Raw genomic sequence first — 72,089 nt, 5'->3', positions numbered from 1 at the left:
TCATATTGCAAATGAAAGCTACAGATGCGAGTCACAGCTTATATTATGTTTACAACTGCTGGTATGTAAATACATAACATGATACAGTAATGGGATACTTCTTTACTGTGCAGTTGATGCAGTATTTTCCAGTGCTTTTCAACTCAGTCACTTCAAATATTTATCTAAACAAATACTTTTATGATATGTTGTGGTCTTTATGTTTATATGGGGCATCCCTGTATGTGTTGTGATGTGTTATAGCACACACACACACATAAATATATACAGGTATATATATTATATATATATATATATATATATATATATATATATATATATATATATATATATATATACACATACAATAATGTGCATATATACTTAACCTGTTTGTAATAATATTTTATTATTGTGCCTAAAAAGTAGCAGTGAACTCCAATGTTCAAATCCAATAATTAATTAAAATTTTCGGTTTTATGTCTAAACATGGGACTGAGCGGCAGATTATATAGATAAGAATGAGTAAGGGCAGTAGGACTGAGAGGCAGATGAGATAGGTGAGAATGAGTGAGGACAATGGAACTAAGAGGCAGGTGATATAGGTGAGAATGAGCAAGGGCAGTGGGACTGAGAGCCAGATTAGAGAGGTAAGAATGAGTGAGGGCAGCGGGACTGAGAGGCAGATGAGAGAGGTAAGAATGAGAGAGGGCAGTGGGACTGAGAGGCAAGTGATATAGGTAAGAATGAGAGAGGGCAGTGGGGCTCAGAGGCAGATGAGAGAGAGGTAAGAATGAGTGAGGGCAGCAGGACTGAGAGGCAGATGAGAGAGGTAAGAATGAGTGAGGGCAGCGGGACTGAGAGGCAGATGAGAGAGGTAAGAATGAGTGAGGGCAGTAGGACTGAGAGGCAGATGAGAGAGGTAATAATGAGAGAGGGCAGTGGGACTGAGAAGCAGATGAGAGAGGTAAGAATGAGAGAGGGCAGTGTGACTGAGAGGCAGATGAGAGAGAGGTAAGAATGAGTGAGGGCAGCGGGACTGAGAGGCAGATGAGAGAGGTAAGAATGAGTGAGGGCAGCGGGACTGAGAGGCAGATGAGAGAGGTAAGAATGAGAGAGGGCAGTGGGACTGAGAGGCAGATGAGAGAGGTAAGAATGAGAGAGGGCAGTGGGACTGAGAGGCAAGTGATATAGGTAAGAATGAGAGACGGCAGTGGGACTGAGAGTCAGATGAGAGAGAGGTAAGAATGAGTGAGGGCAGCGGGACTGAGAGGCAGATGAGACAGGTAAGAATGAGAGAAGGCAGTGGGACTGAGAGGCAGATGAGAGAGGTAAGAATGAGAAAGGGCAGTGGGACTGAGAGGCAAGTGATATAGGTAAGAATGAGAGAGGGCAGTGGGACTGAGAGGCAGATGAGAGAGAGGTAAGAATGAGTGAGGGCAGCGGGACTGAGAGGCAGATGAGAGAGGTAAGAATGAGAGAAGGCAGTGGGACTGAGAGGCAGATGATAGAGGTAAGAATGAGAGAGGGCAGTGGGACTGAGAGGCAGATTAGAGGTAAGAATTAGTGATGTCGCGAAACTAAAAATTTTGGTTTGTGAACGGCAGACTCGAACTTCCGCAACTGTACGTGAACCGGCGAACCGGGCGAACCACCATTGACTTCAATAGGCAGACGAACTTTAAAACCAACAGGGACTCTTTCTGGCCACAATAGTGATGGAAAAGTTGTTTCAAGGGGACTAACACCTGGACTGTGGCATGCCGGTGGGGGATCCATGGCAAGACTCCCATGAAAAATTACATAATTGATGCAGAGTCTGGTTTTAAGCCATAAAGGGCATAAATCACCTAACATTCCTAAATAGTTTGGAATAACGTGCTTTAAAACATCAGGTATGATGTTGTATCGATCATGTAGTGTAAGGGTTACGCCCGCTTCACAGTGACAGACCAAACTCCCCGTTTAAAGGTACAGTCTACACCAGAATTTTATTGTTTTAAAAGATAGATAATCCCTTTATTACCCATTTCCCAGTTTTGCATAACTAACACATTTATAACATACTTTTAACCTCTGTGATTATCTGGTATCTAAGCCTCTGCAAACTGCCCCTTTTTTCAGTTCTTTTGACAGACTTGCAGTCTAGCCAATCATTGCCTGCTCCGAGTCCCAGATAACTTCTCGTGCACAAACACAGTGTTATCTATATGAAATATGTGAACTAACACCCTCTAGTGGTGAAAAACTGTTAAAATGCAATCTGAAAGAGGTGGGCTTCAAGGTGTAAGAAATTAGCATAAGAACCTAGGTTAAGCTTTCAACTAAGAATACCAAGAGAACAAAGCAAAATTGGTGATAAAAGTAAATTGGAAAATTGTTTAAAATTACATGCTCTATCTGAATCCTGAAAGTTTATTTTGGCCTAGACTGTCCCTTTAACGCCGCAAACAACCGCAAACAGTCCATTTGCACAACGGCAAACTCCCCATTTGCACAAGGTTGGATACCAAGCTAGCCATGTCCCGTTCCTTGTCCTCACTGATGTCATTGAAGGTCTCTTCCTCCACCCAGCCACGTACAACACCAAGGGTCCCCGAAAGGTGACAACAAGCCCCCTGGGACGCCTGCTGTGTTTGGTCTTCCACCTCCTCAAAGCCACCTTCCTCTTCTGACTCTTCTTCTTTAGACTCCTCTCTCTGCATTGCCTCTCTCTGCGTTATTATAAGGTGTGTTAAGTAGTACCATTCCTATCAGTTTAATCCCTGTGGTGTCTCCTATCAGGGGATGTGTATATGGCATGGATTTTAGGAACAAGGAGATGGAAAAAGATGCTTGGTCGGTCCTCCTACTTCAAATTTGGGGCACTGCGCGTGCAATCTACTGTTACGTGCCTTTTTTTTGTTTTGTTTTTTGAAGCCACAGTGCAACACCAGAGGCCAGAAAAATTTGGCATGTACACATGCCTGAAAAATTAGGTATTGTTGCAGCCGCTGCTGTAGCAGCGGCCAGAAAAATTGATGTTTGTTTCCCTGGCAGAAAGTGCCCTAAAACATTGTGGCTTGAACACTAGTTGGTGGCGGATAAGTCATGCAAGTCATCCGGCATTCGAAGATAACATACAGCAGCTTGTGGACCATTTATAGCCCAAGGCAGATCATCTCATTAGGCCTTTTTTACTCGAATGTATCGCCCAATGTCAGTCCCTTCGGGATCCATCCCTCATTCATCTTAATAAAGGTGAGGTAATCTAGACTTTTTTGACCTAGCCGACTTCTTTTCTCAGTGACAATACCTCCTGCAGCACTGAAGGTCCTTTCTGACAGGACACTTGAAGCGGGGCAGGCCAGAAGTTCTATAGCAAATTGGGATAGCTCCTCAGAGTGTCGAGATCTGCAGTTAAGGTGAGATAGTCTGCTACCTCTCGGTCAAGTCGTTCTCTGAGGGTGGATCCCGAAGGGCTGTGGCGATGCATAGGAGTTAAAAAGCTCTGCATGTCCTCCATCAACAACAAGTCTGTTAAGCGTCCTGTCCTTGCCGGCGTGGTCGTGGGAGTCGGAGGATTACTTTCACCTCTTCCCCTGTTAGATTCCTGTTGTGCTGTGACATCACCCTTATACACTGTGTAAAGCATACTTTTTAATTTTTTTGGAACTGCTGCATCCTTTCCGACTTGCGGGAATTTGGTAACATTTCAGGCACTTTATGCTTATACCGGGGGTCTAGTAGCGTGGACACCCAGTACAGGTCCTTCTCCTTCAGCTTTTTTATACGAGGGTCACTCAACAGGCACAACAGCATGAAAGACCCCATTTGCACAAGGTTGGATGCCGAGCTACTCATGTCCCGTTCCTCGTCCTCAGTGATCTCACTGAAGGTATATTCTTCCCCCAGCCACGTACAACACCACGGGTACCAGATAGGTGACAACGAGCACCCTGGGATGCCTGTTGTGGTTGGTCTTCCTCCTCCTCAAAGCCACATTCCTCCTCTGACTCCTCTTCCTCACAATCCTCTTCCAGCGTTGCCGCTGGTCCAGCAAGCGATGCTGATAAGGCTGTTTCTGGTGGTGATGGTGACCACAACTCTTCCTCTTCACGTTCATCTACGGCCTGATCCAGCATTCTTTGCAGGGCACGCTCCAGGAAGAAAACAAATGGTATGATGTCGCTGATGGTGCCTTCGGTGCGACTGACTAGGTTTGTCACCACCTCAAAAGGACGCATGAGCCTACTGGCATTGCGCATGAGCGTCCAGTAACTTGGCAAAAAAATCCCCAGCTCTGCAGAGGCTGTCCTAGCACCGCGGTCATACAAATACTCGTTAACGGCTTTTTCTTGTTGGAGCAGGCAGTCGAACATTAGGAGTGTTGAATTCCAATGTGTCGGGCTGTCGCAAATCAAGCGCCTCACTGGCATGTTGTTTCGCCACTGGATATCTGCAAAATTCGCCATGGCCGTGTAGGAATGCCTGAAATGGCCACACACCTTCCTGGCCTGCTTCAGGACGTCCTGTAAGCCTGGGTACTTATGCACAAAGCGTTGTATGATCAGATTACACACATGTGCCATGCACGGCACATGTGTCAACTTGCCCAATTTCAATGCCGCCAACAAATTAGGGAGTGACACTTAATAGCTTTGCTGTGGTTCTCTTTGCCTCCTCCTGCTGGCCAGGAGAGATATTCCCACTAGTGATTGGTATGACGTTGTGGACTTTCCATATGTTAGGAAACATTCCTGCTCTGTATTGTGCGCATTATACAGTAAGGTGACAAGATTTTTAAAATAAAATCCAATGACTTTTTTTTTATTGGCAAATGGTAAAAAACTATTTTTTTTAGCATATTTTCCTCAAATTATGTATGCAGTTTATTTGGAGTGATTGTATGATATATACGTTATTTCTCACATTTCGTCCATGAGATAAAAAAAAATAATCTTAGAAATTTTTGGGATATGACCACCAAATATTAAGAAGATAAGATAGAGAAAATAAATGTTTCAGTGTATATTTTGTATTTTATTCTGGTTCAACAATAACAATATAAATTAACAATTCAGAACAGTAAACTAATATTGGTAAAAACACATTGGATACCTTCAAACATAAATAAATACACTGGCTGTGCAGAGAGAAAAGTGCAACTGTAATTTTTCTTCTCAATAAATACAAAAAAATAAAAAAAATTACTGAAAAACACAGTCGCCTGTGTTTGCTGGACTTGCCCCCCAGGCCTAAGTCTGCCAGCCCTCCCCTGTTACAATGTAATATATTTGCACTTGAACAAATGTCTATGTCCACAAAATCACACACAAACATTTCTGGTCTATTTTTTTATTTCCAGAGTTAACATAATATTTCAGTCTGTGGAATTTTATTAGAAAACCTCTGTGATGAGAGTGGGAGTGTGATGTCACCGGATGGGGGTGTGGCCTATAGCCATTATAGTCTATGTAACAGTTAATAAGTCTGATGTGTTGTGCAGTCTGTAAACTTCTATGCTCTGCAATAAAATAGCATTGTACTTTTTATGCTGTGTCCTGCATCTCATGACATGGTGTCAGAAGTACTTGCCTGCGCTTCTGTTTCCTGATTAATGACGATGTTGAAGTTTACTCCACCTGAGCCTTTTGATTTCTCTCAGCCTGCAGCTTGGCCCACATGGCATCAGCAGTTTCAGCGCTTCAGGATTGCTTCCAAGCTGGACAAGGAGAGTGGTGAAGTACAAGTTAATTCTCTTTTATACTCTATGGGGAAGGATGTGGAGCCAGTGTTTAATGCCTTTACATTCCAAGAAGGGGAAGAGTTTGACTTTGAAATAGTTATGAACAAACTCAGTGCTCACTTTGTACCCAAACATAATGTGATTTATAAGAGGACCTGTTTCCTTAAATGAGCCAAGTGTGTGGGAGAATCTGTGAAGATGTGCGCAGTCTGTATGAACTAGCTGCATTCTGTGTGTTTGGTGTTGCTAAAGAAGAGCAAATCAGAGACAGAATAGTTATAGGAATTGCAGTTGCTGAGGTCTCACTGAAGCTACAGTTGGAGGCTGAATTGACGTTAGATGGAGCTATTAGGATGGTCCGCCAGAGTGAAGTGGTGAGAAAGCAAAGTGCTGACATGAAGTTTAAGAGTATTATGGATGCAACAGTTCAGGAGAGCTGCAGGTGAAAGGCACAGTGTGAGCGGTAGACTAAAGGCAGCAGATAGGCCCAGATGGGTGCAGCAAGGCTCGCTGCACACGGTGTAACCGTACCCATGATCAGAATGTCATATGCCCAGCTAAAGATAAGATAAAATATGTAGAAAGTGTAACCAAATGGGCCATTTTGAAGTGGTGTGTAAAACTGAGTCCATTAAGGAGATGCAGGTGGATAGTGACCAGGAGGCTCAAGAAGTGTCCTTTGTAGGATCTGTTGTTGAATGGTCCGGTTCAGACGAAGATTGGCGGATTACCCTTACTATGATGGGAGCCAAGGTTGCCTTCAAGATTGATACAGGAGCAGACATCACTGATACGTCCCTTGCAGCATTCATAAAACTGCCTTGACAGCTGCAGCTGGAGAAAGTTACAACGAAAGTTCATAGTCCTAGTTTCTTGCTAGCTGTGAGTACAAACAGAGGAAATTCACCATGTGGGTACATGTAATTAGAGGACAGTGCTTTAACAACCTATTGAGCAGGAAATCAGCCTGTGCTTTGGGCCTTGTCGCCAGAGTAAATAAGATTACAAAAGACATATAGGGTGAATTGGGCCTGCTAAATTGCAATCCAGTCCGAATATCACTTAAAGTTGATGCAGTGCCATACAGCATTACTACTGCTTGTAGAAATTCCATTCCTGCTCATGCCTCAAATGGAGAGAATATGGGAGTTATTGAAGAGGTTGTCGAAGCAAGTGACTGGTGTGCCTCCATTGTGCCTGTTGCGAAGAAGAACGGGAAGGTACGCATCTGCATAGACTTGAAACGGCTGAGTGAGGCTGTGAAAAGAGAGAGATACATGCTGCCGATGCTTGAAGACATAGTTTCGAAACTGGCTGGGACGAAGTTCTTCTCTACATTGGATGCTTCCAGTGGCTTCTGGCAGATACCTCTAGACCCAAAGTGCCACAAACTGACTACCTTCATTACACCGGTAGGTTGGTTTTGCTTCTGCAGACTCCCATTCGGGATATCCTTCCCCAGTGTTGGGGTTCTACGACCCTTCTAAAAAGACTGTGGTCAGTGTAGATACAAGCAGTTATGGGTTAGGGCTGCTCTCCTGCAGCTGAATGAGAACAAACTGCAGCCCATCACCTACTATTCCCGTACACTGACGGCTGCAGAATCGAAAAATATGCCCAAATTAAGGAAGAGTGCCTGGCTGTATTTTGGTCCTGTGAGCGCTTCAAGTGTTACCTAGTAGGATTGGAGAAATTTAGTCTTGAAACTGACCATAAACCACTAGTCCCTCTAATAAATTCCTATGATATTGAAAGGACACCCCTAAGATGCCAGAGACTTCTGATGAGGCTACTCAGGTTCAACTTTCAGGCAGTGCATGTGCCGGGGAAACCACTGGTAGTGGCAGATACACTTTCCAGGCTCCCGCTGGCTGCTGCTGAAGGATCTTCAACTTAATCAGATGTGAAAGTATATGTGGATTCAGTTCTGGCATCTAAATCCATCTCGTCAAGAAAGCTAGAGCAAATAAGAAAGGAGACACATTGGGATAAAGATCTTCAAGAAGTTATCAAGTATATAAAGCGAGGTTGGCCCAAGAGCTGGGCAGCCTGGATGTCTTTGAGCTCTGCTGGACGCTTTAGTGCTGTTCCAAGACCGCATTGTTATTCCTGTTAGCATGCGGCAGGAGATGCTAAGCAGGATTCAAGATGGCCACTTGGGCATTACAAAGTGCAGAGAAAGGGCAGCTATGGTGGTATGGTGGCCTGGGATCAGTACCGACATTGCTAGCCACGTGTCAAAATATGCCTTTTGCTGGGAATGCCGGCCTACTCAGAGTAGAGAGCCCTTAATTTCTACCCCACTGCCTGCAGGCCTGTGGCAAAAGATAGCTGCAGATTTGTGCGAACTCCATAGGAAGAAGTACCGGGTTGTGATCGACTATTATTCCAGGTATTTAGAGATTGCACCCCTGAATGAAACCACTCATCTCAAAAGCTTGTCCGCCCGGTGAGGCATACCGATGGAGTTAGTGAGTGATAACAGAATGCATTTTGCTTCCATGGAGTTCAGTTCTTTCAGCAGTGAATATGATTTCATCTACTCTACCTCAAGTCCTCATTACCAGCAAGCGAATGGAATTGCCAAAAGGGCAGTCCAAACAACCAGGTTCATTTTGAAGCAATCTGAGCAGTATCTAGCTCTCTTGTCCTATAGGGCGAGTCCCATCCAAGCCACGGTTTTAGCCCGGCACAGTTAATGTTAAGATGCCAGATCCACACCACTTTAACCTCTGTGGGTATCTTCCAGCCAGCCGCCTTGTTCCTCGGGAGGAGGTCCTTAGGAGGGATGAAGAGGCGAAAAGGGGCTACCGATTCTTCTACGACAGAATACACTCTGTGAGGCCCTTGCAGGAGCTGAATGTGGGCCAGAATGTTAGAGTTAAACTGGATGATGAGATGAAATGTAAGACGCCAGCCACTGTAATAGGATGCTCTCCAGAACCCAGGTCTTATGTAGTCCTTACTGATGGAGGGACAGTCACACGTCAAAACAGAAGACATCTTCAGCCAGGACCTGAGAGCTTGGGACTGGATGCTTCAGAGCCACAGTCGGTGGGATCCCCTGTTTTAAGAGGGGTGACTTCCCCACAGCAAGACCACAGCGGGGATACTTCTTTGCTTCCAGCAGACTCTCAATCACCTTCTTCTGTATCAGAGGATAGTTCATGTAAAATGACGTAAAGTGGAAGAGTGGTGAAACTTTCAACCCGCTACCCAGATTAGCACTGTAGTTAGAGCAGTAACCAGAAGAATGGCCAGAATAATCCCATGATCACCCCGATGTCCAAGACAGGATTGTATTTCTTGTTATTCATATATATTCTCTTATACCTTGTTATTTGTTGTACACTAAAAAGAAATTGTATGCTTCTTGTGTATCTTGTTATTTGTTGTACTCTAAAAATAATGTATGCTTTATTCTTTGAAAAAGGGGAAGATGTGGTGAGAGTGGGATTGTGACGTCACTGGATGGTGGCGTGGTCTATAGCCATTATAGTCTATGTCGCAGTTACTAAGTCTGATGTGTTGTGCAGTCTGTAAACTTCTATGCTCTGCAATAAAATAGCGTTGTACCTTCTATGCTGTGTCCTGCATCTCATGACAACTTCTTTCATATTATCAAAGGTACATCATTTGATAGATTAAAAGCAACTTTCTTGATTATTTATTTATAAATTACTGCACCACAGTGTGATGATATTTTATTACAGAAAGTTAACTTTTCTGATTGGTGCATTTTGTTTGATCATTGCCCTGTATTCTTACATTGCTTATTGACTATAATATATAGTCCAGCTTAAACTGCAGACCTCCCAACCTTACCTATCTGTGACATGGGGGATCCACCTATTTAGCTGAACTAAATTCCCAAATTAACCCAGATATTGGCCCTGCTTGACTAAATGGGATAGTAAACCTGTAATAATAATATTTTTCTACTGTCTTGCAATAAGCTAACATACTAGATTACAAAATATTTGTAATGCATTATCAACTTGTTTGCTGCAATTATTTTTCAATAGTCAAACTGTACCCACCATGGAAGCTAATCAGCAGTAGACAAGGCTAGTTTTTATCTTATCACCTTTGCTGAGGCCGACTTGGGAAAGATAAAGTGCAGGGTTAGGTTTGTAAAGCTTGATATGTGCACTACTAGTTCTCAGAATTGGAAAACTCTAACTTTTCAGACTTAAATTACAGGAAAAGGGGGGGGCAAAATAAATAAGTATATTGGAATCTCAAAGTGTATAAGGTCATAAATGAGGTACTTTTTTGGTATACTGAAACCAATGTTGCAGGAGATGATATACAAGAGATTATCAGAAAGCAGTCCAACGTCAGAACCAAAAGAGCAGTACCAAAAACTCAGCCAGGAGACATGCCAGAGTCAGGAACCAGGTCATTCAGTAGTAACCAGGTGTCAAAGTACAGGAAGTAGAAAGTAGAATAATCCAAGTCATAACAGACAAAAGTTGGTAACAGGTAACACAGTTCAGAGTTCACAGTACAGGTAGGGGCTAAGGCAGAGACATAATCTGTTAAAGTAATAAAGGTCACAACCGGAAAGTCATTCACAGGACCCTTTTCTTTTGATACTGTGCTACACGTAGCCCCCCGCTCAATATCTGATAACAGACAGACAGAATATAGCCTACCCAAGAGCTCTGGCCATGCTAAACTTCTTCATTTTAGCGTGACCCAAGTAGGTAAGTGCCCTGTAGTCTTACAAAGTGCTTAGTGTCCCTTTAGTACCTTACCCTCTTTACTAATTTTCATTAAGCTCATCTAGCATATGTCTGAGACAACAGCTAGAAAAAGCCTATAACCTATCACTTCCGCTCTCTAAAACCAGTACCTGGACTCACTTAATTTATATAGTGCCAGATTAAGTGGAGCGCCAACGTTTGCGTACAAGTGATAAGGGGTTTATCGCGGGTGTTTGCGCTTGTTGGGTTTACCGCTGGTATAACGAGTTTAAAAGAAAACGTGATTCCTTGAATGCAATCGCGATTTACACTAGAATGAATATTGTGACTTCAGAGCTCTGGTTAACTGTTTCACTAAACAAAAAAGTGTCACAAAACACTTCTATATCAAGATTTTAACACATCTTATACCGTAAATTGTAAAACTGCTAAGTGACAAGGTTTAATAAATCTAGGTCATATATGCATCTAAAATGGTGTCAGTGGCCATTTAAAATTGTATTGCCATGAGCGAGATAATATAGTTATTCCAAATAGTCAGAAACATGGTAAAAAGGTTTATTTTACAGTTTATTTAGTGCCTTTAAAGTGAATGTAAATTTTGATGATAAAGTGCACGGTTTTAAAAAATTTGATTAAAATCAGGGGCACTTTAATTCATCAAAATTTACATTTCATTTGTGTTGTAAAAATACTTACCTTTTAATCTTGACAGCCGCTCCGGCTTCCCCTGGTCGACGCAAGCCTCTTCCTATGTCAGAAATGACGGATCGGTCATCCTCCAATCACGGCTTCCCCCTGGGGGAATCAGTGTCTGATTCAACGCCGTGATTGGAGAAAGCCAGATTCCTCATTTTAGACCCAGGAAGAGACTTTGAGACGGGTGGAGGAAGCGATGCAGTGGCTGTCAAGATTAAAAAGTAAGTATTTTCACAACGCAAGTGAAATGTAAATTTTTATGAATTAAAGTGCCCCTGTTTTTAATTGAATTTTTAAAAACCGGGCACTTTATCATCAAAATTTACATTCACTTTACTGATGATGTGTTTATTTTGTTGTTGTTATTTAATCAATAAGTTGTGGTTGGGTGGATTCGACAAGTTGGTGCTGTCAGAGCATCATATGGGTGATTTTTCTGATACGCTATCTAATCTTCTAAAATTGGTGTTATAATTTACATTGTGATTGTTCTGATGTTGAAAAAGCTAAGTTGTAATAGTTAGCTGCACACTAGCAAGGTCAACAATTGGGTGGGGACCAATAAATACATTTTACCTTTGCTGAGGACTGCATTACATGTGTACATTTGTTCTGTCATACAAAAAGAATAAACACAAGCCAGGCAAAACACACACTGGTCCAAAAACTCAAGGTCCTTGTCAATCAAGGCTTCCACAGATAAATAAAAGAGAAGTTTTGCATACTGCATATTTAAAATGCCAATATTCCAATGATTTTTTCATGCATTCTTCATGTGCTTTGTCTCAGCTGTGCACCAGATTCATAAACAAGATGGATAAAACATATGTAGTCATACCAAAAGTATTCAGAGAGCTGTCAGTTAGATGACCATTGACAAGCACATTACTAATAAAGGACATTCTAGTCTAAAGATAAAACATTCAATGTTACACAACATTCTTCTTTTATTTATAAATGTATTATAATATTTCAAGGTGCTACCATTACAGAAAACAACAAACATGACCAAAAATAAAAAAACAGTTATGCCTATCTAAAACTCCACTTAAAAAAAGCAACCCCAAAATAAAAATCTATACAAACACTAAACTACAACAATAGCCCTTAACCCCTTAATGACCACAGCACTTTTCCATTTTCTGTCCGTTTGGGACCAAGGCTATTTTTACATTTTTGTGGTGTTTGTGTTTAGCTGTAATTTTCCTCTTACTCATTTACTGTACCCACACATATTATATACCGTTTTTCTCGCCATTAAATGGACTTTCAAAATATACCATTATTTTCATCATATCTTATAATTTACTATAAAAAATATTATAAAATATGAGGAAAAAATGGAAAAAAACACACTTTTTCTAACTTTGACCCCCAAAATCTGTTACACATCTACAACCACCAAAAAACACCCATGCTAAATAGTTTCTAAATTTTGTCCTGAGTTTAGAAATACCCAATGTTTACATGTTCTTTGCTTTTTTTGCAAGTTATAGGGCCATAAATACAAGTAGCACTTTGCCATTTCCAAACCACTTTTTTTCAAAATTAGCGCTAGTTACATTGGGACACTAATATCTTTCAGGAATCTCTGAATATCCATTGACATGTATATATTTTTTTTTAGAAGACATCCCAAAGTATTGATCTAGGCCCATTTTGGTATATTTCATGCCACCATTTCACCGCCGAATGCGATCAAATAAAAAAATTATTTTACTTTTTCACAAATTTTTTCACAAACTTTAGGTTTCTCACTGAAATTATTTACAAACAACTCATGAAATTATGGAATAAATGGTTGTAAATGCTTCTCTGGGATCCCCTTTGTTCATAAATAGCAGACATATATGGATTTGGCTTTGCTTTTTGGTAATTAGAAGGCTGCTAAATGCCACTGCGCACCAACCGTGTATTATGCCCAGCAGTGAATGGGTTAATTAGGGAGCATGTAGGGAGCTTCTAGGGTTAATTTTAGCTCTAGTGTAGTGTAGTAGACAACCCCAAGTATTGATCTAGGCCCATTTTTGTATATTTCATGCCACCATTTCACCGCCAAAAGCAATCAAATAAAAAAAAATTGTTCACTTTTTCAAACTTTAGGTTTTTCACTAAAATTATTTACAAACAGCTTGTGCAATTATGGCACAAATGGTTTTAAATGCTTCTCTGGGATCCCCTTTGTTCATAAATAGCAGACATATATGGCTTTGGCGTTGCTTTTTGGTAATTATAAGGCCGCTAAATGCTGCTGCGCATCACATGTGTATTATGGCCAGCAGTGAAGGGGTTAATTAGGTAGTTTGTAGGGAGCTTGCAGGGTTAATTTTAGCTTTAGTGTAGAGATCAGACTCCCACCTGACACATCCCACCCCCTGATCCCTCCCAAACAGCACTCTTCCCTCCCCCACCCCACAATTGTCCCCGCCATCTTAAGTACTGGCAGAAAGTCTGCCAGTACTAAAATAAAAGGTTTTTTTAATTTGTTCTTTTTTTTTTTTTTAGCATATTTACATATGCTGCTTTGTAGAATCCCCCCTTAGCCCCCAACCTCCCTGATCCACCCCCAAAACAGCTCTCTTACCCTCCCCCTCTGCATTATTGGGGGCCATCTTGGGTACTGGCAGCTGTCTGCCAGTACCCAGTTTCAAGAAAAAAACGTGTTTTTTTCTTTAAAAAATAGAAATTCTGTAGTGTAGCTTCACCCCCCCTCACAGACAAACCCCAACACCTTAAGTGATTGTTAAAAAAAAACTTTTATTCCCTTTTTTTTGCATTTTTTTTTAAACTTTTTTCTGTAGTGTAGCGGTTCCCACCCGCTCCCTCCCCGTGCACGCGCCCGCCCCCGCCCTTCCGTGCACGCGCGCGCGTCAGTGCGCGCGCCCGATCACCCACGCCCACGATCCCGCCCCTCCTGCACGTCGCCAAGGCCATCGATGGCCACCTCCCCACCTCCCACCAGCCTCCCACCCACCAACGTGGTAAGCCAACAATCTCCGGTGCAGAGAGGGCCACAGAGTGGCTCTCTCTGCACCGGATGGCTTAAAAATGTTATTGCAGGATGCCTCGATATCGAGGCATCACTGCAATAACCGGAAAGCAGCTGGAAGTGAGCAGGATCGCTTCCAGCTGCTTTCCAAACCGAGGACGTGCAGGGTACGTTCTCAGGCATTAACTGCCTTTTTTTTGAGGACGTACCCTGCACGTCCTCGGTCATTAAGGGGTTAAAAGAGCCTTTTTGTAGGGCATTGCCCTAAAGTGATTTAGCTCTTTTAAAAAAAACCTACACCACTCTGAAAATGTAACCCCCCCCCCCCAAAAAAAAGGCTATCTAAAAAAAAAAAAAACTCTTAAAATTGCCCTGAAAAGGGCATTTGGCTGGGTATTGCTCTTAAAATGACATTTAGCTATTTTGCTGCCCATAAAAAAAAAAAAAAATACCCATGTTTCTCTCTCCTTTGAAGTCTATGAGAGAGTACATTAACGCAATTGCGATATTGTAACTTCTGCTCTTTGCGGCCGTCAGGTTACTATGCGAGCAAAAAATATTTACTTTTAACTTGTAGATGCGCACTACCTGATGCGTGCAAAGAGCAGAAGCCAAGTAGAATTACTGCTTCACTCGTAATCTTACCCCCATGTGTTGTTCCTTGCACAAAAAAGAACTCACACAGTGTTATCGATTGCGCTCCACTTGTAATTTTATGTATTTTCTTTTGCAAATCCATAGATCTACCTTTTGGGGTATGATATTTTATTACGATTTGTTACAAAAGCAAACAAATAAAACAATAATTGTAAAATAAAGTGAGACCACTAATAATGTGAAAAAAAACTACAAATTGGGGCCGATTTATCAAGCTCCGTATGGAGCTTGATGCCCCCTGCTCTATAACTTGTCTGCCTGCTCTGAGGCTGCGGACAGAAATCAACCCGATCAAATACGATCGGGTTGATTGACACCCCCTGCTAGCGGCCGATTGCCCGCGAATCTGCAGGGGGCGGCATTCACAAGAACTGCTGGTGCAATGAGAAATGCTGACAGTGTATGCTGTCTGCATTTATCGATGTGCAGCGGACATGATACGCTACTTTGTATCATGTCTGCTCGCACATTGATAAATATGCCCCATTGTGGTCAATGTAACAAATGTCAGGTGGACATGATTGGCTATAGCGAACCATGTCCACCCGACATCGCTAAATGCCTGCATTTAACCTCTTAAGGACATATGACGGAATTTTTCCGTCATAAAACAATTGAGCAAACTGAAAGCTGTGTCCTTAAAGGCTTAACATTGCACAAGCATTTCTTGTGAAATGCTTGTGCAATGCCGCCCCCTGCACATTCGCAGCCAATCGGCCGCTAGCAGGGGGTGTCAAACATCCTGATGGTATCTGATCGGGATGATTGCAGTCCTAAAAGGTGGCAGACGATTTAAGGTCAGCAGTCTTATGACCACTGCTTCTTAAAGGGACATGAAACCCTATTTTTTTCTTTCATGATTTAGAAAGAACATGTCATTTTAAACAAATTTCTAATTTACTTCTTTTATCTAATTTGCTTCATTCTCTTGATATCACTTGCTGAAAAGCATATCTAGATATGCTCAGTAGCTGCTGATTGGTTGTTGCACATAGAGGCATTGTGTGACTGGCTCACACATGTGCATTGCTATTTCTTCAACAAAGATATCTAAAAAATTGAGCAAATTAGATAATAGAAGTAAATTGGAAAGTTGTTTACAATTACATGCCCTATCTGAACCATGAAAGTTTAATTTTGACTAGACTGTCCCTTTAACTGTCATTTCTGGCGATCCGGAAACTACGGGCGGATAAAGCAGCATCCACTGCTTTTTAAATCCACCCCATTGTTTTGACTAGCAAAGCTAGTTCCCATGCAGTTTAGTGGCTTAAGGCTGAAATCCTTACTCGTGCACACACTACAGACATTAAACCTTTGCTACTGATGTATAATACATCCAGGTATATACAAAGAATATCCGCATTTTCCTCCCTCCATAGTTGCTATTTTATTCACAGGCACCTAAACCCCCTGTGCCGGTCACTCTTTCTTCACGCTGTTCTTTCCTGACAGTAGTGTTCTCCCTTCTCCGGTCACTTTCCACCACAAGTATTTCCCCTGTTCTTTTGTTACTTTCATCTTTCTGCAAGACTGTAATCTGTTTTGTCTTTATACAGCTCACTCTTCCTCTCTCATATCCCTTTCTCTGTCCTTCCCCCAGTAACTATTTTTTTTTACTCCTTTTTACTCCTTCCTTTTAATCCACGTTTACACTATTTTACTCTCTTTTTTATGCAGAATATCTTACATACTGTCTCAGTATGCATTGCCTCTGCTCTGGCCATCTAAGTGCAAACCATCTACTGAGACTTTATTTAGAAATGTCTATGGATACTTTAATTATTAATGCCACCCCTCCAAAATTACTCATTATTAATAAAACATTTTAATATACCCTAAAAGCTACTATTGCAACCCCTTCACTGGTAGACAGCTTACTGCATAATGCCTTCTATAAACCATACATATATTTTATATAAACAGAGTCTAGCCACAGCTAGACCCATCAGCAAATAGCCATTTGTAATATTGATCTCTGCCAGTGAATGCTACTAGAGGGCCCCAGGAAAAATACATCTAAGGGTCCAGCCTCCTCTATAGCACATAACAAGTATTACCGTGTAGATCTGAGGGCTGTTACCCCACTCACCCTGCCTAAAGGGTTGGTTTTATGCCTGTGTAGTTAAAGGGACACTGAACCCAAAAAATTTCTTTCATGATTCAGATAGAGCAGAGCTTTCCAAACTTTTCATGTTGGTGACACACTTTTTAGACCTACATAATTTTGCGACACAGTAATTAATTCAGTTGTACTAGCAAAAAGGAGGTTAAACTAACTTGTTTTAAGAGATACGGACACATACATAAATGATATAATAATGAAATTTGCAAGTAACAGTAAGTATGTGCAAGAATTAAAAAAAAGTTTAATAACACCAATAGCTACTTACTATTTTAATGGGATGTATGAGGTTGATGGGATGAACACAATTTCTGAATATTAGGTGGAATATTAGATAAAGACACTCACATTTCATCATCAAGCATTTTTAAGTTTCCACTTCCTATCCTTATATCAAGAGCAGGAGCAGCAATGCACTACTGGGAGGTAGTTGCAAAAACCCCCCACTGACTTCTGACTTCAGCTCAGCGTTTAAGCTGTCGCCCTCAGAGCTCGGTTAGTCCGATTGACTACTGCCCACGCTGCAAACACACTGCTGTCCCACTCAATGACTACACTTGCAATCACGAGCCAATTAAGCAGACTACACGTGCAGTCAGGAGCCAATGTGCCGCCAAAGCCGCCGATGGGAATAGTTTCCGTTCCCACTGACCTGCTCCAATTGGTTAAGATGATCTGTGACCCACAAGGTATCAATCATGTGTCAACCATGTGATATGCGTAGCAGGCAGGTGAAAGTCAGAAACCAAAAAAATAAATACATTTAAAAAAATTTGTGCTGAAGCAGGGACACACCTACACACTGCTGCCGACACACTAGTGTGTCCCGACACACAGTTTGGAAAGCACTGAGATAGAGCATGCAATTTTAAGCAACTTTCTAATTTACTCCTATTATCAATGTTTCTTCGTTCTCTTGCTATCTTTATATAAAAAAGAAGGCATCTAAGCTTTTTTCTTGGTTCAGCACTCTGGACAGCAGTTTTTGATTGGTGGATGAATTTATCCACCAATCAGCAAGGACAACCTAGGTTGTTCACCAAAAATGGGCCGGCATCTAAACTTACATTCTTGCATTTCAAATAAAGATACGAAGAGAATAAGGAACATTTGATAATAGGAGTAAATTACAAAGTTGCTTAAAATTTCATGCTCTATCTGAATCACAAAAGAAAAAATTTGGGTTCAGTGTCCCTTTAATTGTGACACACCTAACATATCAGGTAGAAAAACAAAATCATCATAAGGGGAAAATTCCGCTCCTGACCATTAGGATGAGGCAAAATATACCCCAACACACCAGATTTCTTAATCCCTCTGATTACCCATGATCCTCAGTCATACATATAATCAAGTGGATGGAGGAAAATAGAAAAGCAGCAAAGATAACATGGGGCAAAATAAGTGCAAAACAAGTACTGCTGCCACCTGAACCAAAAGAAAGGACAGGGCTCATGGACTCTCACCATCTTGAAAGAAATTATTTTATCAGGTAAGAATAAATTTTGTTTTCTTTTTTCAGATGGTGAAAGTCCACAAGTCATCAGGTGTGAAAATGAATACCCAAGCAGTGAAGTCCACATTTATCGCCATGATATGAGGGGGCGACAAATACTGATCAGGTACTACTTTCTGCAGAACATTCTTGCCAAAATCAGTTTAAGAAAAAGTGATACAACTTCAAAAAAAGTGTGCAAAGAAGACCTAGCAGCTGCCTCGCAAATCTGAGCAATAGAAGCTTCATTATGAAGCTCATCAGGAGTTCTCCCTGCAACCAAATATGCCTTATAAACCAAATATGCCTATAAACCAGACAGCTAAAGTAACAGCCATAGCTTTCTGTCTGTAGTATTTGTAGTTACTACCTTAGGAATTAAAGAATAATTAGGGCAAAGAGCCTTATCCTAATGAAAAGTCAGAAAAGGAGGTTTGCATGCCAGAACTAAAATCTCAGAAACCCTTGGAGGAAGAAATAGCCAGAAGAAAAATAACTTTCCAGGATAAAAACTGAAGGTCTAAACCATGCATATGCTCAAAAGGAACAGTTTAAAGAACCCTCAAAACCCCTAAAATTGAGATTCCATGGACGAGAAACTGAACGAATAATTGGTTTAATTCTGATCAGAGTCTGAGCAAATGTCTGAAAAGCTAGAAATTTAGCAATTTTCTTACAGAACAAAACAGAAAAAGCCAAAATCTGACTCCACCAAGTAAAAAAGATTTTCCAGATCGTATTATAGATGTACCTGGTAACAGGTGTATCTTGCATAAATCAAGGTGTCAATAACCTTGTCAGAAATACTCCTCTAAAACAGCTCTAAGCATTTCATCTACATGCCATCAAATTCAAAATTTTGAAAGCTTGATATAAGAAAAGAGTTTAAGAAACAAGATTACTTCTTAGATGAAGCATCCAAGGCTGAAACAATGGTATAGGAAAACCCTCAATTTTTGTATTCAAAGGATTCTTAAAAGTGGAGCGATTCTCAGTACAGTGGTATGTTTGGTAATAGTGGAAATAGCTGCATCCACTTTAGGAATAGTTTCCCAAATATTTGTGTTTACAGAAAGAAGAGATTTGACAGAAAAAAAGTAAATACCTGGTTTCTACCATTCCATAAGGGGCAAACCTCCTATTCCGTCTTAAATTAATCTAGACTTACTCAAAATAAATACACAACACATATGTATGTGGGAAAAGACCGGTCACGGTCGCATTTATTAACCTAACCTTTATCACGGCTAAATGCCGCATCAGGCAACTTTCAATTTTATAACTTGTAACAAGTTCAGCAAAAATTGGTGGCGGCATCTACTCCTTATCCTAACCCCTACTGACAGCCGGCCCGGACCCCCCAATCGGGGGACTGCAGCGCAGCACGGGTTGCTTGCGCCCAAAATGGCAGAGAGAGATAGTTGCAGAACTGTAGAGATCTTCAACCAAAGATTAGTAAGGAGGAGGACCCCCCAGGCCGGCACCCGGCAGGCGTCCCTCCCCCATCTAAGGGTGTCACTCAAATCTCTCTCTACCCGCTTCGGGGGGACCGAGCCGACCGCCAGCTGGGGCACACAATTCCAGCCCGAGAAGGCACCCACGCCTGACGAGTCGTAAAAACACGCCAATCCGTGGTGGAAACTAAAATTTACAAGACTTGGACTTACCGGGCTGGCTCACATAAACCTACCCGGGCCGCGTCTGACTAAGCCCTAAATTACACTAATATGCCGCATCTCCTCTCTCTGGGCTGGGCGGGTGGGAAGTTCTTCTTGAAGTCTGTGCACTGGAACAAAGAGGCCGGATCTACTGCAACAAGAACCTTTAAAGGTGAGTAGACAACCCCCGCCCCCCTCATTGCAACATTGTTTCACCTAGAACCATCCAGACTTCAAGTCCCTTGCCCCTTAATTTTGCTACAGGCCCACTAGAGGGCCCTCCACTTCCATAAGGGGCAAACCTCCTATTCCGTCTTAAATTAATCTAGACTTACTCAAAATAAATACACAACACATATGTATGTGGGAAAAGACCGGTCACGGTCGCATTTATTAACCTAACCTTTATCACGGCTAAATGCCGCATCAGGCAACTTTCAATTTTATAACTTGTAACAAGTTCAGCAAAAATTGGTGGCGGCATCTACTCCTTATCCTAACCCCTACTGACAGCCGGCCCGGACCCCCCAATCGGGGGACTGCAGCGCAGCACGGGTTGCTTGCGCCCAAAATGGCAGAGAGAGATAGTTGCAGAACTGTAGAGATCTTCAACCAAAGATTAGTAAGGAGGAGGACCCCCCAGGCCGGCACCCGGCAGGCGTCCCTCCCCCATCTAAGGGTGTCACTCAAATCTCTCTCTACCCGCTTCGGGGGACCGAGCCGACCGCCACAAGAGAACAGCTCCCTGCCCTCTTGCCGCCACCACATACACACATAACCAGCATTAACTCAATAACTTACTTAACATGTAACTGACATAAAACACAACTGTCTCAACTTTATAAAACTGATAGCAAACTCCGTCTAATGTCTGCTAGAAAAATGTCAATCCCAGCGTCCGCCAGGTGAACACCGTCTGAACGGTATAATTCCTTCTTGTCGGCTGTAATTGAGTCATGCCGAATCACAAAGCCGCCCAATGCCGTGACCGCTCTCCCTACTTCCCGGTTGACTTTTTTCTTGACATTATATGCCGCCCTTTGTGTCACAATATGTCTCCATCGCAGCCGTGCAACCACGTTGGACCACCCTACTTGCACACCTTGGAGCCAAGCATACACCCATTGCAAATCAGACACCATCTTTCTGATCAGATCCAACACCGGGACAGCACCCAAGTCATTGCCTCCCACATGCAAAATTACAATCTGAGGCTTCCCCCACCTCCTGTGAGCATCCTGAAGGAGTGCTGGCAAATCATCCCAAGCCAATCCCCTGCGGCCCAACCAACGCACATTGGCCCTTGACCACGGAATTCCCAGCTGCTGCCCTTCTGGTAACCTCAACGCCCTGATGGCCGCCCAATGAATAAATGAGTGGCCCACTATCCAAACACGTGATGAAGGGGTATTCCTGCCTGAAAGGACATGACATAAATGCTGAGCAACACTCATACAAATCGCCCACCCCTTCAGAGCTAAGAAGCCCGAGAGAGCTCCCTTCTCACCCCACCCACGTCCTAAAAGCCCATCTGACTAGCGTTGAGTGACCTGTCCTGTTGTTTGTTCCGGCCCCCGTGAATTCTTCACCGGCCGAACATACAACTTATATCTGCCCGACCTCCAGCGACCCAGCCGCTGAATTTCCTTGCCTGAAGACCCACACGCAGCAGCCGACGTCGCAGCCCCAATTCGAAATGAGTGAGACCCTATATTAGCAGGGTCCAACCCAGCCATCTTCGCTGTTCTCGCCAGAACCCTGCGGAACTGGAAGGCAGATAAGGATGACCCATCCTCATGTACGAGAAGCTGCAGCGGACCCGCCGGGCGCACTGCGCAGAACTTATCGAAGTTCCATACTGGGCAACACACCTCCTCCTCTGCCTTGCCCAAGCATAACCATGCTCCTTTTCCCGCTTGGTCCGTTTTAGACCTAGGAATGAGCAACATAAGGCCATTCTCCGCCGGCCGTACATTTTTCCAGAGAATACCGCCAGCGCCCCCAGAACACGATGACGCCACTAGCTCCCCAATCCTAAGTGCCCCTGCAAACGCCAACGCAAATGCCGCGCGGAACAACAAAACTTCATACTCAGAGGAGCATACCTCCCCCAAGCATCCCATCAACGCCCGCAAACGAGAAGGTGTGATGGGCTCCCTGTGGTCAGGAGGGCGAGGGTCAACGCGACCCCATCCCTTCAGTACCTGCCTAACAAGGAATGACCCCGAAAAATCCTGAATGCCAAACGTTCTATTAAAGAACGCCATTGCAGCCAGCCTACTTTGTGCAGCCAATCTAGAGATCCCCTCTTTCCGCAAACTAGCCAGCCACTCTAAGAACTGTACCTGTGATGCCTTGTGCACCGCAAACCCTTGATTATCAGCAAAACGTTCCCACACCCTCCAGTGACTCACATAGGTTGTCCATGTCTTAGGCGCCACTGAAGCCCGAATCAAAGGGATAACAGTTTCCCAGCCTCTGCCATCTGCCAAAGAAAAGGAGGGCATGTCAAGCCATTCTGCTCAGCCTGAGGGGCAGCCTGCCTAAATAAATCCCAATTAAACCTAGACAACGCATCTGCAACCACATTGTGGACGCCCGGGACGTGACGTGCCACAAAGCAAATGTTAAGCTGCAAGCAGCGCAGCACCAAGTGCCGAAGGTAAGTGACTACCCTCGGGGAAGAAGCCGATAACCTGTTGATGGCGTAGACAACGCTCATATTATCTGACCAAAAAACTACAGATTTGTTGGCCAGCGCTGGACCCCACAGTTCAATTGCTACTACAATGGGAAACAGCTCCAAAAGCGTCAAGTTCCTGTTAAGGCCAGCTGAAACCCACTCACTAGGCCAAGGAGCGGCGCTCCACGCCCCGTTCAAGTAAGCCCCATATCCATGGCTGCCTGCTGCGTCTGTAAACAGATGCAACGCCTGGTTAGACTTTGGCTCTTCCTGCCAAATACAGACACCATTAAACCGACTTAAAAATTCTTCCCAAACTGCTAAGTCATCCCTCATGTCCTGCGACACTTTAAAACGCCGCGCCCCGACGCGAGGACCCCGTAATTGCTCTTCCAACCGTCTGTTGAAAACCCTACCCATGGGGATAACCCTACCGGCAAAATTCAGCATACCAAGTAGGGATTGCAGATCTCTTTTGGACACCCAATTTGCCCTTTTTACTGTTTCAACGGCCCCCAACAAGCGCACCACTTTGTCGCCTGGAAGCCGACATACCTCAGCCACTGTATCAATTTCTATACCTAGAAATGTGAGACAAGTGCACGGGCCCTGCGTCTTATCTGACGCCAAAGGGACACCAAACCTGCCCATCATGTCATGCATGACCTCCATTAGGACCCTACATTCTGAGGTGTCCGCACGTCCTACCAGAAGAAAGTCATCCAAGTAGTGGGCCACGGCCCCACCACCCGACGCCTTCCATATCACCCAGTGAAGAAACGTACTGAAACTTTCAAATAGGGCACATGACAAAGAGCAACCCATGGGCAAGCAACGGTCCACATAAAATTCCCCTTCAAATTTCATGCCCATTAGCACGAAGGCCGACGGGTGCAAAGGGAGAAGCCTAAACGCTGACTCAATGTCCAGCTTAGCCATCAAAGCCGCATGACCCTTATCTCTGACCAATGCCAGTGCCTCATCAAAGGACTGGTAGTGCACCGAACTAAGCTCGGTGTCAATGGCATCATTCACTGATGCCAATTTGGGGTAAGACAAGTGGTGTATAAGCCGAAACTTGCCTGAATCCTTCTTTGGTACAACCCCCAAAGGAGACACCACCAGGTCCGAGAGGGGGTTAGCCTTGAAGGGGCCCACAACTCTCCCCAAGGCCAATTCTTTAGCTAACTTATCCCTAACCACACCTGGAAACTCATAGGCTGATTTCAGGTTCCTGTGTAACGAGGAACCCACCACCCGGCCCGACACAGGTATCCTAAACCCATCCGCCAAACCCCGGCGGATTAGTTTGGCTACTCCCCTGTCCGGGTACTGTGCCAGCCACACTGTCATGGCCTCAAGCCTAAGAGGCGTTGGGGCCCTTGTTACCAGAGGCCCCTCTTTGGGACTGTTTGTCTCCGCCAACCTCTCTCTTCTTGTTGCAATCAATTCCTGGGTGTAGGCCGCTGCAGAACTTGCAGATGTGACGAAAGGAGCAATTTGCCCCCCTGTCACACTGCTTGTCCTGAAACTTCCAGCATTCCCGTCCGCGTCTCGTCGGACGCGGGGTGCCAGGCCGCCCAGGGCCGGTCCGCAGGCCCGGTGTCTGGCCCGCTTGCCCTTCCAACCCCAATTTGGACCACAGGTATAAATCCTGCGTCCCAAAGTGGAGCATAGGGTTCCCTACCATCTTTCTACGAAAGGCCATGTCATATTCGCGCCACGCCCCTTCCCTGAACCTGGCATGGACATCATCGATAGTGTCTTCATATTTAAAGAGGTTATGACCTTGCGTCTGCCACTTATCCAAATAGCAGGTTGCGAGGACTCTGAAGCACCTCTGCCATTCTTCATATGTTTCCGGCCTTTGGACCTTCTTAGGGCCCGTGCCATCTGCTGCCCGCTCCTTCGCGCGACATGCTTCAGGTGAGAGTTCAAAGATGTTCACATAGCGACCATCTTGAATCTTTTTCACCACCTTCGCCTTGAGGTGCCCATAAAGGGAGTGAACCAGGCACGGGTAAGTATCACCTTGCGAGGCCACTCTCCTTGTCACTGGCACCCCCAAGGGGGGCTGTAAAACTGCACCCACCCCGGGGACAAACGGAACCAACGCCGAGCCCGACGCTTGCGCTGCCTGGCTCTTCACCTGCGCTGCTACCAGTTTCTTGATCATTCTAAACATCTCCTTCTGGCCCTTACCCACTAACCCCAGGTCCCCATCGCTATCTGAACCCGACTCACTAGAGGGTACCATGTGTTCAGTGTGTGTGGAAGTGCCAAGCAAGTACTCACCACTCGGGGCCAAAGGAGGAGCCGCTCCAGTTCCGCTTTGTGCAGCCGCCGCTGCTGCCATTGGAGGGACAGGTTGAGATCCAGAAAGGGGTTGACCAGCTGAGGATTCTATCCGCACTGCTGCCGAATCACTGCTAACCTGGGAAAACAAAGGAATATGGGGAGTACTCTGTGCGTAGGATGAGACCCCCGAGGGGCCCCCAGCCTCCTCCCCCACACGCCTATGTTCCTTACTACCATCCACAACAGACATCCCAAGCGCAGCAGCCACAGCCTTCCTTATAACTTCTTCATTCACACACCCTGTTTGTGCAATAGCCGCCACCAAAGTCTCCTCACTGTGACCAGCAACCACCCTTTCAGCTCCAGACCTAACCCCAGAGGCACCTTGTCTGCCCTGCGCATTACACCTTACTGTCTGCATAATCACTGCATTAGGCATGTCTCCCAACACCCCTTGTCTGCCCTGTTCTGAAGGCCTTCTGGTCTCATGCATAGCCGGTGCATTAGGCCTGTCGCGTACTATGCCCTGTCTGGACCGCTCATGCAACGAACCCGTGTCAGGCATATCCCCTGCATTCATTCCCTCAGCAGACCCGACCACTGCAACGTCCTCTCCTCTTGCCTGAGCACCAACATCGGGCATTCTGCTTCTACCCCCTCCCGGGGTCTTAAATGCTGCCTTTCCCCCAGGCCGCCTGCTCCCCCTCCCATCAGGGGCCGCATCCTCCGCCCGGAGTCTCCCCAACTTACTGGGGGCTTCTCCGGAAGAGGATCCGCTCCTGCTGCCAGCACCGCGTTTCCTCCTTGCACGCCCGCGCTCCTCCCCGCTCGATGAGTCACATGGGGAGGACGCGCGTGACGTAAACAAGGAGGCGGAGCCAGCCGGGGACGCGCGACGCTGCCTAGTAGCCCTCTGAGGCCTGTAGGCCGCACCGCTGCCACCCGGGACCTCACCGTCGCCGCCCGCCCCAGCCGCACCAGGGGCGATGTACGCCGCTAGGGACTGGGCCAAGGAGGCCACGGAAGCCAAGGCCTCCGAGGGTAAGCCCCGCAATTGCTGGCATGTGGCCAGCCATGCCTCAACCGCCGAGTCCGTCCTCGGCTCCTGGGGCACCGCCGTGCCATCCTGAATGACCGGGAGCATGGGAGCGGCCGCAGAGTCCACTGCAGGCCGCTGTCCATGCTGCCCGCTACTAGCTGTGGGCCTCCCAACCGCCCCACTACCTGCCGGCCCTTCCGGTTCTGTAGTTCCAGAGAGGGCCCTTACCAAACCCGGGGCATTCAGCTCCTGAGCCCCGGATCCCTGCTGGGCCTCTTGCCTAACAACTCCTTCCTGTAACCCCAGGCTTCTCCTAGCCCCTGGCCTAGCTCCGGCCCCTTTTTTACTAACTGACTGAGCCCTGGGGGTGGGAGGTATAACACCCTCAGAACCTGATTCTTCTCTTGCTCTTGCAGGGCCTCTCATCCCTGGGACCTCCTTCACCACTTCGGCATATCTCCTTGGAGGAACAGCTCTTCTCTTTGCTCGCCTCATCTTGCTACAGCAACAAAAGTTCTTCTTGAAGTCTGTGCACTGGAACAAAGAGGCCGGATCTACTGCAACAAGAACCTTTAAAGGTGAGTAGACAACCCCCGCCCCCCTCATTGCAACATTGTTTCACCTAGAACCATCCAGACTTCAAGTCCCTTGCCCCTTAATTTTGCTACAGGCCCACTAGAGGGCCCTCCACTTCCATAAAAATTAGTTCAGAACCTGAATAAGGCATATGAAAAGAAGAAGGCTGTTTGGGTGCTACCTTAAAGAATTTATCAATACTTACATGATAAATTAATTCATTTCTTGGTAGTGAGAGTTCACAAGACCTTACTCTTGGGAATTACATCACCTGGCCCCCAGGAGGAGAAAAACACATCCTACACCAGAGCTCTTACATATACTTCCTACTTCCCCTTCCCTCCAAGAAGTATGTATAGCCAAGGATAGGAAGAAAAGTAAAAAAGATAGTAGGGTAAAGAGGTGCAAACTAAAACTGCTGCTACCAGAAAAAAATTGGGCTGCTTTGTGGACTCTCACTACCAAGAAAGAAATTAATTTATTAGTTAAGAATAACATTTTTTCTTTCTAATGATAGTGAGAGCCTATGCGACCTTACTCTTGGGAACCGATACCCAAGCTATGGAAAAATTTGGGTGGGACAAAAGGCAGGCACTTATTTAATTGGTACCACCGCCTGAAGAATCTTCCTGCACAATGCTGCCTCCAGAGGCAAAAAACATTAAAGTGATAAAACTTGGTAAAGGTATGTAAAGAAGAACAGGTTCCAGCCCTACATATTTGTTCTACAAATGCCTCATTCTTGAAGGCCCAGGAGGTAGAAACAGAACGAATGGAATGAGCAGTATTTCTGGTAGATGTTTGCTTTGTGGATCAAACTCTTCAGCCAAGACACTGCAGTAGCCTTCTGGCCCTTAAGTTTACCAGAAAAAAAGACAAACAGACTGGAAGACTGACTAAAATCATTTGTCGCATGCAGATAAAATTTCAAAGCCCTGACAACATCTAAATTATACAACAATCTCTGTTTAGAAGAATTAGGTTTAGGACATAACAACGGAACAATAATTTCTTGATTAATGTTTTCTGTCGATACCATCTTCTGTAGAAAACCAGATCTAGTACACAAAACAGCTTTATCCTAACAAAACACCAAAAAAGGCAAATCACGAGATAGTGCTGATAATTCTAAAACTCTTCAAGAAGAAGAGATAGCCAGCAAAAACAACACCTTCCAAGATAAGGTCTTGATGTCTAGAGAATGCATGGTTTCAAATGAAGGATGTTGTAAAACTCTGACCCTTAAAAGAACTGGCAGATAAACCCTTATCTAGGAACTCCTGAAATAACTGTAAAATAAGTGGAATTCTCACAGAATTCCAGTAGTAACCTTGATCAGAGCACCAAGACAAATAAACTTTCCATACCTTTTGGTAACAGGCTTATGTGTCTGAATCAGAGTAGGCTTAGAGAATGAAGGTTTTGATAAAACAATGGGTCTTGAGCTGAGGATCCCTTGATCTCGACCTGTACCTTGGAAGTTTGTGATTCAGACGAGAGACCATGAGATCTATCTGCGGACAACCCCAATGACTTATAAGCTGATCGAAAATCTCTTGGTTGAGATACCATTCCCCTAAGGGGAGTGCCTGGTGGCTCAAATAATTTTCCTGCCAATTGTCCACTGCTGGGATGTGAATGGCCACAAGGGTGCAATATAACAAAAAGAAAAAGAGTGCTAGAACGGCTCAGTAAAACCAAACTTAACTTTATTGGTTTAAAAAGAGAAACCATCATAGGCAAAACAACATACAAAAAAATGTTAAAATAAAAGGAAAGCAGCATACATCCCAAGCCACAGCGTTTCGGGTTTCCCTATACTCACAAATAGGGTGCAATGATTTACCTCTGCCCAGTTCAGAATGTTAGATACTTCATTCATTGCTAGGGAACTGCGTGTTCCCCTTTGATGATATATGTCCTACACCATTGTTATGTTGTCAGATTGAAAATGGGTAAGAAGGACTGCGCAAAGCAGGGGGCCACACCTGTAATGCATTGTATATTGCTCTTAGTTCTAGGACGGTGATGGGCAATGTCTCTTCCTGAGGCGACCAAATGCCCTGAGCCCTCTGAAGACCCCATACTGCTCCCCATCCAGACAGACTGGTATCTGTGGTAATTATCTCCCACATCGGATGGTGGAACCCCATGCCCAGAGATACCGGGCCAGGAGAAGTCCACCAAAAGAGAGATTGTGTAACTGAGACAGGTTAGAGTGGTCTCCGTTCCACTGTCTTAGCATGCACAGTTGTAGAGGTCGCAAATTAAATCTTGCAAACAGCATAGTGTCTGACGATGCCACCATGAGGCCCACTGCCTCCATGCACCGAGCTACAGAAAGGGAAGGGAGAGACAAAACTTCAGATAAGCTGACTGAAGCTTGAGTTGGTCTGCAAGAAAAAACTTCTTAGCCATTGAGTCTATGAGAACTTCCATTTGAGGTGAGACAGAACATTTGTCTATATTGACCTTCCAACCATGACTGTGAAGGAACAAGAATAACTTCTCGGTGTGAGCAGTTGCTAAAGGTAAAGATGGCACCTGAACAAAGATAACATCCAGGTAATGAGCTAACGCTACCCCTTGAGTCTGTGTCACTGAAAGAAGAGCTCCCAGAACTCAAAGGGCAGAGCAGTGAACTGGTAGTGTCTATTCAGAAAGGCAAAATGGAAGAACTTATGATGATCCCGATGGATAGGGTTGTGAAGATACATATCCTTCAGGTCTATTGTAGACATAAACTGACCCTGAAATACTAATGGTAGACTTGACCTGATGGTTTCAATCTTGAAAGATGGAACCCTTAAAAACTTGTTCAGAGTCTTTAGATTCTAGATATAAATAAGGTCTGTATTTAAAAACTGTGATACAGCTCTTTTTGTCTCTGAGACACACCTCCAGAGGAGGTTGGAAAGAACGCCTTGGGCAGTGATTTGCCGCCATTCCATAAACATAGTGTAATGCTCGTGGGATATTCCACTATCAGACCAAACTTGGCCAGTAGTCTTCTTATCCCGGCATCAAGCTGGAATAATAGGAAATATCCCAGAGCAAAATATTCCTCGCAAAATGAGGTAAGCAGTACTCACACTATGCAGGGTAGTCTTTGACGGCAACAGGCAGGGAATCAGCGGTTAGGCAGTTCAAGGGCAAACCACTTGAAGTACTGGAAACAGACAGGATAGTCACTGATGGCAATAGGTAGGGAATCCAGCGGCAAGGCAGTTCAAGGGTAAATCAATAGAATGGTCAGGTAGGCAGAGTTCGGTAACAGAATGGCAATTCAATATTTTAGGGTTAAGGCAAGCAGAGCAGTCAAACAGGCAGAGTTCATCAGCAGTTAAGCAATCAAGCAGCGTAGTCAAACAGGCAGAGTTTATCAAGAGTTAAGGAGTCCAGCAATTTAGGGGTTAAGGCAAGCAGCATAATCAAACAGGCAGAGTTCAGCAACAGTGAATCAATACAGCATGCAGATATAAATCATCCAGGAGTACAAGAATTAACACCTATACTTGGGCATAGGTGAGAGCGACTTAGGCCTTTACATAGAGAAGACAGGACGGGCGGTGATGATGTCATCACTGTGCTGCAGTTACACTGCTGTATCCCTAGCAACAGGAGGAGTGCCTGTGTCCATAGCAACGTCCACAGCAAAGCATAGGAGCAGCGTGACACATAGTAGTTTATACATGAGTCTGAGGAGAAACTAGGGTTGCCACCTCAGCCATATTTTCCTGGACACTTATGAGTTACACGTGCTGCAGGGTATACATGTATTGTTTTTCTGGACAGCACTATTCAAATGCCTTCCTGCACACCCTGCAGCATGTGTAACTCATAAGTATCCAGAAAACATGGCTGAGGTGGCAACCCTAGGGGCCTGATATTCAAAACCTTGCTGCCATAGAGAGAAATCATGCAAAACATTTAAGATTTTTTTAGACCTTATATTGTAATTTAGGAGTCTCTCCTTCACATCAATAACCCTGCATCGGGAGATAAACTTCTTTCAAACTAAAATTTATGTTTCTAACATTTTTTTAGGAACCTCTCCGTACTGACGAGAAGCCTTAGATCATTTCACCTAAGCTGCAAGATTTTTAATATCAGGCCCTAGGAGAGGCCAGGGCTGACAGCATTCCTCTCCATGGAAGTGATATTTTTGCATATTTTCTGCATTTTGTATATATTTTTTATTTTTAACTACTGTGCAATTGGTTAACCCTTAAGAGGGAAAACAGTAACAATATAAGGTGCTGTCAAATAAACAATGAAATAACTGAAAAGTCAGTAAAGGCTTACATAGCAAACACAGCACAGAATTTGTACCCCAAATTTGAAGCAAAACTCTGCTGATCTGCTGACCTCACCACCTCCACCGGTCCTGAAAGCCTTCAACACATGCTAAGACATTACAGCAACATATGAACAAGAATAGAGCACAGAAAAGGGGGTTATAACCCTTGGCACATCTGCACTACTGTTGAGCACTAAAGCCAAGAAACCCAAAGGAAACAAGTCAGTGTAGGTGAGGGTGAATAAACTGTGTGTAGCTCAGAATGACTTCTGAGAACTCTAAGGCTGACCTTGCTAAATTTAAAGCAACAGTAACCTAAAACACAATCACAATTTTTAAAAGTGCTCAAAAGTGCTGCAAACTGCTATAAACTGCTAATATAAGGTGTATATTGTACAAATATATGTTCTCAGACTATGTGAAGCATGTGTGTATGTTCATACTAATAGCAGGTGGGCTATGAACGTGCAAAGTACTTACCTGCCAGCACCTTCATCCACAGTGCTTACCTGCATCAACCTGCTTCCAGTAAACAAGTCCATCCTAGGCAGTGCAGGCACAATGGCGAGGATCTAAACAAGTAAGAGCATCTATGACACAGGGGATTGGTGGGCAAGACCACATTTCACCTAGTGAGAGAAGATTCACAAGGACCAGCACACTGTCAGTCAGGGGATTGGTGGACAAGTACATTTTTTACCTGAGAGGCTTGTGACATTTCTCACTGAGAAAAGATATTTCTCTACCTGGTTGATACTTCCTTGTCTATCCCACTGACCAAAATGTTATTGTGAGGAGGAAATGGGCCTCAGATCGGCTAGAAAAGCCCTTTTAATAAAAAATAGATCCGCACTTCTACTTAAACCTCACTCCATCAAGGAGGTAAAACAAAATGACTGGGGATCATGGGAAGTGGGAGGGATTTAAAGCGCTGGTGTGCTGGGGTATCTTTTGCCTCCTCTTAGTGGAGGGGAATTTCACACATTACTTGTGGACTCTCACCATCTGATGAAAGAAATTAAGGTTTTACCGACCTAAAATATGTAAACTTTGACTTTTCATGTGTGTAATTCTAATTTTTGTAAACTTACACATGAGTTGCATGCGTAAACCATTTTACCTTTAAAGTGTCAACCATTTTTACATAGTTTGCGAGTTTGCCAATCCCTCATCTAGTAATTTTAGATTTAATAAAATACAAATACAGTCAAAAATAATGGGGCTTTATCTACCATTGTGGAATTCAGGAGAAACATTTTTTTTAATAGTTTTTATTTAGATAATGTCATCATATAACAAATAACAAAATAAGAAAATTGGTACATAAATTGAAGTTCGTCATTACTAAAACAGTTTAGACAGATAATAAAATAACATACGATATATGCGTCACATATCAGTAGTATCACATGTTCAGTTGTATAGGAAATTAGAATTACACAAGTGCGCAAATTCACAGTTATACAACAAGCTAATAATAAATCTGCCACTAATAGGTAACATTTAATATCAGAAACCTCAGACTTACAATTTTATAATATAATATTTGTGGAAAAGCCTTCAGATTAACACATTGACCTCAATTTATCAAAGTCTGGAGGACCTGATCTGACAACGCAGATCAGGTCCTCCAGACCAGCATTGCACCAACAGCTCACAAGAGCTGCTGGTGCAACGCCGGCCCCTGCAGACTCGCGGCCAATGGGCCACCAGCAGGGAGGTGTCAATCAACCTGATCGTATTCGATCGGGTTGAATTGCGGCGATGTCTGTCCGCCTGCTCAGAGCAGGCGGACAGGTTATGGAGCAGCGGTCTTTAGACCGCTGCTTCATAACTGGTGTTTCTGGCGAGCCTGCAAGCTCGCCAGAAACATGGGGCCTCAAGCTCTATTTGGAGCTTGATAGATAGGCCCCATTGGGTCGCTTTTGGACCCTAACTTTACTCTAAATAAATTAAAAGAAGGGACATAAGTGATCACTTTTGGATCCCGACAGTAGTAGAGGACCATAGAATAATAGATATATTAAAGGATATAGTATAACACAAAACAGTGAAGGATATAGAATAAAACCACTCTTACATAAGCATCTATGTTATCAACTCAGTAGAATAGGCACATAAACCAAGGAAACAAGTCAACATTGATGGTTTGATTATTCACATAAAAAAATAGGCACATTAGCCAGCAGGTAGTAAAGTGTATAAGCAGTAAGTACATCATTAGGCAAACTAGAAAAATCTCTAATTGGGGATATTTCAAGGCAATGAGGGGTGAGCACTCTGATGACTACTTATTCCAAATGGGCTACATCTGGTATAGTTAAAAATAATGAACCTTCTAAGGATATGCAACAACACACTTGCTGTCTATGGAGGAGGAGGACTATATATACATGATCTCTGCTGCAATTTATATCAGATTATATTTATGTTAATTGTGGCAGGGTACTACAGTATTGAAAAGAGGATATGCACCTGCTATATAATGCACCTGCTATATAAACATCCATTTTAAAGGGACACTCAATCAAAATTAAACTTTCATGATTCAGATAGAGCATGCCATTTTAAACAACTTTCCAATTTACTTCCATTAACTAAATGTGCACAGTCTTTTTATATTTTAACTTTTTGAGTATCCAGCTCCTACTGAGCATGTGCAAGAATAAGTGTGTATGCATTTGTGAATGGCTGATGGCTGTCACATGGTACGTGTATGCATTTGTGATTGGCTGATGGCTGTCACATGGTACAGGGGGAGTGGAAAAAGACATAACTTTTAAAATTGTCAAAAAAAAATCTACTACTCATTTGAAGTTCAGACTAAGTGCTATTGCATTGTCTTGTTATCTTGCAATTGTTGATTTTGCAAATCTACTGTGTTGACTGGTCCTTTAAGATGGTAGGCTCCCCCGTCCCGGTCACTGACAACGGAACCCACACCTATCTTTATTTATTAACATAGGATAAGCAGATATGAAGTGCTGCAAAATTTTAGCTTCCATGACAATAAACATAACCCTCATAAAAATTTCAGCTTGAAAGATCTCATTCATGTGCGCTTAACTTTTGCAGTTCTGAATTAAACAGAGCCCATCTTCATTATCCACATGGTAAAAATATTATAACCCTTGAGATTTTAAACTGTAGGATTGCCATAACTGTTTATTAAAACAATTCTGCTATTTGATGAGGGGTTTTTAAGCATCAAGTCACTACATCATCCCTAATGTCTCAGCAGTCCTTGATCTAATTGAAAGTAGATAGTAAATCTTTGAATGTGACTGATTAAATGCTTAATTCTCCGAACCACCAAAGTCTCACCCCGATCTACTGCGGCATTGTGCCCTGTCCGGTGTCAGGGTATCTGTGAAGTAACCTTAAATAAACTACAGATGTATCATAAAATCTAATATTTCATTTAGCTAATATCTACTATGAATTGATTTAGCTGCATTGCGAACAAACACTGGAATGGGTGATGTCAACCCCTCCCTGTTGCTTTCAACTACAGTCTTGTAGAACAAAAGAAATAGACAGGACTTCTAAAGAAAAACAAACATTGGTCCCAAATTATACGAGGTAATGTCACATCTAAAGAACCTTTGATCACGGTCTCAGAAGAGAGATAACTTCTAATGAATTATTGTTGGATAGCTTTCCCATATTGAAATCTCTAAATTAATTTAGCCAAAGAAATTCATTACTTAGATCACAGGAACCCCTGTAAGGAACAGACGGTCTGTCTGTAAAAATACTGGAATTTACAAACATACTCAGAGGAAATATCCCTTAGCATAAAGGTGATAAATTGACCCATTCTAAGCCCCCAATATACCTCTCAGATGAGCTGGCATTTTAAGTCTCTGTATAATATGGGAAACTAGATCTCAGATAACGAAATTGTGCCTAATTTTCATATGAATATATATATTTAGACAACATATTTAATATGAACACACGAATCTGGGAGATTATCTATGCCTAAGAAGGGTAAAATAGGAAGCTGAAAACCTAAGGATCAAGATTTTAACATATCTTAACCTATGTATTTTTTAAAACATAGAAGTCTTAAGGATTCGAAGTTTGGACATATCATATATATATAGTTTTCAAACATTAAATATGTACTATTAAATAATAGGTACGAATAAATGGATATGATATTGTATGTTTGTATAATATTAAATGAATGTCTGCTAAATGAAAAATATAAATAACATCATATATTTGTATACACTCAGCAAGAGATATACAGATATGCAATATTTATATTGATATGGGAAAGTAGTCCAATATAAAAATAATTATGTGAAATTACATCTTATTGCTGATCTCAAGGTATGTATGTGATATTAAGATGATAACTGAGATATTAATTTGATCCATGCTAAATGTATTAAAATACCCATATATTTTAAATGTATAAGAATTACTTTGTATTATGGGAAGTGTATCATGTTTAATATTGATGAAGTGCCCAGATTAAATAATATTAAGTAATCCTATACAAATTGGACATAATTGTATGCTGAGGCAAGAAATAGTGAATACACTAAATATACATTTTAAAAATATATATGAATCTATATTAAACTGTAGCAGTATTGATAGTGAGAATGCATTTCTGGTTATCTGCTGCCACCAATAGTTTAGAAATGGTTTGACAGCCAAACTAATTGCCTATTAGAACATTTGCAAAGTAAGGGCCTATAAGACAAGTTTCAGTAAGAGTGCATCCCAATTTTACCGATGATTAGAATAAAAAGGGGTGGGGTATATCACATGATATAGCCTCATGAAAAAGAAAAGAATGGGTCTTGGCTGCTGAATTTTGAATGACAAACTGTTGCCTTGGAATCCAGTCTTTATAAAGCAAAACTTTCATCCATCTTGCAAAAATACCTCTTTTAATTTATGAGGTGAAATTGGACTTATCAGAGAAAGCTGAGACGCTCATTTGGTTAGGTTGTAACGTATGGCAGTGACTGTAATTTAATATTTTAAAGCAAATACATTAATTGTTGCTACAGTAATAGAAGCTAGTAATTTAAAGAGCACAATTTGTATTTTAAGCTCATGTTCATAGTCCTGTGTAGTTTAACTAGTCATATTTAGTGCTAAGTAATTTATATTTGCAACTATATATATATATATATATTAGAATTTGCCTTATTGTAGCTAAATAAGATTTATTTCCCCTCAGATAGATTGGCATATAAATTGGCTGTTAAAGTATCTTGTTATATTGTTTAACGCGGCACTGTTAAAGTAAGCGGTCCATATTCTGGTATTTTATTGTGATATTTTAATGTGATTCATTGTGAATAAGGTAAATTGTAAAGGTATATTTTTTTATGATCTTTGTATAGAATATTGTAACAGCATAAGCGTGTATAGTTTGATTCATAATCTGGTTTCTATAAATATAATTCAATGTGTATATAGATTTTAACTAATCTTAAAGAATTTAGGAATAAAATATTGATTTTAATTGTTTTGTATATGCATTTTAATTGGAGGTTATTTTAAAGAATAATTATTAAATAAATTGTATTATAACCCGGCCATATACTGATACCGGGAAGCGCAGAAAAATATTACCTTGTGTTTCTATCCGATTCCTCTTCTACTCAGTGACAACCCCATTCTACCATATTCCTGGTGGTCAATGCCCACCTTCCTACCGCTCCGTCTGCTAATGTGGTTTGCAGAGGAGTGTTGCAAAACAGGGGCAAAACCCTGAGTTAACTGCTCCCCACTTCTTACCCAGTTGGGTGTCCCCTGATCGCTAGAGGGATTGTCTTTGCTCTCAGTCAGTTGCATTGTCTCCGCCACCTTGAGACCACATGGCCAAATCTTACTACCAGCTTTCGTGATCTTTTCCAATAAGGGGGCTGGATAAAGTAGTAGTGGGGCTCCAGTTTGGGGAACTAAGTCCTCAATCTCAGTCCCTTCTCTTGCGTCTGTCACCCAGTCCGTGTTTTGCGATCAGGCTCATCCATATGTGCTTTGCGGGTGTACAGACCCAGGTTCCCCGTCGCCATCTGAGCTCTTACGGATCCGCCATTGTCCTCTAAGGGTAGATGTGGGTGTTGCGGTTCGGATAACAAAGCCCTGTCATCTCACAGCAGGGTAGCGGTGATGCTATCTGTAGCTTCAACAGTTTGCAAATCCGCCTGGGAGGGATTGAAAGCCTCTTTGATGGCATCGATAAGAGCTTTGTAATGAGCCTCTAAAACATAGACTAGTGCAGTGGAAAGTCCTTTAGTAACCTCCATACTTGCAAAAGGATAAGTTGCGTGTCTTAGGATACGTAGTGTGTCCTATGGCTTTATGAGCTGTGAAAAGTTTATGTAGCAGTATTAAGTATCTGCTTTGTAACCCAGTTTCCCGATGATTGGCCTCACTGAGAATGGCGACCACAGTGTAGCTCAACTGAAGAACATAGGCTGTCGGCGATCGTGTAGCGAGTTCACCAGTACTCAAAATCCCTTCAGGGAGTTTCAGGATACACTGAGCCCGGTATATTGAGATCATGGTTTGAATTTATTCCCTAAAAGTTTATTTAGAGCTGGGTGCTGATCTTAGATGCGTCCGGCCACTTCAGCTATAGGCTCTACCCCCAGGAGGAGATTTTATTTTAGTAGGGATCATGTTCATAGATATTTGGACTATAACTATTCCTAATACTTTAACACTACTGCACAACAAAGGAAATGTAGTATACATTTTTATATACAGGCTAAAATTAAATGTACGTCAGCACACTTAAAGGGACATTGTACTCTAAAATTGTCTTCCCTTTAATGTGTTCTTAATGGTCCATTTTAGCTTTTGGAATATATGTAATTGTTTGCAAACATCTCCTTTAGCTTAATTTTATTATTTGAAATAGCTACTTTTGACTGTTGCATCCCCACCCATACAGAAAATATGAGTAACACATCCTCCCAATGAGGGGTAGGAGGGAGAGTTTTTGTCTGCTTTACTTGCAAGCTCAGCCCATTGTTATGGGCATGCCGTGGAGAACAAGAGAAGATGGTTTAATGAGAAAAACCTGCTAATTCAATTATAATCAGGAAGGAACTATTATAATTAGAGGTGGCGAGACCAACTCTTTAACAAAGACTACATTTATAGCACTGAAGGAGTTAATTTGAGTATAACAGTTGGCAGACTGAGTAGAGAAACAGTGTACACTTGACAGCTGTGTAGCTAAATAGATCAAGGGGAAAGTTGACAGCAATACATAAATGAAGGGATAAAAATAAATTAAAATATAACTTTTATTAGGTTACAAAAAAAGGACTCCCTCTTTAAAATAGGAAAGCGAAAATTGAAATCACTCTTAGGCACCCATGGTAGCAATGTCAAAAATTAGTAAGCAGAGTGAGTGATCAGGTTATGTTAAGATAAGCACATCGAGTTCTATAATAATATACACCTGGTTGGTAAGTGACTCCTATCTAGTGATCTCTAAACATTAACTTAGCTAGCAAATACTGCCCACTCGATATGTGTACACGTTAGCCACGCTGCAGGTCGGCTGGCATAGATTTCTGAGTGAAATTGTCACTGAAAATTTAATCTGTTAGGTGGTTCGTGACAAAATAATGGACATAGTTAGAGATGGTGCAGTTAGCTAGAAGTAAGAGTGGCATCCTGAACTTGCACCGCTACACAAAGTTCGACTGAAATGTTCCAGAAAATCTAATGTTAATAATACTGGATACAGAAAATATATCAAGTGCAGCAATGAATATAGCTGCTATGTATTGAGGCGGAGGTCAGAGCCAGTTTAGTATGGTGTCCTTATAATAATGGCCTTATACCAGTGGTTGCTTTAAATAGTTTTAAAGTGCAAATCTTATAACGGTCAAACACTTCAGTAGCTTTAGAGATGGATAAATAATCTACATTGGAATAAGATAGCCTAAGGCAAGCTAAAACACAGGAGCTCCTAGGACTCCTCACCAATACCCTAATGTCCCTAACATGTTTTGCCTGAACGGCTTTTTCAAAGGGTGAGCACGCCTTTAACGTGTCGGCTTTTAAGAGCGTGTTCTAATACGCCCCATTTTTTTGTGTCATACTTAGACAGTGAATCTGATCAGTATCTCTGCCATCTTAATATAAACATTACTAAAATTGTAAGTAATGAATGGATATCAGTGTAAGACCATTTATAATAGCAATATTGTTGTGATATGTACCATAATGGGTCTTAGTTGAATGAGATAGTATTCAATTGTATTTGATGGCGCAAGTACGGGACTATGCAAAGTATTATGTCTTTAATATATTTGAGCTGATGATACATGCAATAGTCTTACGCTGCTTTTATAATACCTTTTAGTATTTATGTTAAACCATGTTCTACTTCATATCAGTGTAGGGCATAACGGGTGTGATAATTGAGTCAATATAAACATAACAGTTGAAAACACGTTTTAGTGAGAAAAGAAAACTGGTGAAAATTAGAATCAAGGAACACGAGTGATCGTGATAGTGCAGCAGGAAGGTTGTACTCCGTAAATAATGATTTTAATTCATGTGTTCTGGGTGATGTTCCGTGTGAACTGCTATTGGTCTTTGTATACGACCAAGTGTGTTACATGACGGTGGTATTGAATATGAAAATACATACAGTAGAGAGTTCAAATAGATGACTGAAAATCAAATTGAATTAATGTGTAAAGCTGTGATGATAGACCCCAGTAAAATGTGCTATTATTGAAATAAAAAAGTATTTTTCTTTTTCATACTATTTTGTGAAGTGTTTGTTTGGTGAGTTTATAGTTGAATCCTTTTGTGCCCTGACAAGGATACATGATGTATGGTCATATTTGTTGGTATACCTGGAATATAAATAAGCAGGTATATACACTTGCAAGAATCATCCACTTGGAATATGTTTTAAATATTAGCATATTATTCCGTATTGGCACTACGATCACTTGTAGGGAATACCTTCTGTTGATTATGTGGTACATACACTAAATCTAATATATAAAAAAGCCACTATAGTATCATTTGATTTATAGAAAAGGAGCAAAGTTGTTTTGTTCATTTAAACCAAAAGGATATACAGTGTTTTAATAAAATCCATCTACTTTCAGCTTTGAGCAAGATTTTCTCTAAATCACCACCTTTTATACCTAACTTTACTTTTTGAATTCCATAGCATTTTAAATCACAGTTTTGAATTATGTTTTTGATAGAAATGGCGAGCTACAGATGTCAGTTGGTTTCCTGCTTGTAGATCTTTTGCCACATTTTTAATGTTCCTCAGATTCTCCTGCAGTCTTGTTCTTATTTTTCTGTTCGTCATGCCAACGTAAGTTTTATCACATTTGCACTGTAATGCATATATACGACCCCCTCAGTTTGGCAGTAAATACGTGCATTTATTTTGTGGCGTTTATTGAATCATTTACGTATTTCATATTATTTTGTACATTAAATTGCAGGTACTGCAAGTTCCACATTTAAATGAGCCATTAGAGCAGTGCTTTCCAAACTGTGTGTCGGGACACACTAGTGTGTCGGCAGCAGTGTGTAGGTGTGTCCCTGCTTCAGCACTAATTTTTTTACATTTTTTTTTGGTTTCTGACTTTCCGCCTGCCTGCTACGCAAATCACATGGTTGACACATGATTGATACCTAGGGGGTCACAGATCATCTTAACCTATTGGCGCAGCCCAGTGTGAACTGAAACTATTCCCATTGGCGGCACATTAGCTCCTGACTGCACGTGTAGTCTCCTTAATTGGCTCGTGACTGCATATGTAGTCAGTGAGTGGGACAGCAGTGTGTTTGCAGCACGGTAGTCAATCAGACTCACCAAGCTCTGAGGGCGGCAGCTTAAACGCTAAGCTGAAGTCAGTGGGGTTTTTTTGCAATTAGCTCCCAGTAGTGCATTGCTGCTCCTGCTCTTGATATATGGATAGGAAGTGGAAGCTTAAAAATGCTTGATGATGAAATGCAAGTGTCTTTATCTAATATTCCACCAAATATTCAGAAACTGTGTTCATCCCATCAACCTCATACATCCCATTAAAATAGTAAGTAGTTATTGGTGTTACTAAACTTTTTTTTAATTCTTGCACATACTGTACATGCTATTACTTGTAAATATATTTTGTTATTATATAATTTATGTATGTGTCCGTATCTCTTAAAACAAGTTAGTTTAACTTGCTAGTGCAACTGAATTACTGTGTCGCAAAATGATGTAGGTCTAAAAAGTGTGTCACCAACATGAAAAGTTTGGAAAGCTCTGCATTAGAGAATGCACTCGCTGTTTTGGGACCTTCTAGATGACTTGCGCTAACTAGATGTTTTAAGTTGCGTGTTCTTCTATATCCTGTCTGCACTTTATCTCCCAAAATTTGTGATAAAATTGGGTCAGATTTAAGGATGTACCAATTCTCCTGTAAGATTTGTCGGATTTTACAATTTGCTGGATTGTAGGTTGTGATGAACCTTATCTGTTCTTATCTGTTGTGATAAACCTTATCTGTTCTTGATTAGACATGTTTTTTCTTTAGTAATTCCTGTCTAGTAGTAGATCTTGCTTGGTATTCAGCCTTCTATATTGCCCTTTTACTGTAACCTCTCTTTAATAATCTTTCTGTTAGTTCCTTTGCTTTCTGTGTGTAGTTCTGATCAGATGAGCAATTTCTTCTCATTCTCAGGAATTCACCTGTGGGTAAGGCTTTGATGGTGTTGGGGGCATGTGCACTGGAGCTGTGAAGGACACTGTTGGTCGCTGTCTGTTTTCTATGGACATCCATAGAGAGTGTGCCTTCATTGGTCTTCATTGGACTAATATGAAGATCCAAAAAGTTGACTGAATGTTGGTTCGCTTCATAAGTCCGTTTTATATTACAATTATTTGAATTTAAGTTGTTCAAAAAGAGATCAGATTTTGTACCTTCCCACAGGAAGGGCACTTCATCAATATAGCGCATCCAGAGGGGAATTTGATATAGGAAATGTGAGTTTGCATAAGAGAATACATGTTTTTGCTCCCACCACCCCAAGAATAAATTTGTATAGGTGGGAGCACATGCTGTGCCCATTGCGGTAAAATCCTATTGGCTATTCAAATAAGCCAATAGGATTTAAGCAGCTCTCATTCTATTGGCTAATTCGAATTAGCCAATAGAATGTGTGCTGCTTAAACTCTATCGGCTGATTTGAATAGTCAATAGTATTTTAGCAGCCCTAATTCCTATTGGCTGATTCAAATGTTTCAGCCAATAGGAATGCAAGGGACGCCATCTTGAATCGAGTCCCTTGCATTGAAGCTTCAGTTTATGGCGGCGACCGTAAGAAGAGGAGCTCCGTATTGGATGGCTTCAGGATGGACCCGCTCCACGCTGGCTGGAAAAAGATCGAAGAGGCGGCCTGGATGAAGACTTCTTGCTGCATGGATGAGGACCTTCGCCGGCTGGATGAAGATAGAAGAGGCTGCCTGGATGAAGATTTCTTGCCACATGGATGGGGACTTCGCCGGCTGGATGGATCCTTCAAGCAGGACTTCAACAACTGTGAGTGGATCGTCTTGGGGTTAGTGTTAGTTTTTTTTAAGGGTTTTTTGGGTGGTTTCTTTTTTTAGTTTAGGGCCTGGGCAGTAAAAGAGCTAAATGCCCTTCTAAGGGCAATGCCCATACAAATGCCCTTTTCAGGGCAATGGTTAGCTTAGGTTATTATAGAGTTATAGTTTTTATTTGGGGGGTTGTTTGGGTGGTGGGTTTTACTGTTGGGGGGGTGTTTGTATTTTTTTTACAAGTAAAAGAGCTGATATCTGGCCTTTTAAGGGCCATTGGTAGTTTATTGTAGGCTAAGGTTTTTTTTTATTTTGGGTGGGCTTTTTTATTTTGATAGGGCTATTAGGTTAGGTGTAATTCTTTTTTATTTTTTAAATTTGTTTGTTATTTTGTGTAATGTATATTTTTAGGGGGTGTTTTTTTTTAGTAAAAGAGCTGTTTATCTCAGGGCAATGCCCTACAAAAGGCCCTTTTAAAGGCCCTTGGTAGTTTGGGGGGTGGGGGTTTGTATAGTGTTAGGGGGTGTTTGTATTCTTTTTAAAGTAAAAGAGCTGTTTATCTCAGGGCAATGCCCTACAAAAGACCCTTTTAAGGGCCCTTGGTAGTTTATTTTAGAGTAGGGCTTTTTATTTTGGGGTGTTTTTTTTTAAGGGTATTAGAATAGGTTTAATCTTTATTTTTTTTTATAATTTAGTTTTTTTTGTAATGATTGTTTTTTTTTGTAATGGTAGGTTTTTTATTTTTGGTAATGTTAGGTTTTAGTGTAAGGCAGGTTAGGTTTTATTTCACAGGTAAGTTTTTGTTTATTTTAACTAGGTAGTTAGTAAATAGTTAATAACTATTTACTAACTAGTCTACCTAGTTAAAATAAATACAAACCTACCTGTGAAATACAAATAAAACCTAAGCTAGCTACAATATAACTATTAGTTATATTGTAGCTACCTTAGATTTTATTTCACAGGTAAGTATTTAGTTAATAATTGTAAATGTAATTTAGAAATAATTTAATTATGTTAAAGTTAGGGGGTTAGGATTACGGTTAGGGTTAGGTTTAGGGGTTAATATAGTTTAAGTTAGCTTGTTGCGATGTGGGGGGCTGGTGGTTTATGGGTTAATAAATATAGTATAGTGGCAGTGATATAGGGAGTGGCAGATTAGGGGTTAATCATTTTATTTAGGTAGCGGCAATATCGGGAGCAGCAGATTAGGGGTTAATAACTGTAGGCAGGCATTGGTGATGTTGGGGGCAGCAGATTAGGGGTGTTTAGACGTAGGGTTTATGTTAGGGTGTTAGGCTTAAACAGTATTTTAATTTCCCCATAGACATCAATGGGGCTGTCTATAGGGAAATCATGCACGAGCAGGTCAAACACAGCGCTCTGATTGTGTGCGGTATGGAGCTCAACGCAACCATATCGCACACAAAAGGCGTATGTTTACAAACTTGTAATAGCAGCGCTAGAGAAAATAAAATAATGTAACTTTTGTTGCGTTCATTAATTTCTCTAATCTAGCTGGTTGTCATTTTTGGCCGCTTGGATGACATTCATATATTTTTGCAAGAATTCTTGTGATGTATTGTATCCTAGCTTGTGGTAGCAGGAACAATCTCTGAGTTGTTTGTATGTTTCATTGTGGTACATATTCAATGGCCACACCACTATGTTCCCCCCTTTGTCCGAATTTCTTATGATGACATCTTGCCATGTTTTCATATCTTGAAGTGCTCTTAGTTCATTTTTCGTAAGATTTTTCTGCGTGATTATATTAGGCAGTTTCAAGATTTGATCACATACTACTTTATTGAATACTTGTAGTTGAAAGCATTGATTAATTTTAGGCATGAATACAGATTTATTTTTAATTATATCTCTCCATTTGACCTCTCTAGATGGTTCAGATTGTAATGTAGTTAATGGTTTATTTTCTTGTACTAAACCTTCTAGAATTTCTAGAGTATTTCTTTCATCATCAGAGAGGTTCTGAAGTAATGATCCTTCTGTGGCTTTGGGTTTATTATTGAAGAGTCTCTTTAATGCGATTTTTCTGACAAACAGTTGCACATCTTTAATGGTCTCAAATGTATCCAGGGTTGGAGTGGGGCAAAATGACATGCCTTTGGATAATACTTGTTTGTGTTCTTCAGATAATAATTTCTGTGAAAGGTTAATAATTCTTAGGGAGTCATTTTCATTTGAGAAAAGGGGCTTGGTGCTCTCTGGTAGGGTTTCCAGCCTTTTTTGTTTGTTTTGTTGTGTGGCTGACTTTTGTTTTGCCTTTTTGGCTTTCCCCCTGCCTCTTCTAGTGTGTCTGAGTTTGAAGAGGCATTTGCTCCTAAAAAATATTTCCTTTTGCTTCTTGTAATTCTCATGTGGCTGTCAGAATTAGATGTTTGTGGTTCATTATCAGATTCTTCCCCTTCAGTATCTGAAATGTCACTTTGAACAATATTAACCCTAGATGGTTTATTACTGTTTGGGTTAGATCTCTTTTTTCATTTGTATACATTTTTGTTTGCATAGTCAGTTTTATACCTACTGAGTTTCCCTTGTTTGGTTTGTTTATTTTTATTCTCATATTTATCCAACTCTTTTTTATATTGTTTATAAGTTTGCTCAAATTCTTTAAGAGATTTGAATTTCCTCTGCTTTGTCGTGCTTAATTACAATTTTCATTAGTTTTGCTGAGCACTCTGAGAGTTCCTCTTCCCATTCTATGTTGTGGTCTGGGTTACGAAATTCAAAAGAAGGGAACAGTTGTATTCTAAGTACTGTAGGAATTAACTTGAGTTTAAAATAGTTCTCAAAAAAGTGGTGATTCTACCATAGTTTGTCTTGTTTGAACATTAGTTTGTGGATATCTTTTAGGGCTTGATTCATTTTGTCTTGAATGTTAAGTGTGTTAGGAATACAAGCAGTCCAGTGGTTCTTAACAATATTAAAATAATTAAGCTTTGTCCTCAATCACAACTTCTTACATTCAACAACTGTTTTTACCCGCAAACAAGAGGTACCGCAATGGGTACAGCATGTTCTCCCACCTATGCAAATGTATTCTTGGAGTGCTTGGAGAATAAACATGTATTTTCTGATGCAAATTCACATTTCCTAAATCAAATTCCCCTCTGGATGCGCTATATTGATGATGTGCTCTTCCTGTGGGAAGGTACAAAATCTGAACTTGATCTCTTTTTGAACAACTTAAATTCAAACAATTTGAATATAAAACTGACTTATGAAGCGAACCAACATTCAGTCAACTTTTTGGATCTTCAAATTAGTCCAATGAAGACCAATGAAGGCACACTCTCTATGGATTCAAAAGAAAGAATTGAAACAATGGCACTATTTAGGCAATCCCCACTAATGTTAGTTACTGAGTGCGATCAACAGTTAATCACACTTTTGGGATAAATAATATTATGTGTGGGTTGGTGCTTATGCATACATTGAAATTACAACAGGAAATGTGGAAGTATAAGAACTAACCACAAGATAGTATGCACCTCTAGCACTCTATGCCCAGACTCTGGGCATAGAGTGCTAGAGGTGCATACTATCTTGTGGTTAGTTCTTATACTTCCACATTTCCTGTTGTATGTACACTCTCTATGCATGTCCATAGAAAACAGACAGCAACCAACAGTGTCCTTCACAGCTCCAGTGCACATGCCCCAACACCATCAAAGCCTTACCCACAGGTGAATTCCTGAGAATGAGAAGAAATTGCTCATCTGATCAGAACTACACACAGAGAGCAAAGGAACTAACAGAAAGATTATTAAAGAGAGGTTACAGTAAAAGGGCAATAAAGAAGGCTGAATACCGAGCAAGATCTACTACTAGACATGAATTACTAAAGAAAAAACATGTCCAATCAAGAACAGATAAGGTTTATCACAACCTACAATCCAGCAAGTTGTAAAATCCGACAAATCTTACAGGAGAATTGGTACATCCTTAAATCTGACCCAATTTTATCACAAATTTGGGGAGATAAAGTGCAGACAGGATATAGAAGAACACGCAACTTAAAACATCTAGTTAGCGCAAGTCATCTAGATGGTCCCAAAACAGCGAGTGCATTCTCTCATGGCTCATTTAAATGTGGAACTTGCAGTACCTGCAATGTAATGTTAAAATTACATGAAATATGTGATCAATTCAATAAATGCCACAAAAAAAAAGCACGTATTTACTGCCAAACTGAGGGGGTCGTCTATGCATTACAGTGAAAATGTGAAAAAACTTATTTTAAAGATATTGTATATCTTTTACAATTACTTTGTTAGTTGTGCTCTGTTCCTTTGCTCACGATCTGTGGCAGGGAGCCTTAGCGTTTACAACATAATATATACCTTTTAGCTATTGGCTTTAATACGCTGGCCTCCTGCTTACATTACACTTTGCCCTCCCCCCACCCCTAACCAACCTTAACAAGTGAAAAAACTTACGTTGGCATGACGACCAGAAAAATAAGAACAAGACTGCAGGAGCATCTGAGGAACATTAAAAATGCGGCAAAAGATCTACAAGCAGGAAAACAACTGACAGCTCGCCATTTCTATCAAAAACATAATTCAAAACTGTGATTTAAAATGCTATGGAATTCAAAAAGTAAAATTAGGTATAAGAGGTGGTGATTTAGAGAAAATCTTGCTCAAAGCTAAAAGTAGATGGGTTTTATTATTAAACACCGTATATCCTTTTGGTTTAAATGAACAAAACAACTTGGTTTCTTTTCTGTAAATCAAATGATACTATAGTGGCTTTTTTATATATTAGATTTAGTGTCTGTACCACATAATCAACAGAAAGTATTCCCTACAAGTGATCGTAGTGCCAATACGGAATAATATGCTAATATTAAAAATACTTTTTATTTCAATAATAGCACATTTTACGGGGGTCTATCATCACAGCTTTACACATTAATTCAATTTGATTTTCAGTCATCTATTGGAACTCTCTACTGTATGTATTTTCATATTCAATACCACCGTCATGTAACACACTTGGTCGTATACAAAGACCAATAGCAGTTCACACGGAACATCCCCCAGTACGCACCACGTATGAATTAAAATCATTATTTACGGAGTACAACCCTCCTGCTTTTTAACTTTTATGTTTATATTGACTCTGTTATCACACCCGTTATGCCCTACACTGATATGAAGTAATAGTAAACTAGAACATGGTTTTATCTTGCATGTATCATCATCTCAAATATATTACAATTGAATACTATCTCATTCAACTAAGACCGATTATGGTACATATTGCAACAATATTGCTATTATAAATTGTCTTACACTGATATCCATTCATTACTTACAATTTTAGAAGTGTTTATATTAAGATGGTATAGTATGGCGCAACGAAAAGCAGCGCATTAGAACACGCTATAAAAAGCTGACACGTTAGCGGTGCGCTCACCCTTTGAAAAAGCCGTTCAGGCAAAACATGTTAGGGACGTTAGGGTATTGGTGAGGAGTCCTAGGAGCTCCTGTGTTTTAGCTTGCCTTAGGCTATCTTAATCCAATGTAGATTATTTATCCATCTCTAAAGCAACTGAAGTGTTTGACCGTTATAAGATTTGCACTTTAAAACTATTTAAAGCAACCACTGGTATAAGGCCATTATTATAAGGACTCCATACTAAACTGGCTCTGACATCCGCCTCAATACATAGCAGCTATATTCATTGCTGCACTTGATATATTTTCTGAATCCAGTATTATTAACATTAGATTTACTGGAACATTTCAGTCGAACTTTGTATAGCGGTGCTAGTTCAGAATGCCACTCTAACTTACTTCAAGCTAACTGCACCATCTCTAACTATGCCCATTATTGTGTCACGAACCACGTAACAGATTCAATTTACAGTGACAATTTCACTCAGAAGTCTATGCCAGCCGACCTGCAGCGTGGCAGACGTGTACACATATCGAGTGGGCAGTATTTGCTTGCTAAGTTAATGTTTAGAGATCACTAGATAGTGTATATTATTATAGCGCTTTTTCTAGTTTAACACTCAGTGTGCTTATCTTAACATAACCTGATCGCTCACTCTGCTTACTAATTTTTGACATTGCTACCGTGGGTGCTTAAGAGTGATTTTAATGTTCACTTTCCTATTATAAAGAGTGTGTCCTTTTTTGTGACCTAATAAAAGTTATATTTTTATTTAGTTTAATCCCCTCATTTATGTATTGCTGTCAACTTTCCCCTTGATCTATTCAGCTACACAGCTGTCAATTGTACACTGTTTCTCTACTCAGTCTACCAACTGTTATACTCAAATTAACCCCTTGAGTGCTATAAATGTAGTCTTTGTTAAAGAGTTGGTCTCTCTACCTCTCTTTATATCCTTGTAAATTGTAACCACTACACAGCACCTCTATCCCCAGTCCAAACTAACCATTGCAAGTTATATATAAAGGATTAAAAGGGAATAAAGGGTTATTCACAACATAAAGTAGTGCCATTGGTTTTCTTCTAGCCTTTAACAATTTCCCATACGTTTAATACTCTGCTGTAGATATAACATGTGTTTGGAACATATTAATGGGAAACAAATGTTACAGTACAGTGCCCCAAATGAAATGCATACTTGGAAATGCCAAGGACTAAATGGCTAGATAAACAAGTGGTGTTAACAAACATGCACACACAAATATAAACAAAAAAAATTAAAATCACCTATGGTTTTATAACTTAGTTTCACAGTATGGCCATACTCTGCTTATCCAGTCTTCTCAATATTGAGTAGTTATTTTGGTTGTTCCCTATTGTATGACAGGATTACGGTCTGATAGCCAAAATGCCATTTGTGAATTTAGGTGCCTAATAAAATGTATTATAATTTTCTACTGCTTTGGACTGCTGAACTACAATATTCTATGCCTGTCTGATATTTTAAACAGCACTAACCAGGATTGTCCTTTCTTCACGGATGCTGAACTACAATATTCTATGCCTGTCTGATATTTTAAACAGCACTAACCAGGATTGTCCTTTCTTCACGGATTTTATTTAAGTTTAGCATTGAATTACTTGAAGAAATTATCACACTGCACCCAAATAATAAGTAAAGTCTGTGCAACCTATAACACATTTTTAATAGGCGCACTTGCCATATGCAATGAGCATTTCATTTCAGACTGCACATTAACTTTAAAAGAAAGGTATCAAATATCTGGTAGTAGAACATCTAATCATAACATAATGAAAGAAAATAAATATTACTTTCTGTTTTGATTGTATTTACTGTATCTCCCATTAGTTTTAGTCCGTTTTGCCAGTAATTGATATAGCAGCTGCAGTGGATGGCTAGGAGATGGTTTTTCGGGAATGGAATGTTATTGTGGATCTTGTGTGCTGCATTTAGACCCAGGGCCTGCTCAAGATATTGTGCTGCCTGGGTCCGAGAATGCAATGATGCCTCCCCCCCCAGTAGTAACATTACTGATTAGCATATTAACCTACTAGCCTGGCCACTGACTTTACTAATCCTGCCTACAACCAACAGGGCCGCCATCAGGGGGTGACAGGGGTGACTCCTGTCAGGGGCCCAATGGGCTAGGGAGGCCCCATGAGGCAAGAACTAAAAAAAAATTATTATTTTTTTAAAATTTTGGCAGCCACCAGTGGGTACTACAGCAGAGTACTAATTGAGCATGGGAAATGTTATTACAAGGAGTAAAGTATTAGCATTTGAGAGGATTTCTGAGTGTGCACTAAACTGCTATGCACAGTGTGAGACAGACTTGGCACTTTGTTTGTAGAGTGTGTGCATGAGTCAGAACGGCTGATCACTTTCATTTGCAGAGGAGGTAGGAATTACTTAGCAAATGTTTTTTATTTCTTTGTGCAATTTAAGATTGTAACTTTAGTGTGGTAGTAGTTGTATGGAGGGGCCAGGGGTCCATAAAAACACATTTTTTTAGCAGCAGTGTATTTATGATTATTTGACAATGCTGTAGAAATTCTATATTTAAAACCATGCAGAAATGATATATTACATTCCAGTTTACTGCCCCTTTATGCAAGGACTTTCCAGATACAAGGAGGCATTTTATCTAAGATTTTTACATCTGCATAACATGTTATACTCTCAGACTTAGATTGCTCAGTGTTAGAAATGAGAGAGGTTAACTTAAAACTGTTCAGTTTACTCTACAGCTGACTTAATTTTGAAATGCATACCAACAAGCTTAAATCCTGCATTTAACCAGATCTAATGGTATGAGTACCACAGCTTATGGTTCCACCAAGACCATATAGAGTACAGCATTTTCAAAATCCACAAGAACAGCTGACATATGGGAACATTTGTACGCTATATTTGAAGTGGTGCTCTTGGTTGGGGAAAATGGGGAAAATATGAAACAAACATATGTCAACCTTTTAAAAGTAATTTTCTTCATCTAGCCATCTACCCAGATCATTATTGTACAATTTTGAATTCACAGAATTATTTTTGATTGCACATTTACAAATATGATTCTTTAAAAAGTGATCTCTTAATTTCTGCATTTTTTTTATCATGCATGTCACACACTGTTGATTTAGGGGATGCAAGGTGCATACATGTTTCCTCCTGTGAGTGTTTCTGTGGGTGTCTGTGTTTATGTCTTTGTGCTTTGGTTTGTGTCTCTATGAGTGTGTATGTATTTTTTTTCCTGTTGGTATCTCTGTGAGTGTGGGTGTGTATGTATTTGTGCATTTTCTGTGGATGTCTGTGAGGGTGTGTGCATATGTCTTTGAGCTTTTTCTATGGGTGTCTCTGTGAGGGTGGGCGTGTGTTTGTCTTTGTGTATTTTCTCTGGATGCCTCTGTGAGGGTGGGTGTGTATATCTGTGTTTTTTTGGATGTCTCTGTGAGGGTGTGTGTGTGTATGTATGTCTGTGTTTTCTGTGTATGTCTCTGTGAGGGTGTGTATTTTCTGTGGGTGTCTCTGTGAGGGTGTGTGTATGTCTTTCTGTTTTTTCTGTGGTTGTCTCTCTGTGTGTGTGTGTGTGTATGTCTTTGTGTGTTTTCTGAGGCTGTCTCTGTTGGTGTTTCCTTGGGTGTATGTGCAAGTTTGAGTTTGTGTGTGTGTGTGTGTGTCCATTGTCTGTTCCTTTTTAGGACATTTTGACCTTACTACTGATTATTCACATCTTTCTACAGACTTTGAGACTAATGAGACCTTTCCGGAAGTCACCAATCTACCATTTAACCTTTAAATTATTGTTTAGGCAGTTCAGGGCCCTTCCTTTCAGACACTGCATGCTGTTGTCATCATTTAGTTGGCATCTTCCTTTACAAAAAGATAATCAGAACTCCATATTTTGTTTTCTAAATCCTCCTTTTTTTTACAAAACCGTAGTTTACCTCATTACTTGTCAGGTCAATGTAAACAAGTGCTAAGTGTCTGTTTGGGTGTCTGTGTCTGAGTTTCTTTGCGTGTCTTCTAGAGTGTCTATATGTGAATCCTTATGTGTGTGTGTGTGTGTGTGTGTATGTTTCAGTGTATGTTACTACCTTTACAACATTTCCAAGTTTAAATAGACACTTAAGAATAAAGTGCATATACATTTTAGTCACTTGGTCAAAAATTGCACATGTCAAAGGGGGGGGGGGGGTTGGGCCTGATCAATGGTTAAATCAGGGGCCCCAACATTTCTAGTGGTGGCCCTGACAACCAATGCTTATCCACAATAAGTGGTAAGGTAGTTAGGGAAGAGATGCACTTGCACCACCTTCAATGTTACCCCTGACCGACTCTGTCTTTGTGCAAGATGAGGTTATGTTGCTGGGACCCTGTAACTTCCCCCACAAAGACAGAGGACAGAAGTGGTCTGGGTCTGGCAGTAACTAACTCAGTCACTGAAGTGCTGCCCCTTGTCAAGTGCTGCCTGGGTCCGTTAGTCCCAGTTGGTCCCATGGTTGAGCCGGCACTCTTTAGACCTTTTAACTTGCAAAGCTCAGTAAGATCCCTACAGATCAGATGCACTTAGATTTTGGTGAGATGGGCTCTGTTTGTGAGTATGATATACATGAGTCAAATGTAAAGACTTTTCCGCCTGCATGAACTGCTTTCCCCATGATAATAAATGTGTTTTGACTTGATGTCATTTCTGTGGTGCAGAATATCATTATGTAAAACACATAAAAGGGATATAAAAGTGAAAATTAAACTTGATCTAAAAAGGTTTGCCACACCTGCTATAGAGACTACAATCATTAGAGTCAAAATATCAAAATATCACATGTTTTAAAGGAACATGAACATCAAAAAAAATGTAGGACTTATATAGACTTTTACTTTACTTCTATTATCTAGTTAGCTTTGTTTCACTGGTATTATTTGTTATATCGCATATGTACGTATCCAATGAAGCAGCAATGCACTACTGGGAGCTAGATGGTGATTGGTGGATACACTTATGCCTCTTGTCATTGGTTCCCTAGTTGTATTCAGCTAATTCTCAGTAGTGCGTTGCTCCTCTTGAACTTACTTTAACTGTTTACATAACCCATTTGCATGGGTTAAACATATTGAGGCCTATCTATCAAGCCGTCAACTGGGCTGCATTCGACGGCACCAATACACTCGCCTAACATCGCAGCCGTGGACCGGAATACGCTCTTCTTATTTATAAAAAAAGCTGTCAAAAAGCTGCGCACCAAGTACGGGGCAATGAGCAGCGGACTGTTGTCAACTAACAGTCATCAATCTCGCTGCTATTCGGCTTTTTCCCAACTTTATTTATGCCCTGTCACTAAACACCGCCACTATACTAAAATGTTTCACTCCTATCCCACCGCTCCCAGACCCCGCCGCAACTAAATAAAGTTATTAACCCCCATCCCGCTGTCCCCGGAGCCCACCGCAACTCTAATAAAGTTATTAACCCCTAACCTGCTGCTCCCGGACCCCTCTGCAACTAAATAAATGTATTAACCCCTAAACCCCTGGCCTCCCACATCACTACCACTAACTAAACCTATTAACCCCTAAACCGCCAGCCCCCCACATCGCCATAAACTAAACTAAGCTATTAACCCCTTACCTAACCTAACAACCCGCTAACTTTACATTATAATTACCTCATCCCTATCTTGTAATAAATTTAAACTTACCTTTAGAATTAAAAAAACTATATTAAACTACTAATTAACCTACCCTAACTATTATACTATAATTACATTAAACTATATGAAATTATTAATTAACCTACCCTATTATACTAAAATTACATTAAACTAACAATTAAATTAACTATATTACATATTTAAAAACCTAACCCTACTCAAGATATTTAAATCTACTATAAAGAATTACTAAGTTACAAAAAAAATAACAACTAAGTTATAAAATAAAAAACACTGAGGCCTAGATTTGGAGTTCGGCGGTAGCCGTCAAAACCAGCGTTAGAGGCTCCTAACGCTGGTTTTGGCCGCCCGCTGGTATTTGGAGTCAGTGATTAAAGGGTCTAACGCTCACTTTTCAGCCGCGACTTTTCCATACCGCAGATCCCCCTACGCCATTTGCGTAGCCTATATTTTCAATGGGATCTTTCTAATGCTGGTATTTAGAGTCGTTTCTGAAGTGAGCGTTAGAGCTCTAACGACAAGATTCCAGCCGTCTGAAAATAGCAGGAGTTAAGAGCTTTCTGGCTAACGCCGGTTCATAAAGCTCTTAACTACTGTACCCTAAAGTACACTAACACCCATAAACTACCTATGTACCCCTAAACCGAGCTCCCCCCACATCGCCGCCACTCGATTAAAATTTTTAACCCCTAATCTGCCGACCGCCACCTACGTTATACTTATGTACCCCTAATCTGCTGCCCCTAACCCCGCCGACCCCTGTATTACATTTATTAACCCCTAACTTGCCCCCACAACGTCGCCGCCAGCTACTTAAAATAATTAACCCCTAATCTTCCGACCGCAAATCGCCGCCACCTACGTTATCCCTATGTACCCCTAATCTGCTGCCCTAACATCGCCGACCCCTATATTATATTTATTAACCCCTAATCTGCCCCCCTCAACGTCGCCGACACCTGCCTACACTTATTAACCCCTAATCTGCCGAGCGGACCTGAGCGCTACTATAATAAAGTTATTAACCCCTAATCCGCCTCACTAACCCTATCATAAATAGTATTAACCCCTAATCTGCCCTCCCTAACATCGCCGACACCTAACTTCAATTATTAACCCCTAATCTGCCGACCGGAGCTCACCGCTATTCTAATAAATGTATTAACCCCTAAAGCTAAGTCTAACCCTAACACTAACACCCCCCTAAGTTAAATATAATTTTTATCTAACGAAATTAATTAACTCTTATTAAATAAATTATTCCTATTTAAAGCTAAATACTTACCTGTAAAATAAATCCTAATATAGCTACAATATAAATTATAATTATATTATAGCTATTTTAGGATTAATATTTATTTTACAGGCAACTTTGTTATTATTTTAACCAGGTACAATAGCTATTAAATAGTTAAGAACTATTTAATAGTTACCTAGTTAAAATAATAACAAATTTACCTGTAAAATAAATCCTAACCTAAGATATAATTAAACATAACACTACCCTATCAATAAAATAATTAAATAAACTACCTACAATTACCTACAATTAACCTAACACTACACTATCAATAAATTAATTAAACACAATTCCTACAAATAACTACAATGAAATAAACTAGCTAAAGTACAAAAAATAAAAAAGAACTAAGTTACAGAAAATAAAAAAATATTTACAAACATAAGAAAAATATTACAACAATTTTAAACTAATTACACCTACTCTAAGCCCCCTAATAAAATAACAAAGCCCCCCAAAATAAAAAATTCCCTACCCTATTCTAAATTAAAAAAGTTACAAGCTCTTTTACCTTACCCGCCCTGAACAGGGCCCTTTGCGGGGCATGCCCCAAGAAGTTCAGCTCTTTTGCCTGTAAAAAAAAACATACAATACCCCCCCCAACATTACAACCCACCACCCACATACCCCTAATCTAACCCAAACCCCCCTTAAATAAACCTAACACTAAGCCCCTGAAGATCTTCCTACCTTGTCTTCACCATCCAGGTATCACCGATCCGTCCTGGCTCCAAGATCTTCATCCAACCCAAGCGGGGGTTGGCGATCCATAATCCGGTCCAGAAGAGGCTCCAAAGTCTTCCTCCTATCCGGCAAGAAGAGGACATCCGGACCGGCAAACATCTTCTCCAAGCGGCATCTTCGATCTTCTTATGTGTTTTACATAATGATATTCTGCACCACAGAAATGACATCAAGTCAAAACAGGATTCTATCAGCCAATCGGAATTAAGGTAGGAATTTTCTGATTGGCTGATGGAATCAGCCAATCAGAATCAAGTTCAATCCGATTGGCTGATCCAATCAGCCAATCAGATTGAGCTCGCATTCTATTGGCTGTTCCGATCAGCCAATAGAATGCGAGCTCAATCTGATTGGATGATTGGATCGGCCAATCGGATTGAACTAGATTCTGATTGGCTGATTCCATCAGCCAATCAGAAAATTCCTACCTTAATTCCGATTGGCTGATAGAATCCTATCAGCCAATCGGAATTCGAGGGACGCCATCTTGGATGACGTCCCTTAAAGGAACAGTCATTCGTCGTTCAGTCGTCGGTCCGGATGGATGTTCCGCGCTGGAGGTCTTCAGGATCCTGCCGCTTCGCTCCAGATGGAAGAAGGAATTAAGGTAGGAATTTTCTGATTGGCTGATGGAATCAGCCAATCAGAATCTAGTTCAATCCGATTGGCCGATCCAATCATCCAATCAGATTGAGCTCGCATTCTATTGGCTGATCGGAACAGCCAATAGAATGCGAGCTCAATCTGATTGGCTGATTGGATCAGCCAATCGGATTGAACTTGATTCTGATTGGCTGATTCCATCAGCCAATCAGAAAATTCCTACCTTAATTCCGATTGGCTGATAGAATCCTATCAGCCAATCGGAATTCGAGGGACGCCATCTTGGATGACGTCCCTTAAAGGAACAGTCATTCGTCGTTCAGTCGTCGGTCCGGATGGATGTTCCGCGCTGGAGGTCTTCAGGATCCTGCCGCTTCGCTCCGGATGGAAGAAGATCGAAGATGCCGCTTGGAGAAGATGTTTGCCGGTCCGGATGTCCTCTTCTTGCCGGATAGGAGGAAGACTTTGGAGCCTCTTCTGGACCGGATTATGGATCGCCAACCCCCGCTTGGGTTGGATGAAGATCTTGGAGCCAGGACGGATCGGTGATACCTGGATGGTGAAGACAAGGTAGGAAGATCTTCAGGGGCTTAGTGTTAGGTTTATTTAAGGGGGGTTTGGGTTAGATTAGGGGTATGTGGGTGGTGGGTTGTAATGTTGGGGGGGGGTATTGTATGTTTTTTTTTACAGGCAAAAGAGCTGAACTTCTTGGGGCATGCCCCGCAAAGGGCCCTGTTCAGGGCTGGTAAGGTAAAAGAGCTTGTAACTTTTTTAATTTAGAATAGGGTAGGGAATTTTTTATTTTGGGGGGCTTTGTTATTTTATTAGGGGGCTTAGAGTAGGTGTAATTAGTTTAAAATTGTTGTAATATTTTTCTTATGTTTGTAAATATTTTTTTATTTTCTGTAACTTAGTTCTTTTTTATTTTTTGTACTTTAGCTAGTTTATTTCATTGTAGTTATTTGTAGGAATTGTGTTTAATTAATTTATTGATAGTGTAGTGTTAGGTTAATTGTAGGTAATTGTAGGTAGTTTATTTAATTATTTTATTGATAGGGTAGTGTTATGTTTAATTATATCTTAGGTTAGGATTTATTTTACAGGTAAATTTGTTATTATTTTAACTAGGTAACTATTAAATAGTTCTTAACTATTTAATAGCTATTGTACCTGGTTAAAATAATAACAAAGTTGCCTGTAAAATAAATATTAATCCTAAAATAGCTATAATATAATTATAATTTATATTGTAGCTATATTAGGATTTATTTTACAGGTAAGTATTTAGCTTTAAATAGGAATAATTTATTTAATAAGAGTTAATAAATTTCGTTAGATAAAAATTATATTTAACTTAGGGGGGTGTTAGTGTTAGGGTTAGACTTAGCTTTAGGGGTTAATACATTTATTAGAATAGCGGTGAGCTCCGGTCGGCAGATTAGGGGTTAATAATTGAAGTTAGGTGTCGGCGATGTTAGGGAGGGCAGATTAGGGGTTAATACTATTTATGATAGGGTTAGTGAGGCGGATTAGGGGTTAATAACTTTATTATAGTAGCGCTCAGGTCCGCTCGGCAGATTAGGGGTTAATAAGTGTAGGCAGGTGTCGGCGATGTTGAGGGGGGCAGATTAGGGGTTAATAAATATAATATAGGGGTCGGCGATGTTAGGGCAGCAGATTAGGGGTACATAGGGATAACGTAGGTGGCGGCGATTTGCGGTCGGAAGATTAGGGGTTAATTATTTTAAGTAGCTGGCGGCGACGTTGTGGGGGGCAAGTTAGGGGTTAATAAATATAATATAGGGGTCGGCGGTGTTAGGGGTAGCAGATTAGGGGTACATAGGGATAACGTAGGTGGCGGCGGTTTACGGAGCGGCAGATTAGGGGTTTAAAAAAATATGCAGGGGTCAGCGATAGCGGGGGCGGCAGATTAGGGGTTAATAAGTGTAAGGTTAGGGGTGTTTAGACTCGGGGTACATGTTAGGGTGTTAGGTGCAGACGTAGGAAGTGTTTCCCCATAGGAAACAATGGGGCTGCGTTAGGAGCTGAACGCGGCTTTTTTGCAGGTGTTAGGTTTTTTTTTCAGCTCAAACAGCCCCATTGTTTTCTATGGGGGAATCGTGCACGAGCACGTTTTTGAGGCCGGCCGCGTCCGTAAGCAACTCTGGTATCGAGAGTTGCATTTGCGGTAAAAATGCTCTACGCTCCTTTTTTGGAGCCTAACGCAGCATTTGTTTGAACTCTCGATACCAGAGTTAATTTTATGGTGCGGCCAGAAAAAAGCCCGCGGAGCGTTAACAGCCCTTTTACCGCCGAACTCCAAATCTAGGCCTAAGTTACACAAAATAAAAAAACACTAAGTTGCACAAAATAAAAAAACACTAAGTTAAACAAAATAAAAAAGAAATTATCAAATATTTAAACTAATTACATCTAATCTAATAGCCCTATCAAAATACCCCCCCCCCCCCAAATAAAAAAAAACCCTAGCCTACAATAAACTACCAATGGCCCTTAAAAGGGTCTTTTTGCGGGGCATTGACCCAAAGAAATCAGCTCTTTTACCTGTAAAATAAAATACAAACACCACCCAACAGTAAAAACCACCACCCATACAACCAATCCCCCCAAATAAATCCCTATCTAAAAAAACCTAAGCTCCCCATTGCCCTGAAAAGGGCATTTGTATGGGCATTGCCCTTAAAAGGAAACTTAGCTCTTTTTCTGCCTAAATACCCTAACCTAAATTAAAACCCACCCAATAAACCCTTAAAAAAACATAACACTAACCCCCAAAGAGCCACTTACAGTTTTCGAAGAGCGGACATTCATCCTCATCCAAGCGGCAGAAGTCCTCAGCGAAGCCGGCAGAAGTCTTTATCCAAGCAGGCCAAAGTCTTCATCCAAGCTGGCAGAAGTTTTCATCCAGACGGCATCCTCTATCTTCATCCATCTGGCACGGAGCGGCTCCATCTTCAAGACATCCGGCGCGGAGCATCCTCTTCTTACGATGACTCTTGCAGAATGAAGTTTCCCTTTAAATGATGTCATCCAATATGGCGTCCCTTACATTCTGATTGGCTGAAAGAATTCAATCAGCCAATAGGAATTAAGGTGGAAAAAATCCTATTGGCTGTTGCAATCAGCCAATAGGATTGAGCTTTCATCCTATTGGCTAATCCAATCAGCCAATAGAATGCAAGCTCAATCCTATTGGCTGATTGGATTAGCCAATAGGATGAAAGCTCAATCCTATTGGCTGATTGCAACAGCCAATAGGATTTTTCCACCTTAATTCCTATTGGCTGATAGAATTCTATCAGCCAATCGGAATGTAAGGGACGCCATCTTGGATGACGTAATTTAAAGGGAAACTTCATTCTGCAAGAGTCGTCATAAGAAGAGGATGCTCCCCGCCGGATGTCTTGAAGATGGAGCTGCCGGATGGATGAAGATAGAAGATGCCGTCTGGATAAAGACTTCTGCCAGCTTGGATGAAGACTTCATCCTGCTTGGATAAAGACTTCTGCCGGCTTCACTGAGGACTTCTGCCGCTTGGATGAGGATGGATGTCTGCTCTTTGAAAACTGTAAGTGGATCTCCGGGGGTTAGTGTTAGGTTTTTTTTAAGGGTTTATTGGGTGGGTTTTAATTTTAGGTTAGGGTCTTTGGGCAGAAAAATAGCTAAATGCCCTTTTAAGGGCAATGCCCATACAAATGCCCTTTTCAGGGCAATGGGGAGCATAGGTTTTTTAGATAGGGTTTTATTTGGGGGTGTTGGCTGTGTGGGTGGTGGGTTTTACTGTTGGGGGGGTGTTTGTATTTTATTTTACAGGTAAACGAGCTGATTTCTTTGGGGCAATGCCCCGCAAAAGGCCCTTTTAAGGGCCATTGGTAGTTTATTGTAGGCTAAGGTTTTTTTTTGGGGGGGGGGGTATTTTGATAGAGCTATTAGATTAGTTTAAATATTTGATAATTTCTTTTTTATTTTGTGTAACTTAGTAATTCTTTATAGTACATTTAAATAACTTGAGTAGGGTTAGGTTTTTAAATATGTAATATAGTTAAATTGTTAGTTTAATGTAATTTTTGTATAATAGGGTAGGTTATTTAATAGTTTAATATAGTTTAATGTAATTTTAGTATAATAGTTAGGGTAGGTTAATTAGTAGTTTAATATAGTTTAATGTAATTTTAGTATAATAGTTAGGGTAGGTTAATTAATAGTTTAATATAGTTTATTTTAATTCTAAAGGTAAGTTTAAATTTATTATAAGATAGGGATAAGGTAATTATAATGTAAAGTTAACAGGATGTTATGTTTAGGGGTTAATAGGTTAATTTAGTTTATGGCGATGTGGGGGGCTGGTGGTTTAGGGTTTAATAGGTTTAGTAAATGGTAGTGATGTGGGAGGCCAGGGGTTAATACTTTTATTTAGTTGACGAGGGGTCCGGGAGCGGTGGAATAGGGGTTAATACTTTTATTTAGTTGCAGAGGGGCCGGGAGCGGCAGAAAAGGGGTTAATAACATTATGTAGGTGGTGGCGAGGTCCAGGAGAGGCGCGATAAGGGTTAATAACATTATGTAGGTGGCGGCGATGTCAGGGCGGCAAATTAGGGGTGTTTAGACTCGGGGAACATGTTAGGGTGTTAGGTGTAAACTTAACTTTTATTCTAGCATAGAAATCAATGGGATATCTGGCAGCAGCGAACATAAGCTTTCGCTGCTTTCAGACCCCCATTGATTCCTATGGCATCCGCGGCCTCCAGGGTGGCAGATTGAAAAGCAGGTACGCTGGTCCGGAATAGTGGCGAGCGTACCTGTTAGAAAGTTGATAACTAGCAAAAGTTGTCAGATAGTGCCGAATTTGTATTCAGAACATCTGTAATAACGTAAGCATCGATCTGTGTCGGATTGAGACCGGCAGATCGTATGTTACGTCACAAATTTCAACTTTTGCTGGTCTGTTGGCTTTGATAAATGGGGCGAATCAGGCTCACCACAATTACGCTGTGGAATTCCAGCATATTTGCGGTTGACGACTTGATAAATATCCCTCATTGTAACATGCAAGCAATAGTGCAATAATAAGCAGACAATAAAAGAGCAAAGAAGCGCCACATGGCCCAATATTGTTTGATAATAAGTGAAGGTAAAATATGTGATGGGTACACTCACATTTAGTTCGGCACCCCTAGTGGTGCAGAAGAAGCAGTCTGGGATCAATTAACAGTCACCCAGAAGACTGATCTCCGGTGGGTATTCAATCATTTGCAGGAAATTATATAGAACACAAAAGTGCCTATATGGCCTAGTATTGTTTGTATAGGAAGATAGTATATAACAGTGATATATATTCCACTCACATTTAGTAGAGCACCTTCCTTGGTGCAAACAGGGCATTTGATGTATTATTCCGTCTGGTGAGGGCCCATAAGCTTAGATAGTATACCACTTCTATACTAATTCCCCTGTCATGCACTATCGTATTCCCTACATAACTACCAGTTTTCTTTTACGTCAGGCCTCAATCGATAGCATTTGCATAATATCAAAATATTAGTTGGAAGAATATACACCATGTCCTTGTTAGGTTCATTATGGATCATCCATTGTACACACTTAGAGACCCTACACACTCTAACCACTAGTTACATTCACTCCTTCACCTTCCCATTTCTCCATTCCCAACACTCCTTCCCTAAGCGCTCCCACACACAACAATCTTGATCAGTTATTTTGAAATATTATATCACTTCACAATAAATATGTGATATATAGCATATTGATGTCATGATCTGATACTCCTCACACTATATAAGAATGACCAATCCACTAGTTACTACATCAGATAACTAACAGGCCAATCCCACCTAGGTAACATATTATATATACACACCCCTCCCTATAAGATCAGATCAGAACACCATTTATCACAAGATTATTTTGGTATTATTAACACTTTGTGTATCATAACTCTTGTTATCATAGCAGGTTTTATCACACTATTTTGCATATGCAAATAAGACTAATTATTGTAAGAAATTTGCACACACATCACACTCAGACCATTCTTATAGTTTATACACTTTATCACATTAGATATAGACCAACACTAAAGTTGTTCACAACAAGGAAATAATGGGTCCAATATTTAGGACTGATTAATTGACCCTATGATGGCCACTTACCACTAGTATACTGGTATATATATTAGCTTACAATCTATATACACTTATCACATTTGTCTTACACCTATATATTTTTTATTTATTCTATGGGTTTATTACCTATCACTACACTTATTTACACCTCATACCAACTACATGATTTGTCACACTCTTATGAATCACCGACACTGGTTATATTCCCAAACACAATAATCACACACTAAACTACTGGATTGACATTAGTCTTCATAATATTAAGCATATCACAAACCACACTGTTTATCAATACCTTTTTAGATACCGCAATATATTGTGGAAATATTCTCTTTATTTGATATTGAATTGGCATTGTTATTATCGCTATTACATATTTTATTGCTGTGGATACAGACATATACATAGGTCCATATACCGTAGTATATTACTCAATGTCAGTATTTTTAGTATGGACCATCATCACTATAATTCAATTTATAAATAATAATACTTCTGTAGGTATAATTCACCTCACTCTATATAGGAGATTATGCCTTACGATTATGTTTATAAATATCCATGCATTTTGCATGGGAATACTATTCTTATAATAGTTTGTTACAAAGACAGCTTACACTGATCCGCCTATTGCCCGCCCATTATCATGATGCACTCAGTTGTTGGCCCAATCAACATCACTCATATAGGACCTATCATCCTAGGGAACGTCATCAGCATTTCCCTTAATGTCATTTGACAAACACACGAGCAGTAAGTGTGGATTGGAGTTAAACGCCCACCACACTATTACGGCAACAAACCCTAAGAACTCTACATACAATTCCAGAAAGTGAAATCAGAACATCACTACAACAATTTATGGGCTTAGAAGTTAGGAACACACCTAAAGCTACATATGTATGGTAATCTGTGTAACACATAAAACCAACTACAATTTATTATTAGGCAGTATCTCCCTGAACAAATATATTGATATTAGGTGATCACATAATATTGTTAGACACCCTCATTAATCGTTTTACTAATTATTGTACACTTTGAATGGGGAAAAGGTTTGTTTTGTGCATTAGTCGCTCAAACACTGAAAAAAGTTTTGTATAAACGATCTTAGTACAAGAATAGATTTGTGACTATACTACATTCAATGTGTATTAGTTAAAACGTTTAAACAATGATTCTTTTTGTACTGTTAATATTTTATTTTAAGTTGTACAGCTCTGATACTGAATGCTTGTTTACACTGTGAGGTCACTTGGTATTCCTTCATTTGATTGGATTATTTACTCACATGACTGTTTAATTGATTAACACCTAACTCAGGTGCAGTTCATTATTTAGGGTAGTCTGGTATATATAGCAAGTGTATAGCATTCATTTTATTAAGCCTGATGAAACAGCCACTGGTTGGCTGAGAAACGCGTTGCTTTTATTATTATTATCTGAAATAAAGTCAGTTTTTATTTATATATACTTACCACTTGCTGCCGGACTATTATTTCCACAATTTTTGCCTTTTTTGGTCTACATTTTCACCTGTGGATCATTGGGAGTTCCAGATCACCAGATATAAGTCTACTGGGTGACTGTATTGAACTCAGCTTGCCCTGTTTGCACCAAGGAACAGTGCTCTACTAAATGTGAGTGCAATATATATCACTGTTATATACTATCTGCCTATACAAACAATACTAGGCCAAATAGGCACTTTTGTGTGCTATATAATTTCCTGCAGATTATTGAATACCCACCGGAGGTCAGTCTTCTGGGTGACTGTTAATTGATCCCAGAGGGGTGCCGTACTAAATGTGAGTGTACCCATCACATATTTTACCTTCACTTGTTATCAAACAATATTGGGCCATGTGGCGCTTCTGTGCTCTTATATTGTCTGCCTTGATCCTCTACAGATAGCTGCCTAGACCTGCATCATCATCTACCCAGTGTGGACATTACTATCTCAAGATGAGACTTAATTTGTGCTAGATATTGGAGATTATTAACCTACAATTCTTGTATTTTATCACTTTGTTATTATATATTTATCTAGATAGGGATAGTATCCATATATCTGTTTATCATGTGTCACATATAGCATTTATATAGACACACTACTGTTAATATACTTTTTTGTCATAAGAGGTATATTTTTATTTATTTATATATATATTATATAAATATATATGTATGTATGTGTAAATATATGCACATCCACATATGTTATATAGATTTACTCATCTGAACACTCTATTCCTCTGAATAGTTCACTTATCCCTTTCCATCCCTAATTATTACACACGGTTCCACAAGGGCGACCCCTATCTTATTTGTATTTTTGTAGTGCAATAATAACATGCTCTAACATGTAAGAACATTTTATTCTTGCACGTTCATGTTCCTTTAACTTGTATCTTTTAAGCTGAGTCCAAGTTATCATTATTATCTGTGGGAAAATGGAAACGCACACAACTATTTTGCAACTTACTGGTCAGAACATGGAGATTTATTGGTGTATAACAATCTACATTTTGTATTAACATACACTTCTAATTATGCCTAATGGCAAGATCTGCCTTAGTGAATTCAGCCTCTCCACCCTAATATAAAATTATTGAGAAACTGTTTTAAACATTCTGTCTGGAATCCTGGACACTCTACAAGATTGCATTGATGTTCTGTATTCAGTTTGGTCTCTATGGATTTTACACATGTCATAAGCAATTATATCAGAGCTGCCTGAGTTCTTGCTCTCTTCTGCTTTCTGCCTTAAGCTATTCCTTCTTTTTCCCTCAGGACAATTGGGAAATCTGCCACAAATAATCTATATATTTATATATATCTACCCATTGTCAGAGGTGGCTTTTGAGTTAGTAAGACCTTAGGCAAGGCTCAAATATGAGGCCCCTCAACACAAAATGCAAAATTGAACCAAATAAATCTAAGTATGAATTGCTCTGGATTTTGCTGAAAAGAGTACAGTAGAGAGAAAATGGAGAGTGAATAGAGAGGTTAAAGAAAGGAGGAAGGAGGGCTGGGGTAAATTGGAGATTGGGGAAAGAATGAGAATGAAGGGAGAGGAAAAAGAATAGAAAGCAAATTGAGGCAAAAGTTAATAAAGGAGAGGAAGAATGAGTGAGAGAAAAAAGAGAAAGAGAGAAGAGAAAAAAGAAATAGGAAAGTGAGAATGGGAGAGTGGAGAGAAAGTGAAGAGTTAAAAAAATAGAGAGAAGGAGAGTGTAGAGAGAGAGAAAGAGAAAGGAGGAGAGGATAGGAAGATAGTGTACAAAGACAGAAAGAGGAGAGGACAGTGGTGAGACAGAGAAAGAAAGAAAAGAGAAAGAAGGGAAAAGAAGAGAGAGTGAAAATGGAACTGGAGAAGGAGAGAAGAAGATAAAGTATAGAGGGAGAAGAGTAAATATAGAGGAGAGAGAGAAAAGGAAGAGAAGAAGGGAGAAAGAGAGAGGGGAGAAAGTAGGAAAAGAGATGGCAGAAAAAGAGGGGAGAGAAAAGGGAGACTGAAGAGAGGGAAGGTGAGAGAGTGGAGAAAAACAGAAAAGAAAGGGGGGGTGTATAGAATAGAGATGGACAGAGAGAAATAAGGGAGAGCATGAAATGAGATTAAAGAGAAGGAAGGAGAGAGTAAAGAGAGAGACACAGAGATAGCGAATAGAAAGAGTGAGAAGGGAGGGGAAGAGAGAAAAGGAGAAAAAAGTAAAGGGGCAGAAAAAAAGAGGATGAAGTAATAGAGAGAAGAAAGAAAAAGGGAGAGAAAAGGGGGATTGTGCAGAAAGAGAATGTAATAAGTAAAGGAAGGTCATAGCAGACCTGGCAGATGTTATCTTTTAATTTTATTTTTTTATTCATTATCAGCATTACAGACAACATTATCCTCTGGAGCTCCCTCAAACAGGCTATCCCATGCTTGTGGCCAATTCTCACATCCGTAGGTTCTTTAATTAGTCACACTAATCTCTCCTGTCCTCCGTTACATCACATCTGTATATGTCTACTCACTGTGTGCAAATAATATTGTGCACCATAACTGCCCCGCACTGTACTCATGTTTTTAGACACTAAGGAGATAACAGGGGTGGCATTTAGACATGCAGGATAACAGGGTGCGCAATATAACCCCTCAGCCACAATTCTCCTTTTGCAGCACTGCATTTTCGAACATGTAATCCCCTGGTAAAAAGTAGTAACTGTCAGAAAGTCAAGGACAGAGCTCATAGGCACTTCCTATGCTTCTATGTCAACTATCGAACAGTTTTATTTTTAATCATTGACATGCCAGGCACATGCTGCACATAAGAAAAATCCCCATATGAAGATTGAGGCACACTGTGAGGCCCTTGTTTAAGTGAGGCCTTGTGCGACCACCTATTTGGCCTAATGGTAGAGTCGCCTATGCCCCTTGCTCTACCTTTTACCAAATAAAGCCTAGAAATGGTTCTTACCTATTATATGATTTATATGTTTCACAAAACTCAGAACAAAAATGTTACACTAACACCCATAAACTACCTATTAACCCCTAAACCTCCATCCCCTCGCTTTAAGCAAATACTATAATAAACCTATTAACCCCATATCGCCAACACTAAATTAAAGTATTAACCCCTAATCCTCCACCCGACGCATCTCCAACAATAAATAAAACTATTAACCCCTAATCCACAGCCCCCACATCGCAAATACTAACCTTAACCTATTAACCCATAAACCGCAAAACACCCACTTGGAAAATACTCAATTTAAACTATTAATCCCTAAACCGCCAAACACCCACATCGCAAATACTCAACTAAACCTATTAACCCCTAAACCCCCAAACACAAACATTGCGACAAACTAAATTAAACTATTAACCTCTAAACCTAACACCCCCCTAACTTTAAAGGGACATGAAACCCAAAACATTTATTTCATGATTCAGATAGAGAATACAATTTCAAACAACTTTCCAATTTACTTCTATTATTTAATTTGCTTCTTTCTCTTGTTATCCTTTGCTGAAATGTTTATCTAGGCAAGTTCATGTGCAGCAGAAAATCTAGGCTCTAGCTGTTGATTGGTGGCTGCATATATAAACTGATTGTCATTGGCTCACCCATGTGTTCAGTTAGAAACCAGTAGTGCATTGCTGCACCTTCAACAAATGATACCAAGAGAATAAAACAGATTAGATAATATAAGTAAATTAGAAAGTTTTTTAAAATTTTATTCTCTATCTGAATCATGAAAGATTTTTTTGGGGTTTCATGTCCCTTTAAACTAAACTTACAATATAACTACCTTCAAATAAATACAAACTTACCTGTAAAATAAATAAAACCTAAGCTCAAACTATAAATAAAACTAATATTACTATTTTTTAAAAATAAAACATACCAAAAATAAAAAAATCTAAATTACAAAATAAAAATTCCTAACACTACTAAAAAAAACTAATATTACAAAAACAAAGTATAAAATTAAGAAAAATAAAAAAAAATCTAAGATGACAAAAAATAATAAACGAAATTATCCAAAATAAAAAAATTAAACCTAGTCTAGTACTCCTATAAAAACAAAAAAGCCACCCCAATATAAAAACACCCCCAATCTAACACTAAACAACTAATAGCCCTTAAAAGGGCCTTTTGCAGGGCATTGCCCTAAGTTTAACAGGTCTTTTACCCAAGAAAATACAATCCTACCGTAGAAGGAGATCCTAAGCTTTAACCATTTCATAATTAAGTTCTTTATATGTGTAAACATTGGGAGATAATTTGCTTGATATAGAGAATAAATGTCGGCTGTGAGGAATATTCCCAAATATTTAAATTTTTTATGTGCCCAATAGAAGGAAAAATTAATTTCTAGTAGCTTTTTGGTATGTTGGGGTAGGTTAATACTGAGCGCTTTGCATTTGTCCCCGTTTATTTTATACCCAGATAAGGTTCCATAATGGTGAAGCAATGCATATAACGGAGGGAGAGAAAGGAGTGGTTTGGTCAGTGATAATATGATATCATCCGCAAATAGCGAGATTTTGTATTCATTATCTCCCATTTGCAGCCCCGAGATGTTAGGGTCATTTCTGATTTGAATGGCCAATGGCTCAATACATAGAGCAAATAGAAGTGGGGACAAGGGGCATCCCTGCCTTGTCCCATTCCTAATTTGTATAGACTTAGATTGGTATCCTGAAAGTCTGACAAAGGCCGAGGGGTGGGAGTAAAGCATAGTGAGGGCATCGTGGAAAGCTCCCGTGATACCAGTTTTTTTCAGTACCGCAAACATATAATTCCAATTGATTCTATCAAACGCCTTCTCTGCATCCAAAGAGAGGAACAGAGAAGGCGTTTTTTCAATCATGGCCACATTAATCAGGTCAATTATTTTACGTGTATTGTCTGGGGCTTCCCTATTTCTAATAAAACCCACCTGGTCCGGATGAATTTATCTTTCGAGAATGGGGTTAAGTCTATTTGCTAGGATTTTAGTGAAAATTTTGACATCTTGATTTATCAGTGATATGGGTCTATAGTTTTGACAATGTTGTTTATTCTTTCCCGGTTTTGGGATGACTGCTATTCTCGCCATGAGCATTTCTTTAGGGATTTCTACTTTTTGCAATATAGAGTTGAACATCTGGGAGAGCAGGGGTGCTATTTCATCCTGGAATATCTTATAAAAAATACCAGAGTATCCATCCGGACCAGGCGTTTTGGAGCTTTTTAAAGTTTTTATGGTCTTTTTTATTTCTAATTCAGATATGGGGGCGTTTAGAATGGAGCATTCTTCCTCAGTAATTGTTGGGAGTGTGCTGGAACTCAAAAATGTGTTTATGTCCTCAGATCTGTCAGTATCTTTCTGTGGGAAGGTTATAAAGGTCATTATAAAAATTGGCGAAAGCGTTGGCAATATGTAGGGGGTCATTTGTGCTTTTATTGTCAGATAGTTGGAGTTGTGGGACTGTAGTATTTCTAGTGATTTCCTTAAGTCTATTGGCTAGCATTTTGTCGGGCTTATTACCGTATATATAGTAGTGGGTGTCTATCTGTTTAATAGATCTAACTGCCTCTTTTTTTAGTAGTTTATCAATCTCATCATTTATAGCTTTAAGTTTATTTCTCTTTTTTTGCTGGTATTAGCAGTGGTTTGGGCTCGCAATACATTAGCTTCTGATTGTAATTGTGAAAGTTTAGCTTTATTCTGTTTGTTCTGCTTACTAGATTCTGCTATTAAGCTGCCTCTTATGTATGCTTTCAGCGCACCCCAAACAAAAGTAGGATTGGATGTGCTACCTAAGTTAAATTTTATAAATTCACCTATTTGTTCCCTGATCTTTTGTGATATTAAAGCGTCCTGTAACAGATTGGTATTAAGGGACCATGATTTAGTTCTGTTCGGATTTAAGACTACGGAGATGGTGACTTCCACTATGGAGTGGTCTGACCAAGGGCAATTTAAGATTTTAGCAGTGGATAAAAGAGGGAGTAGTATCTGGCTCAGGAAAATATAGTCCAGTCTGGATTGAGTGTGATGCATTGGGGAGAAATAAGTATAATCTCTAACCTTATCATTTAGGGATCTCCAGCTATCAATCAGATTGTGGTCCAAGGAGAAGTCTTTTAAAATATTCATAGGGTGGCAAGGGTGTCTTAGTTGTAGGGGTTTTCTTTGTGGTCCTATCTAGTACCTGATCTAGTGATAAGTTAAAATCACCCCCCATAATGATTTTGTGTCTTTTCCATTGAGTCAGTAATTTGTTTAGTTTCGTCAGGAATGGTGTCTGATGTTCATTGGGGGCATAGACATTAACAATTAGTATCAAAGTGTTTTGAATTAATCCCCTTATTAGTAAGAATCTTCCTTCTCTGTCTCTAATTATCTCCTCTTCTTTGAAATTCAGGGAGGAATGTAATAACACAGTTACCCCACATTTCTTTTTTCCACTTACAGCATGATATTGAGTTGGGTATGATTTATCCCAATATCTTGGGGTAAAATCTCTGGTAAAATGGGTCTCTTGCAACATGACTATATGGGCTTGCAATGATCTATAAGTGGAGATTGCCTTTTTTCTTTTAATGTCGGAGTTAAGCCCCCTGACATTATGTGAGAGAATTTTTATAGACATGTGAGAGGATTAAATTTGTCAATATCAGCTGAACCGTTATGTGTTATATAGGAGTTGAGGAGATCCCAGTACCAGTGGTAGTGTGGGTTATTGGTATTCATCAATGTGCCAAATATGGTGACAATGTGCCAAATATGGTTCTGCGGGTGAGAGCCGGGACTTAGCTCAAGCCCAGGGAGGGTCATCAGTAGACTATGCAGAGCAGAGGGTATAAACCCCAACCATGTGGGGATATCTGGTACATCTATGCAACGAAAAATAGCCTGTGTTACAAAGAGCCTTTCAATTGAGTAGACCATAGCTAACTGAGGACATATCTGGATAAACAGTACATATATGAAAATAAACAAAATAACATTAAACCTTATTTTAATATCCCTAGCCAGGGAAGCATATAATGGTGTGAAGGGTGAGGGGCGGTGGGCCCTTTGAAGGCGTTGATAACAGTTTCTCCTAACCTTAAAATGATTAGGGATAGGTAGGGGGGGCAAGGGTAGAGGAGTTAAATAAGCACTAGGAGAACCCATTGATATCTGTCCTAAAACATAAATTCCAGTGCTATGTAATATATGGTAAGGGAGGTAGTAGGAGAGAGGGGAGTGGTAGAGATTGGAAAGGGAGGGAGTAGGAGGGGTGGATAATGATTGGGAAAATATTTCTATATCTGGACATTAGCCCTATGAGGGAGGAGATAGGGAGGGGGAGGGGGGAAGAGAAGGGGGAGGGGGGGATAGTAGGAGAGAGGGAAGGAGGGGAGTGGTAGAGATTTGAAGGGGATAGGAGGGGTGGATATAAATTGAGAAAATATTTCTATATCTGGACATTAGCCCTATGAGGGAGGAGATAGGGGGGGGGGAGAGAGGGGGGAGGGGGGAGGGAATTAGATACAATGATAGCAACAGTTACATAAACAATAGTGGTAACAATAACGGTGACAGTAACAATAACAGTAACAGCCCCTGAGTGAGGCAAAAACAAAGCCTAACTTGTGTACAAAAAAGATATCAAGACATGACTAATACACCTGACAAATTTAAAGTCTTATTTAGAGACCCAGTAAGGCAATTGTGAACTCGTGAAACTTAAATACCTCAAGCTTTCACATATTAAAACTAAAGCAAGTTAAGTATAATACTCATCTAGTCCTCTTTCTATATCAGGTCGGTGAGCACTCTTCTTCTGGAGGAGATTCAGAATCTGAGTGATTATTTGTGAAGTTCTTTGCTTTTCTTTGTTTTTTGGCGTGGCCCACCGGGGTCCACTCTTTTTGGATGGATTTTCTCTGAGGGTTCGGATTCGGCAGGGTTTGATGACACTCGAATGGGATCTCCAGTCGACGTAGGATAGATGTCCCCTCACTTACGGTGGAGCAGGTGTAGGTCATATTGGCATGTGTGAAAGCCAATTTGAAGGGGAAGTTCCAACTATATTTTATCTGGGCCTTTGTAAGTGCCAATGTAATAGGTCTGAGCTCTCTCCTTTTCCTCAGTCTGACTGGGGTGATATCTGCATACACTTAGATTGTATGGCCCTCAAAGTTGATCGT

Source organism: Bombina bombina, chromosome 1 (assembly GCF_027579735.1).
Source record: "Bombina bombina isolate aBomBom1 chromosome 1, aBomBom1.pri, whole genome shotgun sequence".
NCBI lineage: Eukaryota > Metazoa > Chordata > Amphibia > Anura > Bombinatoridae > Bombina > Bombina bombina.
Note: the sequence above shows the minus strand (reverse complement) of the source record.